The sequence below is a fragment of the Enhydra lutris genome, unplaced genomic scaffold (assembly GCF_002288905.1).
Source record: "Enhydra lutris kenyoni isolate GAN:26980312 unplaced genomic scaffold, ASM228890v2 scaffoldscaffold38, whole genome shotgun sequence".
Taxonomy (NCBI): domain Eukaryota; kingdom Metazoa; phylum Chordata; class Mammalia; order Carnivora; family Mustelidae; genus Enhydra; species Enhydra lutris.
In genome coordinates this window covers 293408-363410 of record NW_019154122.1, presented here as the reverse complement: position 1 = coordinate 363410, position 70003 = coordinate 293408, and the positions used below count along the sequence as shown (strand labels likewise).

The following is a 70003-nucleotide window of genomic DNA, read 5'->3' as shown; positions in this document are numbered from 1 at the left end:
CAGGAAGAAGGAAGGATGGCTACTGGTGGTGACTTTGGCAGACCCAGCAGACTTGACTGGGGAAGGAAGGTATCTCTCCGTTTCTCTCCGTGACCATAACCCCAACGTGGAGAGGAAGGAACTGATGAATGTGGTGAATGTGGGGGGGGGGGGGAAGCAGCAGCCTCAGGAACTCTAGGAATCTGACCACCAGAACCAACCAGTGTCAACTCTTTGTTTCCTGGGGCTGGGCTCTATTGGGGGAGCTCAAGCCTTGCCCCTCCCCCCCAGGCCTTTTCTTTTTTTTTGGAGGGGATGGGGAGAGGGGCGGGGCCCTGCTTTGTGTGTGGTTGGGGGTGGGGTGGGGGTGGTAGCAAGAATTTCAGGCTCCTTTCTGATGCAGGCCCTGTGAGGCCAGCTCAGTGGGGCAGCACGGTGATTACCTATCTGATAAGAGAGGAATTCAAACTATGTGTTGTAGAAAGGGGCAGGGTGGGGGGCAGGGAGCCACCCCTGGAGACCACCAGTCTAAATCTTGACCAGCTATGGTAAGGTGCCTGCGGGGTTATTTTTTTTGTTGTTTGTTTTGTTTTGTTTTTTTAACTTTTGAGAGTCTTACAGACCTCAGATCCTCCAATCCTGGGGAGTGGATGACCTGAGAGGACCAGTCAGTTTCACATTGCCCCCACTGGTATTGTCTTGTTCTCCCAGTAAACCTAGGAGGTGTAAATAGATATTTTTTTTTTTCCCGAGTTTCCATAGTTATAAAAACCAGAGTTAAAATTTTGAGACTCCTGATACTTGGTTCTTATTGTGACCCTGTCCTGGTCCAGTCTGAAGGGATTGATGATAATTTCCGCTCACTGAGGATTTGTGTGTACAGGTTCCGTGTTAAATACTCTTTATGCACAAAACCTCAGAGCTCCTCCATAAAATTACTTTTTGCTCCATTTTATAGATCAGTACAGAAAGGGAACAACAGGCCCTCAGACTCCAAACCCTTGTTGTTAATCACTTATCTGCTTCACCATCTAGCTGGAGCTAGGAGTGTCCAGCCATGCAGCCCACTAAGCAAATGGGAGGAGCTGGGCTTGTACTTCCTGGCAGATTGGCTTGTCCTAGCTGTGTAAGAAACAAGTCAAATGTAACTTCATATCAGGGTCGTTTCTGTGCAACAGCAAAGGGGAAAGCCCTTCACCTTTCTGCATTGTTTTTATTTCCTGCTTTGACTCTCTGCCCCTTCCCTCACTTCAACCTTGGGGGAGGGGAGCGGTCCTCCTGTCCCAGGCTGTTCCTGTGGGAAGGAAAAGAAGGGAGAGGCTATTCCTATGATGGACTGGAGGGACAAAAGCTACAGATAATAATACATGAAATATTAGCTGGGCACATTCTCGATGTTTCCATACCTACATAATCTTCATTAGAAACTTAGTTGGGTAACTTACCTATTACTCCAGTCTCTGAAGGAACTGAGGGCCAAAGGTGAACGATTGAATAAGGTCATGCAACCAACAGTTGGTAAAACCAACATTTCAAAAACTATGGTGTCTAGCACTCAAGCTTGGGCTTTTCGCCGGTGATCCCAGTGGGACCTTTGTCTTCAGAAATGCCATCTGAATTAAAACAATTTAAATGATGGATAAATTGGGAATCCCATCTGGCTAGAGAGCATGTTGCCCCTAAGGCCCAAGTCCCAGTTTGAAATATTCCTCCTACCAACCGCCACCTGCGTAACATGTTACCTATTCGAGCTCCCGCAAGCCAAGACTGGGTGCAGTGGTCTTTTTGCTTCTCTGAACCCTATTTTCGATGACTGCACTTGGTTGACATTTGATACACTCTTTGGATGTTTGACCGTAATGGAGTAAGCTATCATGAAGGTCTGTCCTGGGGAGGGTATGGGAGAGGGGGTCACCTCCACCAGCATGGAGATGTTGTTGTATTAAGTGGCAAGACTGTGAGCTTTAAATGGGGAACCTTGGGTTTTTCCTGACCCTGTTATTGTTGCTCAGCTATGTGAGAACTCCCTTTTTTGGGGGGAAGGCTGCTGGGCAAAGTGTCAGTATTTTCAAATAATGGTATAAACATGGTGTTTTAATGGGGTTGTTTCAAACATTCTGGATCTTTTGATCTTTTTTTCCTTCACCCAGTAGTATCTGGTCATCTTTCCAAGTCAAATAATTCAGATTTATTTACCTCTTAGTTCATAGCAAGTTTTATCAGTCTATCTCTTGACTTTCACAAGTTTTTTTTGTTTTTGTTTTTGTTTTTTTTTTAACACTTTGATTTTAAACCCTCTTTAATATATTTTGCACAAATGAGAAAGACAACGTAGAAGTCTGGCTCAATATCCAAAATGGGTAGCTAATTTTCTCAACAGTTTTGAACTGTTTTCTTCACCTATTGATCTCTCTATATACACTTGGATCTCTCAGACTAAACTTACTGATCCATCTGCTTGGGTCATACTGTCTTTTCCCTTGACCTTGCAGGAACATTACTTTGATAGAATTCCAGACTGGGAAGAAGGTTGCAAGAATAATACTAAGAACTCCCCATAGGACCTTTACCCAGATTAAGCAAGTCTTAATATTCTGTCCCATTTGCCTTGTCATTCTTCATGTACAGATACACTTTTTTGGCTCCTTTTTTTTTTTTTTTTAATTAACATATAATGTATTATTAGCCCCAGGGGTACAGGTCTGTGAATTGCCAGGTTTACACACTTCAAAGCACTCACCATAGCACATACCCTCCCCAATGTCCATAACCCAACCACCTTCTCCCCCCCGCCCCCAACCCTGTTTGTTTTGTGAGACTAAGAGTCTCCTATGGTTTGTCTTTTTGGCTCCTTAATCATAAGATACATCAGGCATCTTTATTGCTAAATATTTCAGTGTGTATCTTGGAAACTAGGGTCATTCCCTTTCACAGTCTCAGTACAAAGATAAAAAAAACCTGGGTATTTAATATTGAAACATTTATCTGTATTCCATATGTAAATTTTGTGAGTTGTCCTAATGGTTTTTTTTTGCCCTGTTTCAGGACCCAGTCCAGGAGCATGCATCCCACTTAATTGTTCGGTTTCTGTACTTACTCAAACTTTGTTTTTCACACCTCAATATTTTTAAAGTGTACAAGGCTGTTATATTTTACAATTTTATATTTGTTTATTTTCCCTTCCTCTCTCCCTCTCTCCCTCCCTCCCTCCTTCCCTCCCTCCCTCCCTCTCTCCCTCCCTCCCTCCCTCCCTCTCTGCCTCTCTCCCTTCCTTCCATCTCTAAGCCCATCACTGGCCTTGAACTTATGACCCCAAGATCAAGACCCACACAGTCCACCTACTGAGCCAGCCAGGCGCCCCTATTTGTTGATTTCTTATGAATGCTAAGTTTAAGAACTTCCCATCTGTTCTATTTTAGTTTAAATGAGAATAACTACCCTACCCAAAATATTACAGCATCTGTTTATGTAATGATTGTTCTTTGTTCATGTAACATAGATCCCTTGTTCTTAACTGTGGTGGCTCTTTGGGTTGACATTTTCTTTACTGAAAACATGGAAATACTACACTTGTTCTTTTTTTTTTTTTTTTTTTAAGATTTTATTTATTTGACAGAGATCACAAGTAGGCAGAGACGCAGGTAGAGAGAGAGAGGAGGAAGCAGGCTCCCCACTAAGCAGAGAGCCCGATGCGGGGGCTCGATCCCAGGACCCTGAGATCATGACCTGAGCCGAAGGCAGAGGCTTTAACCCACTGAGCCACCCAGGCACCCCTACACTTGTTCTTCATAACTTATACAAGAATGTGTGTCTGCAGTTTTTTGGTGTAAGAATGGAGACTAATATTAAAATTTATCATGTTTCCCTTCCCCAGAGCAAGCTGCACATGGAGGGCTTCCGGAGCCTGAAGGAGGGTGAGGCAGTGGAGTTCACCTTTAAGAAGTCTGCTAAGGGCCTAGAATCCATCAGGGTCACCGGCCCTGGTGGGGTGTTTTGTATTGGGAGTGAGAGGCGGCCCAAAGGGAAGAACATGCAGAAACGCAGATCAAAGGGAGACAGGTATGAAGGCGGAGACAGGTATGAAGGGGCCTCTTGAAAGGGGAGTGCTCTCCCGATCTAGCCCCTTTCTTGGACCAGGATACCAAAGAACAAAATGAAGCAACAATTCGGTGTTGGGTTTCTGCCTTAGGGTGTGGGAGGTGGGGAGAGGACTGTAGGTGAGAAGGGCATTTGATGACCTAGCTCTTTGACTTAACAAGTAATTTTGCTCTGTGTGCTCTTGCCTCCATGGCTAATTAGGGGTAGTGATGCTGGCCTCATGTGATTATTTTAGAAGCAAAGGAGACCACGAATGTGAAAGTCTAAGTGCTGGGGACAAACTGGTGTATGTCCCTGTTGCTTCTTCACTAGGTCTCTCCCAAGTGGCTGGTTTCTTTTGTCTTCCCTGTGTCCTGGAGCAGACCATATAGTCTAACTCCTTTAATTATCTCTCTTTTTTAGTGAAGGACAGGTACCGTTTCTTAAGAGTATGGTAGGTAGCATCTTGCCTATCTTCCAAATTGCAGTTCTAATTGGGGTCCATGATTTCCATTGATATTTCAGTATTTTCAGGTTGACCTGAATCTGAAGATACCATCTAGACAATTACAGATTTGGGAAGAACTTCGAGGTATCAGTCATGGTCATATTCTTCCTTTTCTAAGTGGGGAAATGAGTTTCCAGGAAGGGGAGTGATAGAGTAATTGACCAGAGCCCAGGTGTCCTCACTCAGAGGTAGACTTGTGCTCTAGCTCCTTTCTCAACTTTCCCGTCCTGCTCTGTACCAGGTGCTACAACTGTGGAGGTCTAGACCACCATGCCAAGGAATGCAAGCTGCCACCCCAGCCCAAGAAGTGCCACTTCTGCCAAAGCATCAGCCATATGGTGGCCTCGTGTCCCCTGAAGGCCCAGCAGGCCCCCAGCTCACAGGGAAAGCCTGTCTACTTCCGGGAGGAAGAAGAAGAAGAGATCCATAGCCCTGCCCTGCTCCCAGAGGCCCAGAATTGAGCTACAGTGGGTGGGGGCAATTCTTTTGCGATCAGGAAGTTTTGAGGAGGAGGCAGCAATCGGCAGAGTGGAGAAAGTGGGGGCAGGGCAGGTAGGGGGCAGCTGGCTCTGCCGTGCATCTCAGGCCGGGGTCCACAGCATCACCCCCTCTTCCCTCTTGGCGCAGGGTAGGGGGGAAGGGGTGAGGCCAATGAACTCCAACCGTGTTCTCTCCAGAGGCTTTCGAGGGTTTTGGAGAAAATCCCTCCCTGTGTGCTTTATCTGAATGTCCACCCCCGGATCTCCAGCTTTGGAACGTGGCCCGGAGAGGGAAATGGTTTTCCTTTTGAAGAAGGAGATGTAATAGTAATTTTTTCCCATGCCAGAATGTAGAGATTAAGCATGAGACCAGATTGATGGGCCCAACCCACGAACCACTACATTCTGTGGGCGGGAGTCTCTCGGGGGTAAGGCAGGGTTTTTCCACATCTTGTCTTGTAACCCACTGTTGGGATATAGGGTGCCGAGGACTGTCTCAAGCAGTGGGTTGTGACAGTAGCCACAGGATGGTTGGGGGAATGGCCACAGACCTACTGTTCCTAAGCTGACTCCCACCCCATTCCGGGCCAATAGAATTTTATTTATTTGCTCCCATGGATAAGCGCACCTTGGGCCCCACTTTCTCCAGGATGCCAACTGCACTAGCTGTGTGCGAATGACGTATCTTGTGCATTTTAACTTTGTTTTCGTAATATAAATATTCTGGTTTTGTATTTTTGTGTATTTTAATCTTAAGGCCCTCATTCCTGCACTGTGTTCTCAGGTACATGAGCGATCTCAGGGATAAGTCGGCAGCAGCTCCGGGTCTACACAGCAGGAATGTTTGCTGTTTGAGCACCAGGGCGAACATCTAGTTGGAGTGCATAGCCTATTGAACTACCTCAGTTTTGGCAATTAGAGCTGGCTTTTCTGCCATAGTGTTCTCTTGAAACCCCTCTACCTTCAGTGATCCGTGGGAGACTAGGTTTTAACTCCGTTTCCCCATGACTTGACCTCCTGCTGGAAGATTGGAAATTGGTCTGAACAGGAAAAGATGGTCCAGGAAGTAGTATTAGGAGAGGCTGCACCAGCTGAAAGGTGCCGAGGGGAAGCCCAGATTAGTTGTCTATACATGTAATAAGGGATTCCTGTTCCAGATTTCTAACCCCAGGGCACAGGACTCACTTTACATACCAGATCCATCCTCCACTGGATTGGGGCTAGGCCTACCATGCACAACAGGGTGTATGTGTGTGAGTGTGTGTGTGCACGTGCGTGTTTTAAAATGAGTTGGTAAGGTTGGGTTTAAGAATAATAACTCTGGACCCATCTTGAGCTGCCCAGGGATGGGTGTGTGAAGCAAAGGCTAAATTTCTTAACCTTTATAAATTCTGGGCTTTTCTTGTTGGCTTGCAGAGAGTCCATAAGCCATGGCTTCTTTGAGGTGCCCAGAGCCAGTGCCATGCCCTGCTGTAGCAGTGATTAGTATCGTGGTAGCTAAAGGAGAAAAGGTTTTATTTACATGCTGTGAGATCACCACAAACCTACCTCACTGTTGAAATGGGGCAAATGCAATAGAACGCATTGGGTGATGTGTGTCTGATCCTGGGTTCTTGTCTCCCCTGCTCATTGCCCCCCCTAGTTACCTTATTTGTCTGGGTTTCGTAGGACTTCACTAATAGCAGATTGGGTGATTGCTAGGTGGCCTGGTTTGTGTAAATAGACTGTTGGTCTTCTCCATGTTCTTTTGGGGTTTTATTGTTTACAAACTTCTCTTTGTATTGAGAAAAATAGCCAAAGCATCTTTGACAAAAGTTCTGCACCAGGAAAAGAATCTGGAACACTGCTTGGTGACCCTCTGGAAGCGTTGTGGTCTTAAACCAGCCTTTCTTTTGTGTTCCTTCCCCTATTTCCTGTTTTGGGCCAGATCTTCTGTCCTAAAAACCTGACTCCTACCCTGCCCCTCATTTATCTCCCCTCCCCGCAAAAGCCCCCACATATACACATTTCCATCTGGTAGAAGCGAAGAACACTTCCTCCCTTGTTCCCAATCTCCTGTGCCAAAACCATTCCTTGATGTGATTCATATTAATATGCTTATATTTGGTTGGAATAAACCTACTTGAATCTCCAGTCTTGGGGTAGAGAGCAGCAGAAGCAATGAAGGGTGGGGGCCTTCCATATAGAAAGTAGGGTTGGGAGACCAAGAAAGGGAAGATGAATGTATATCCAAGTCACTCAGGAACTTTTATGCAGGTGTAAGAAACTTATGTCAAAGCGGCCACAAGATTGTTTAATAGGAGACGGACGAATGTAACTCCATGTTTACTGCTAGAAACCAAAGCTTTGTGTGAAATCTTGAATTTTGAATTTATTGGGGGGGTGGTAGGAAAGCTGTCCCTATCTGTACTTTCCCTGATTCCCTCCCCTCCTTTCTGAACTGCAGGAGACTGAGCCCCCTGGGGCTTTAGTGACTCCATCTCTGGGGAGTGTTTATTTGATGGTTGATTTTGCTGTGCCACATAATTCCTTTCCCACTTGCTATTGTTTTGTAACACACATGCTGACCCTTTTCCCTTCTCTCTTTACCCTGGGAAAATACAATGAATAAATAAAAACTTATTGGTACTGAAACCGTCCTCTTTTTGGGTCTTTAGGCTGTTTTTTCTTCTATAATTCCTACCTTCTTGGACTGGGACTCAGAAGTCAGGGAAGAACCATTACATTTCCTGTTCAGCCATTTTGTTAAAAATGAATCTTGAAAATTCAGTCCTCTTAGCACCTCATTACAGTGGAGTTTTGTTTCTAGTTAAGGCCTCTTGTCCTGTTCCTTGGAAGCTGCCACATTCAAGAGGGGATTAGGAGCATGGCATGCATAAGAATGGGGTTGCCTGTGCCACTGGCTGGGATGAAAGGATGGGGCCATGGCTTGGGGCATGAGACCCTAATACTTTCTCCCCTGCTCCTCAAAGCCTTTTACAAATCTTAATTAATTAGCCCCCTGCAGCACCCCAGGGAGGGAAATACGTGAAACTAGGGAAATTGAGGCCAGAGGAAGTAACACTGATTAACTATACAAAAATGTTAACATTTTCTTTGAGGCCAAGTGTGGTAGCTTTCTAATGAACATTGTATTTTAAAACATCTAGTTGTTCCCCCCCCCCCACTTCCCCAACAAGGGAGGGGATTTTTTAAAAAAATTGATTGGAGGCGTGCCATCTAGTACACAAAGTGCACAGAAATGGCAGGACAGGGGTAAGAATTTTCATACATGCATTCCAGAAACTTCATACCAAAAGTCAAAACTGACCACGGAAGCAGCTGAAAGCAAACTGCAGGGCTTCAGTAAATGGTCTTCCTGCAAATTTGATCTAATCAGCTAGGCTGAAACTTAATTCTCAGGATGCAAAGCAGGAAGCATGGAAAAGCTTGAGACTATTCATGGGTGGGTTACTCATCTCTAGGGCTTTCTTTGATCACGTGTGTTAAGAGTAACCCTTTCACGTGACATGATGAACTGAGAGCTACCAGTGCAAGAACTCTTCCTGGCCTTGTTTCCTTGATGAGACTACAAAGTGAGAAACTACAAGAAGTTTCTTTAGAAATTGAAAGTGGTTTTTTTGTTTGTTTGTTTGTTTTTGTTTTTTTTGAGAAAATTGAACTCTTTAGTTTCTTTTGTGAGTCCCTCAAGTTCTTGCAACAGTTTCCTTAAAGGTTACAGAGCTTAATGCCTTTGATTTTTCGATCAGGGTTAATTGATGGCCTTTCATTCGTCATTCTTAGAGCTCTTCCCAGCCTCAACCCCATTTTGAGTTGCTCTGGGCAGGTCCTGAATCTGAAAAGCCTAAAATATAAGTGCTTTAAATCACAAGATGCATTGATAGTAAGTGCGTCTGTGAGACAGACTAGGGCTAGGAAGTTACCAAACAATTAAATCCACTAAATAAAACTGCAACATGTAAATACAGAATTTAAGACTTGAACCAGGACTCCAACGCCCACTTCTCAGGACTTCCAGCAAGCAGCCCCATTTCTTAACAGTCCTAACCTGCCACCAGCTGCTGATGAGCCCTTGCGCTTCGGGCATGGGGATCCCCGAATTCTTGCCCTGTGGGGCAGCCTGCCGGACGCCTCTGATCTGGTTCTACAGACCTCCCTGCTTCCCCAGGTGATCTGGATCCCGCCTTTCCCGGCCGAGTCCCCGCCACTTGGCCCGTATCCCGCTCCCCCGCCCCCTCGGTCTCGTGAGCGCGGCGCTCGGTCTTTCGCCTGGTCTCCACCTCTGCACCTCTCTCCCTCCATCCTCCTCTCGGATCCCCGGAGTGCGAATTTCGCCCGCAACGCTAGCACCGCCCCTCCTCCCAGCCCGCAGGCGCAGGGCGGAGCCCCGCCCATTGGTTGACAGAGGGGGCGTGTTCCAGCGCCCAACGATGACGTGTTCTTCCAGCGCCACGTCTTGAGGCAGTGGAGCAGTTGGAAGGCGCCGGGCGGTTCGGAGCAGGTGCTGGATTCAAGCGGTGGGCGAGAGGCGAGACTGCTGGGCGGGGAGGCGGCTGTGGGAGAAACAGAGGGGACAGTGGAAGAGATGAGTGAGGGAATAAATAATTTGGAGAATATTGAGATTGGAGGTGACGGAGGCGACACCTGAAAGGATTAGTGTATTGGTGCGCGGAATGGGAAACGGTCTCGGGGAAGATGGAGAAGAAAGAAACCGGGGAAGGATCAGGAAGTAGGCACTACGATGTGGCAGGAAGCGGACTGGGATGTTCAAGAACAGTCAGTGCAGATGCCGAGGAAGAGGGGATAGCAGCAAGGTCCACCAAGCCAAAACCAAGGAAAGGCCTCTGCCCCAAAGGTCTCATTGGCTTATAAACTCTGGGTGGTGAAGAATTACAGACCAGGGTCTTTGGATCCTAAACCTAGCCACTTTCCACAGTCCAGATAAATATCTGCAAAGTCATCCAAAGCAGTTTGCAAGCTCTGGTGATTTATTATCTTTCTTGTTTATCCAGGGTTACCTGTCTGGTGTCTTCTTGTTCTGGGCTCATCTGCCAGGGCAGGAGCTATGTCATGGATCAAGGAAGGAGAGCTGTCACTTTGGGAACGGTTCTGTGCCAACATCATAAAGGTGAGTACCACTTGTCCTCCTGGTTAGTTGGGTAATCTTGTGTCAAAACCTGTTATTAAAATTGAGTAACACATGACGTTAAGTGGAATTTAATAATGGAGCCAATGAGTGTTTGAATTGCAAAGTAACTTCCAGGTCTACATCTGGCAGATTATTGTCCTAACGTTCACACTTTTAGGAACCCCAGGACCTCCCAATATCATTGAGTAACCTAGACCGTTAGGTCTTCCTTATAGGGAGCTGAAATTTGTTAACTTGGAACTTTAATCTACTTTTCCTTGCACTGTTCTCTGGATTTAGATAGAATAATCATTCCTTGATGTTGCAGTAGAGCGTAACGGTTAGGAGTGTGGACTCTAGAGACAAACAAAATGGAAGTCTTAGTCTATCATCTACTAACCATGTTATTTCATATGGTTGTTTTGAGGATGAGATGAAACACAGACTGAAAACAGCAGTGTCTAGCAGTTTTTAATGACTGCTGTTATTGGGGCTGTTTTCAGCTGTTTGAAGACTACGGTCATTCTATTTCCTACACCCCTTACCCAGATTTTGCCTCCGCTTTTCTCTGGGGAATCACAACAATGTTATATTTTCTGCCTATAACAGGTTTGAGATTGAAGCCAGTCAGCCTGGTTTTGTCTTTCAGCAATCTGTCAGGCAGTGTGTAGCAGTGAACTTATGAGTCAGCAAGCCTTGTACCCCATCCCCCCACCGCACATTCATACACAAATGCCAAGTGATCTCTGGCAGGCGGGGAAACAGAAAGCATCTTCCTGGGGAACCACTGCAGTCACATGTTAGGAAGAATAAGCTGCATGACTTGACTGGAATTTTTCTTTTTTTAAGACTACACGTGGAGAGGGGCGCCTGGGTGGCTCAGTGGGTTAAGCCTCTGCCTTCGGTTCAGGTCATGATCTCAGGGACCTGGGATCGAGACCCATATCGGGCTCTCTGCTTAGCGGGGAGCCTGCTTCCCCTTTTCTCTCTCTGCCTGCCTCTACCTACTTGTGATCTCTCTCTCTCTATCAAATAAATAAATAAATAAATAAATAAATCTTTAAAAAAAAACAAAAAAAAGACGTGGAGGACAAAAGCTGAAAATGTTGGAGAGGTGTGGGGAAACTAGTGGTGAGGCCCTTCAGTGAGGGAAATTAGGCTAAGGAGTGCATTTTTGCTGTGATGGACAACAAAAGGTTACTCTAAGCCATATAAAACATTTTATTGGGTCCCCAAACTGTCTTATTTGTTCGCTTTGAAATGGCTCCTGACATTTACATTTTGATGAAAATCCCAGTGTTCGGCTTCTCATGTGTGATTAGGGAAGCAACAACATTGACCCCCCTTTTGTGGTCGGATAGAGTAGCTTCTTCTTATCTGTGGAGGATACCCTTACCACTGGGCCGTAGCCATCAATATCGTTCCTGTGCCTTCCAGGTGGAGACATGAAACCAAAGTGGTGGTCAAGTGCGTATGGTTAAAAGATGAACTCTGGAAGCATACAGACCTCAGTTTGAATAACCATTGGACTTTTCTTAGCTGTGTGACTTGTGCAAGTCACTTGACCTCTCTGAGCCTATTTTTTCACCAGTGAAATGAAGCTAATACTATTTACTTTATAGGTTTATACAAAGGAAAAACTGAGATGAAGTATAAAAAGCCTCATATAATACTTGGCATGTAGTAAGTGCTCAATATAAATGAATTTATATAAATAGGTAAAAGTGCTTAATACCAATTTATTGAGCCAGCAGCTCAAAATATACCCAGTTCCTTCCTCATGGGGGCTCTTATCATCTAAGTCAAGCCTTTCAGCCAGGGGTTTAGTGTCTCCCTGAGTGCATTATTTGTCTTCTTATTTCACAGGCGGGCCCAATGCCCAAACACATTGCCTTTATAATGGATGGTAACCGTCGCTATGCCAGGAAGTGCCAGGTAGAGCGGCAGGAAGGCCACTCACAGGGCTTCAACAAGCTGGCCGAGGTGAGTGTGGGCGGCAGAACCCAGTGGGAATAGTGTGTGGAGAATTGGACAATAGCTACAGAATCAGGCCCTGAGTTTACTATGGAGAGGATATATATATATATATTTTTTTTTAACAGCTGTTTGTCTGTTGTTTGCTTGCCTGCTTAGGTCTCATATCAACATGAACAGAAATTAAGTTATATAGTGAATCATCACAGAAAATTAGAAATAAGAACAAAATTGACTTCTCTTACCACCTCAGTAAACCGGCAGTTTATCGTTTTCTGTGCATCACCCCAGTCCTTGTAATATGTTCTAACATGACTTAATATTTGTGAAATTACACGTGTATTTTTAGTAACCTTATTTTGTGGGGTATTTTGGCAAGTCCTTTTCCAAGGTTGATATGTAGCTTTTGTAACTATGTGTTTTAATGCCTATAGAATATTTTATTACCAGGATCTGATGTAATTTGTTTAGCTGCTCCACTATTATCTGATCTTATAAATAGTTCCATTTTAGAATAAATTCTTGGATGTAACATTTCTGGAGCAAAGGTAGGGTGACTGCCTATCCCGGTTTGACTGAGGCCTTTTAGTGCTTAAACTGGGAAGAGTGCCAGACAGCCTGGGTCATCACTGGAAACAAAGGCCAAGGGGATTTTATGCTTTTAATGCATGTTGCAAATTGGAAAACATTAAATTTAACTATAAGAACAGGATGTGGTCTGTCGTTGTGAAGCTGACTTTAAGAAGGATGGAAATTCGGTCTGGACAGCCTTCAGCTTCCCAGCACAAGAACATGGCCTGATGCCAGGGCAGTGATACTTTTTGCCTTGAGTGAGTGGTTGTGGGACTCAGTTGAACACCCTGAGGAGGTCTTTAGGTTTGTTGATCCCAGCTTCTCTTTTGTGACTAAGTAAAAGGCAGTTTGGCCCAGTGCTTGGGAGCTTAAGCTCTGGAATCACTCAGAACTTGTGGGCACCCCTGCTCTACCACTTCCCGACTCTGTGACCTACAGCAAGTTAGACAGCTTCTCTTTGCCTCCGTTTCTTCATCAGTAAAATGAGGACAATAATAATCTCTACTTTCGGAGATTATGTAAGGATGAAATAAGATGGCACTATGAAGAGTGTGTGGCAACGGTTTTGGCATAAAGTGCTCAAAAAGTTGGCGTTGTTACCATTCGCCGCTATAATGACTGGTCGGTGGTAGGTTCCGCCCCAGCTGTGCCTGTCATCTGTGGAGCCTGAGTCTGTTGAAGTGTCAGGTTCTCACTGGTAGTTTTCCCCAGGTGCCAATGAACTGGGTTGTGTGTATGTCTGTTAAGGGATTAGAAAGGCAGCTCGCTTCAGCCTTGTTTCTTTAGGTTCAGTTCTGATTGAATGTCTTCTGTTCCTTACCCTTAACCTCCAGGCTCCCTATCTCAACACTGTTAGTCTCAGCTCTAGTTAGTTCTCTGCCTTTAGTGGTTCTGGGTTAGAGCACCCCCAAAGGACTGGGTTTGTTTGTTTGTTTATTTATTTATTTATTGAAAAGATTTTATTTATTTATTTGACAGACAGAGATCACAAGTAGGCAGAGAGGCAGGCAGAGAGAGAGGAGGAAGCAGGCTCCCTGCTGAGCAGAGAGCCCGATGCAGGGCTTGATCCCAGGACCCTGGGATCATGACCCGAGCCGAAGAGGCTTTAACCCACTGAGCAACCCAGGTGCCCCAAGGACTGGGTTTAAATATGAGTTTCACTTCTCTTTTCAATGAGGTATAATTTCATACGGTGAAATGCACATTTTTCTGCATTTTGTTTTGACCGTTGCATTTACCTGTCTAATCCATACCCCTGTCAAGATATAGAACATTTCCATCTCTCCAGAAAGTTCCCTTATGCCCCTCCTCTCCCAGTCAAACCCTGTCCCACCTCCTCTTCCCCTCTTGAGGCAACCACTATTCTGATTTCTATCACTAGAGGTTAGTTTTTGCTGTTCTAGAACCTTATATAATGGATTCATACAGTGGAGTCATAGCCTTCTGACACATTTCTTCCACTGTCCAAGCCTCAGTTTTTCTCCTCTATAGAGTAGACATGAAGTCAGCAGCGCCATTCTCAAGAGGTTTTTCAGAGAATGGAATGAAATAATGTATGTGAAAACCCTTTCTAGATTTAATGCTACACAGCTGTGTACTCGATGCCTTTATTCTTTTTTTTTTTTTTTAAGATTTTATTTATTTATTTGACAGAGATCACAAGTAGGCAGAGAGGCAGGCAGAGAGAGAGGAAGGGAAGCAGGCTCCCTGCTGAGCAGAGAGCCCGATGAGGAACTCGATCCCAGGACCCTGGGATCATGACCTGAGCCGAAGGCAGCGGCTCAACCCACTGAGCCACCCAGGCGCCCCTCGATTGCCTTTATTCTTATAACTCATCAGCCTCTCAATCTAACAAGAAAAATGAGCTTATGTCGAGAGTAATAATTCCTTGTGTGTGGGTTTGTTTGTTTGTTTGTTTGTTTAGATTTTATTTATTTATTAGAGAGAGGGGGAGAATGATCAGGGGGGCAGGGAGCAGAGGAAGAGGGACAAGCAGACTCCTCACTGATGTGGTGCCTGACGTGGGGCTCATTCCCAGGACTCTAAAATCATGACCTGAGCTGAGGTCAGATGCTTAACTGACTGAGCCACCCAGGTGCCCCTAATACCTTGTGTTTTATATTGTCCTTCAGCCACCTTGCGAGTGATGGACGGTGCTCCTGTTTTACAGATAAGGAGAGTTAGGCGCATAGAAGTTAAATGATTTGCCTACCCTCACACAGCAAGTGCACGTTGGAGTTGGGGACTGGAACCCAGATCTTGACTCTTGTCGGTAAAGAGTTCTTTCTAATAAACCACAGTTTACTCATTAAGTTCACATTTTTCAGTTTCTCAAGTGGTGGCTTTCTGCTTACTTGGTTTGTTATTCTGACAGAAACACTGGGGTTATCCTAGCTTTACCTGGTTTGGGGAGGAGAAAAGTCTGCCTCTCACCTCCAGTGCGGAGTGGGAGCGGAGGCATCCCTTAATTTGCCTCCCTGCTCTTCCTCGTACCCTAGCTCCTTGCCTTCTCCCTCTCAGACCCTGCGCTGGTGTTTGAACCTGGGCATCCTAGAGGTGACGGTCTACGCATTCAGCATTGAGAACTTCAAACGCTCCAAGAGTGAGGTAGACGGGCTAATGGATCTGGCCCGTCAGAAGTTCCGCCGCTTGATGGAAGAACAGTAAGATTTTATGGGAGTGGGGAGTGTGCTTGGACACTATAACCCTCACCCCTCTTATCTCAGGCTTATTTAAGGAACTCTAAAGCCTTTTAATGTTAGATCTCTGATGGCATCAATGTAAGCTAGTTTCCCCCCCCCTTTTTTTTTAAGTAGATGTTTATCTGATGATATAGAGATATTTCACAGAATTCAAGGACAAGTATAACCAGCCTCAAGCAAAACTGAAACCAGGAATTGAAATCCATTAGATAGGGCCTCTTTCTACTCTCTGTAGTCCGCCTTTCACTGCTTCACGAGAGCAGACCAGAATGAACTAAAGCCCTTAATGAATAGCCCACTTTACATTTCTACCCCACAACCAATAAACTATGATCACGGGGGTAGCATCAGAGAAATGTTGGAAAAGACCTTTTCTGCCATGTAATCATCCTAAAACATTACCATGCTGCCCTATATATTCTCTTGGAAGGGACAGAATGATGTGTATGAGGCCTTTATGGGGAAGACTCAGTACTGTTCTTAGCTGTCACTAAGTTTAAACTAACTTAGGGAGCAAGGCTGGAAAGGGAAAAAGAGGAAGTTTGATGGAGATGATTTGCTTCCAAGTGTGGAAACCTCCCCAGCCAGGACTGCTCCAGTCTTCATTACAACCCTTTTCTGCCCAGCTCTTCCCTGTACCAGGACCCAGGGGGATGAGAGAACAGAGAGCCTAGGGCATTCGTGGAGCTGGGCCTAGAACAATTTTGTCATTTCTTTCTTTCTTTTTTTTTTTTTTAAGATTTTTATTTTATTTATTTATTTGACAGAGAGAGAGAGAGAGGGATCACAAGTAGGCAGAGAGGCAGAGGGAGAGGGGGAGGCAGGCTCCTTGCTGAGCAGAGAGCCCGATTCGGGGCTCGATCTCAGGACCCTGAGATCATGACCTGAGCCGAAGGCAGAGGATTAACCCACTGAGCCACCCAGGTGGCCCAGTTTTGTCATTTCTGTTCCAGGGTGGGTTTTGGGTTGGGGAAGGTAGCTAGGATTCTCTCTGTCCATAATAGGATAATGAGATTTGGCCACAGACCTAGCTTCCTGGTCCCCAGCAGAGCCCGTGTGGCTCAGAGTTCCCCCCGCAAGGGCTGGGTTTGGAGGCATTCGGGGCACTTCCCAGGTATTCGAATTCTTCTGTACGTCACATGTACAGAAATTTTTCTGATCCGACCTTTTTAAAGTGCTTATACTGTGTGCCAGGCCCTAAGCCTGGCATGTATTTTCATTTAATATTCACATTATCCTGTGAGAAAGAGATTATTATTACCCCAGTTGTAGAGAGGAGGAAAGTGAAAACCAAAGAAGTTTAGGTGTGTCTCCTGGATCACACAGCTATCAGACAGGCAGAGGCAAGACAGATAAGACCTTTCCAACTCTAGAGCTGAGGTGTTGTCTGCTACTCTGCTCCGAAAGACAGGAGGTAATCTTACAGTTCCTGAGAGATCAACATGCATGGCAGTAGAGGTGCCTCTGAGATTGCTCTGATCAGTCAGTAGGAGAGAAAATGGTCTTAAGTTCTAAAGTCCTGGACAGAACAAGAAGAAATGTTTTCAGTGGTTTTCCAGCAATGTGCAGTAGAACCTCAGAGTTCTGAGGAGTGGGTGTGCAAAGAAGCCAGAGGGAAGGGGGCACAGGGTGCTGGTTGGCATTTATCTATTTTATATATTAGGCTTCTGGTTTTTTGGTGTCTTTTTTGTTTGTTTTTTTTAAGATTTCATTTGTTTATTTAACAGAATGAGGAAGAACACAAGCAGGGGGAGTGGCAGGCAGAGGAAGAGGGAGAAGCAGGCTCTCAGCTGAGCAGGGAGCCCTATGCAGGGCTCGATCTCAGGGCACTGAGATCATGACCGGAGCTGAAGGCAGGCACTTAACTAGCTGAGCCACCCAGGCACCCCTGGGCTTCTTTTTAAAGTGTGACTTAAAGAATGAGTTCTTTAATGAGTTCACGGGACTAGTTCAGTTTCATCAGTTGGGAGACAGCCCTAGTGGATAGAAGCACAAGGCATGCCCATGGTATGGAAACCTCCCCTGCCAGCTCATGGCAGAACCAGGTTGGGAACCCGGGTCTCCTGGCTCCTTGCCAGGGCTTTTGCCTCTCCTTTCCTGTAGACCTCACTCAAGTAACCTGACTGTTGTCTGAGAGTAAGCACTTTCAGGTACATTCTCTCCCTCAACACAGGCCACTGTGGAGAGTATGACAGGGATGGTTATTACCCCAGTTCACAGGGTATGGGAAACTGAGGCTGAGAGAGGCTGTTATACAAGGTCATCCAGTAAGGGCTGCCTCTAGGATTTGAATCTAGCTCTTTTCATTCTGGTTTTGCCTTGATCCCGAGTATTCATTTGTCTACTATAGCAGCTTCGGTGGATTCATGAAAACAGGTGGCTAGATCTTGCTTCACTCTGGAAACAGAGTGATGTGGGTTATGGAGTGGACCCGCTGTGGATGCGGCCTTGCACTCTGGACCAGGGATCTCAAGGACCTGCCCGCCTACAGAATCTTCTTGTTATTAAGTTCCCATTTAACAAACACTTGTCATTCAGTTTTTCCATAGTGACCCCAGGTGAGGGGAGCTGGTTGGGTAACTGAATTCATGCCCACTGTGCAGAGTTTGGGAATAACTGTATGGAGGCAGCGAGATGCCATGATCCAAGAGGACAGGCCCAGGAACCAGGCTCCCTAGGTTCATGTTCAGCTTTCCACTCACCACCTGTCTGATGTTGAGTAAATTGCCTAGCCTCCCTGTGCCTCAGTTTCCTCGTCTGTAAAAGAGGAATGATAATATTGTCTCCCTTAAAGACTGGTGTAAGGATAGGACGTACTGATGCGTGTAAAGCACTTAGACCAGTGTCTGGCACTTAGTAAACATAAAATTAATCTGAGGGGGTGCCTGGGTGGCTCAATGGGCTGGGCCTCTGCCTTCGGCTTGGGCCGTGGTCTCAGGGTCCTGGGATCGGCCCCCGCGTCAGGCTCTCTGCTCAGCGGGGAGCCTGCTTCCCTCTCTCTCTCTGCTGCTTTGCCTACTTGTGATCTCTCTCTCTCTCCGTTGGGTGGATAAATAAAATCTAAAAAATAAATAAAATAAAATAAATCTGAGATGTTGCTGTTATTAACATCTTTTACCAGAAGGTACGGAAGTAACGAACAGTATAGCTTCTGCCCTTCAGTTTACTCCCTTGTCAGAACGGGACAGGATATATAAAACGTAACTTGCTGAGAAGGACACATGAAGCAGTGTGATGTGTGGTAAAGAATTTGGGTTCAGGTTCTTAAATCAGGCAGACCTGGCTTTCAGTTCTGATACTGCCCTTAATGGCCAGCTGACCTTGGGCCGTGTCTGCCTGCCTGTCTGAGTGTCCATCTCCTGCAGTAGAATGGGGAATGTGGCAGACTCGGGTCAGAGTCATTGAGGGGATGCGGTGACACTGTGCACCCGGGACAGTGCCCGACACACAGGGCAGCACTTAGGAACTGGGAGTTGAGTGTAAGCAGTTCTCTAGGTCCACGGGCTCTCTGTCCCAACCCTGCCTCCTTTTCCTGATCAGGGAGAAACTGCAGAAGCATGGGGTGTGTATCCGGGTCCTGGGCGATCTGCATTTGTTGCCCTTGGATCTCCAGGAGCTGATTGCACAGGCGGTGCAGGCCACCAAGAACTATAACAAGTAAGTGTTCCCATTTCCCCGGAGCATCCCAGAGTGGTCTCTGACTCCCTTTTAGCTTCAGGGAGACATGCTGGGCTTTCTTGGTACGCATTTGGTACAAGAGGCCAGGAGGGGTTGGGGATGCTTAGAGGCCTCTTCCATTTGCAGGGCAGGCCAGAGATGATTCTTACTGCCTCATCAAATGTGTGCGAACATACACATACAGTGTTTCATCCTCTTCCTCCTCTATGCGCCTACCCTCCATGATACATATATATACATAGGTTACATATGCACATATATGTAATAGTTTTTTACTTGACGGGCTAGGGTGGAAATGAGCATTATAGGGTGGATAAGCTATGGATGTGGCCTTGAGCTCTGGATCAGAGTTCTCTAGGACCTGTCTGATACCCTGTATTATAATATATTCTGTTTCCGTCTATGGTATATCTCTGTCTCTGAAGGCAGATCCTTCAAGAAAATCTTTCTCTGTCCCACTCCTTTAACCCATGGAGAGGCTGACATTGGGAGGTCATGCAGATGCAGAGGTGACCAGAGTTCAGTAATCAAATTTCATGAGGTGTGCCTTTGGAATATAATACGTATATTTCATGAGGCCTTTGGAATATGATATGTATTTGGCAGTGGGCTGGATTGCATCAAATTTCCTTCCTGTTCTACTTTGCTTGTATTAGTATCACAGTGAATTCACGTCCTCTGAAAGCTGGTTGGCAGTAGGAGAGAGGGTTAGGGGCAAAAGGGTCATTTAGTGTTCGTCTTATTACAAAATTAGTAACATGTTTATTCTAAGAAAAGTTGGAAAACGCAAAGAATTCATGATCTCACCTTTCAGAGATATCCATGATTCACATTTGAGGTGTGTGTGTGTGTTCTTCTGGGGAAGCAATACTCTACAGACAGTGACTTAGTCCCTTCCTCTGGTAAATTATTCTCTTTTTCCCTTCTCAGGTGTTTCCTGAATGTCTGCTTTGCTTACACATCCCGTCATGAGATCAGTAATGCTGTGAGAGAGATGGCCTGGGGAGTGGAGCAGGGCCTGCTGGATCCCAGGTATCCCTGCTTGTTTAACATGGTAACCGATAGGGAAGCCAGGCTTGCCCCTCCTAAGCCATGTCCTTGGGCTGGAAGTCAAATGAGGGTTGCATGTAGACAGAGTGAGGGGCACGACCCTCCCACACAGAGCTTAGGATAGGCTTGCCGTAGCCTACTTCAGAATTTCTGTGTTCACCATAACCCAGGAAGTGCCAGAAAAATGGTGTAGCAGGTAGCAAAGCTGTGGCATTCACTAAAAAATGATGTCCTTACACCTGAAACTAATATAACACTCATGTTAACTATATTGGAATTAATTTTTTTTTAAGATTTTATTTTTAAATAAGTCTGCACCTAACGTGGGGCTTGAAGTCATGACCCCGAGATCAAGAGTCTCATGCTCCACTGATGGAGCCAACCGGGTGCCTCTGGAATTAATATATTTTTTTAAAGATTTTAAAAATTTATGTATTTGAGCTAGAGAATGAGCAGGGGTGGGGGGCAGAGGGAGAAGGAGAGGCAGACCCCCCCAACTGAGGAAGGAGCCCAATACCAGGCCTCGTCCCAGGACTGCCAGATCACAGCCTCAGCCGAAGGCCTCACCGACAGCCACCCAGATGGCATTCACAAATTTTTTTAAAAAGATGGCCTCCAGGGCACTTGGGTGGCTCAGTAGGTTGAGTGTCTGACTTTGTCTTAGGTCATGATCTCGGGGTCCTGGGATCAAGCCCCATATCGGGCTCCCTGCTCAGCAGGGAATCTGCTTCTCCCTCTCTCCCTCTTGCTCATGTGTACTATCTCTGTCTCTCTCAAATAAAATCTTAAAAAAAAAAAAGAAAAGAAAAGATGTCCTCCATGGAGCATGGGGCTCTCAGTCAGTGGGGCATGGGACTCTTGATCTCAGAGGTCATGAGTTTAAGCCCCATGTTGGGTGTAGGGATTACTTTAAAAGCAAAATCTTTTAAAAAATAAATAAATAGGGGCGCCTGGGTGGCTCAGTGTGTTAAGGCCCTGCCTTCAGCTCAGGTCATGATCTCAGGGTCCTGGGATCGAGCCCCGCATCAGACTCTCTGCTCAGCAGGGAACTTGCTTCCTCCTCCCTCTCTCTGCCTGCCTCTCTGCCTACTTGTGATCTCTGCCTGTCAAATAAATAAATAAAATCTTAAATAAATAAATAAATAAATAAATAAATAAATAAATAAATAAAATCTTAAAAGAAAAAAAAAAAAAAAGATGTCTTTCTGGCCCTTTGGCAGTGTTTGCCCTCAAATGATTTTTCAGGAATGCAGCTCATGCGGGGTAAAGTCCTTTAGGTCTCTCATTTTACAGTTTCATGCAAAATTCAGGTATTTTCCAAAAAGACAATTATTCATTCCAAGCAGCATGTGGAATCCTAACTATTAGAGCTTGAGAGATTTTGGAAGCCATCTAGCCTCTCAGTCCCTTCATGTTATTGTTAGTGTAACATTTAGTAATATTATTAATGAGCTAATAATAGCAAAAGTAAAACAACAGCAAAAATAACACAGGCGATGTGTTATGTTCTGTATTTTACTTAGTCCTTGATCTCATGTGTGAGAGGTTCAGGTGTTTTCTCCATTTTATAGATGAGAAACCTGAGCTGAGCATTGAACGGCTTTCCCCAGGCCATTCTGCTAGTGAGTGCCAGAGCTGACTCATCTCTAGAGCTGTCTGATTCCAGAGTGCCTGTCCCTTTCCTCTGTCACCTGGACTTTGGGACTCAGGAATTTGTCTGATTCCTTTCTTGGGTATAATTAGATTTATCTGCGAAACTAACGATCAGAAAGTTGCTCAGTGAGAATGGAATTAGATAAGCACAAAAGGAGACTGTTTTTAAGGCTATTCTGTAAATCCTTTTCCTCTCCAACAGCTGGGTGGTTTTCTGTGCCACATAGCTCATTCATTCAATCATTTTTTCACTCAACAAACATTTTTAAAATGCCACATATATGTAGGCCAAGCACGTTGTTGTACAGAGCGGGTACAGTAGCAAAAATAAAAGTATGTATTTCCTGTGCTCAGGGAGCTCTGGTAAGGGGAACAGGCCATAATCAATATTATACACATTGACATACATTATAATGGTGACCAATGTTATAAAAGCATCCGTGCGTGGTACAACAAGAATTTAGAGTAAGAGGAATAGACCTGGTAGGGAAGGCTTTGCTAGGGAAATGATAAGTGGCCAGAGAAGGAAGGAAAAGCAGTAACCCAGGAAAGAGGCAGTAGTAGTGTGAGGAGGTTGTCAGTTACAGAAAGGCTGTTGGGATAATTCAGGTAGGGATTACCTGGAATGGAGCTTGTGTGGTGGTGGTGGAGGAGGAAGAAGTCAAGTAGACTGCATTGAGTGTTATGAAGTAGATAAAATTGAGAGGCCTTCATGGGCCAGGTCTGGGAAAAAGATGTGTTATGTGAGACTCCAGGATTTTTGACTTCCGAAACAGTGCACAGCGGTGCCCTTCCCTGTGCTAGGGATCTCTGAGGGAGGATCCAGTTTGAGAAAGAAGGTCAGCAGTTTGATTTGGGATAAACTGTAGATGTTGAACATAGATGTCAGGTCTACAGTTTGCGAGGAGAGGTGGGGACTGGACGTAACGGTGTGGAGGTCACCTGTGAGTCGGTAACCAAAGCAAAGAGGGCATGAGGACATCGAGGAGAGTCTAGAATGAGAGGGGGAGAGGGCCAAGGATGGAGTTTTGAGAAACTCTGACTTGTGCTGGCTGGGTAGAGGAGAAGAAGCCTTAAGGGAAAAAAAGGATGAACAACCAGAAAGGCAGGAAGAAAACCAGGCAGTCGGTATTACGGAAGCCAAGAGAAGAGGGACTTTGCTGGTGCAGGTTGGGAGGAAGGGGGCATTGGTGGGAGCAACAGTGTCGAATGCTGTAGAGAGGTCAATGAAGCTATGGATTGAAGGTGAACTGTTGGGGAAGAAATTAAGATGCTGGTTAAGTCAGTGGGGGGCGGGCAGGAAGATGAGAGACGAAGAGGAACAGGGTTGTATGAGTAGATGCAGGTTATTGTGATTTTCTGATTCTTGACCTATGGGGTGATTTCATAGTTGTTCACAGTATTACTGTGCTTTCCGGTTAATGTTTCATTTAAAGAGACAAATGTTTATGCTGGAAAGAAAGGTTTTGGCTAGTAGATTTGTGTGTATTCTTGCCTGGGACTAAACTCTGATCAAGCCTCTTAGTTCCGTGTTCTTGATACTCATACCACAGCGACAACCACTGACCTTTATCTTGTCTTTCTTGCCTAGGAAGTTTTCCCATATTAATTTTCTTTGCCTTACATGGCTTAGGAACCTGCCTACGTGGGATTAGTCAAGCAGATAGATATGGTGTGGGTGGGTCAGAGTTGCCAGGGAAGGAGGCTGCAAGCTTAGAAAGGTTAGTGTTACTTGGACTGGGCTAATCGGAGCCTCAATATGGACATACTTTTATAAATGTTCGTCAGAGAGGATTTACAAACTACTGGATATAGAAAGATGAAAATTTAGGTCTTCCAGGATCAGCAACGCTCCTGGTAACACTTTGATTTTTAGGATGTCTTTGTAGGTCTTACTGTTTGCTTAGATATGTGTGTGTGAGTTTAATCAACTGAGTTGATTTTTCCCATCAAGTTGTGACAATGTCTGTTACCTGTGTACGTTCTAGGTTGTTTGCAAGTACATAGTCAAAAACTTTTTTAGCCTGTAAGCTCCTCACATTCAGAAAACCAATATGTATTTGTTTCTGAGATCTGTTTTCAGTGATTCATTCACTCATTTATTCAAACATGTATCAAGTCTTTCTGTATCCCAAGAAGTTGCCATGCTAGAAGGGCAAGAACACAGAGTTGAATGTTTCATGGGGTTTGCCCTCGGGCAGCTCTGAGTCTGGTTCATGCACACACATAAGTCACCCGTGCTGCTGGGTCCCGCTAATGGATGCGCAGGGCACAAGCTGATGTGATGAAAGCAGTGATCAATTGTGGTTCAAAGTTCAGCCAGTCATCTTTTTATTTTATTTTATTTTGTTTTATTTATTTTTTAAGATTTTATTTATTTCTGACACAGAGAGAGAGCGAGCAAACACAAGCAGGGGGAATGGCAGGCAGGGGAGAAGCAGGCTCCCTGCTGAGCAAGGAGCCTGATGTGGGGCTCTATCCCAGGATACTGGGATCATGACCTGAGCCGAAGGCAGCCGCTTAATCGACTGAGCCACCCAGGCGCCCCCAGAGTCCTCTTTTTAAAACACAAATCCAATAATGACATAAATATTTATAACAAAAGAAATCACACTGTGAACACATTACGACCTGCGTTATGCTTTTGTTCACTTGATGTTGTAATATGAGCACTTTTCTATGCCTCATATTTTTCATCGTTTGTCTTATCATTTCTAATGGCTGCAGAATGTGTCTTGCTTTAATTGACTTTATCATTCAAGTTGTTGGTTATGTAGGCTGTTTCTAATTTGTCCTTATTACAAGTAATGCTACAAGGAAGTCTATAAATTTAACTCTTATCAGCATTTTGCTTTGTTACCTCAGGATCTGGGTGTGTCCATTTCATCTTATTCTTGCCAAACAGAATTGTAAACTACTCTAGTTTTGTAGGCGAAAGCTGGTATTTTACTTTATTTAAGAGAAATTACTTCTTGGGGCACCTGACTGGCTGAGTCGGTAGAGCATGAAACTCTTGATCTTGGGGTTGTGGGTTTCAGCCCCAGATTGGGTGTAGAGATTACTTTAAAAAAAAAAAAAAAAAAAGAACATTATTTCTTTAAAGTCTTCATGTAGACAGCTAATGCCAAGTAATGATGAGTTTTTGTTGGCCATAGCGCAGATGTTCTATTTTCATTTTGTTGATTTTATCTCCTCCTACCCCCTTAGAGTTACCTCATTTTTGGTAAGAATTCTGCCCACTGCTTGAAGTAGATGGAGCAAACCTTTTGCAGACACATTTGAAACTCAGAGAGATTAAGCGGGGATCTGAAGTCACACAGTAAAGTGGTGGGACTGGAAATAACATTTCTTCTTTATTTACATAATACTTTATAGTTACTTCCTGAGGTACACTCAGATCTGTTATTTCACTTGTTTTTGTTTTTGTTTTTGTTTTTTAGGGTTGGGGGCAGAGGGAGAGAGAGATCTCCATGCCAGCAGGGAGCCTAACACAGGGCCAACCCTGAGATCATGACCTGAGCTGAAATCAAGAGTTGGATACTTTTTTTTTTTTTAAGGTTTTATTTATTTGACACAGAGAAAGAGCGTACAAGTAAGCAGAGTAGCAGGCAGAAGGAAAGGGAGAAGCGGGCTCTCCACTGAGCAGGGAACCCGATGTGGGACTCGATCCTAGGACCCTAGGATCATGACCTGAACCGAAGGCAGACGCTTAACCAACTGAGCCACCCAGGTGCCCCAAGAGTTGGATACTTAATCAACTGAGCCACCCAGGCGCCCCTGTTACTTGATTTGATTTGACCCTCACAGTAACCTATAAGTAGATAGGACAAATGTTCCCATTTCAAAGAAAAGGGAACTGAGAAATTAGATTTATTATACAGGGCCTCAGATTTCTTAGAGAATTAAGACCGTGCTGCTAAGATGAGACTGTCAGATTTTCAGGGAAATCTGATTTTCAGGGAAATTCTTCTTGCAGTTCATAAGTGAAAACTGTTTCCCTTGTGATGGCACAAAAAATAAAACTCCCTCTGTGATTTGCAGAAAGAAGACCCAAAGGCACACAGATTGTAAATGTAGTCTCATTTTAAATGCTCAGCCCAGGGCTGCCTGGGTGGCTCAGTCAGTTGAGTGTCCAACTCTTGATTTCAGCTGAGATCGTGATCTCAGGGTTGTGAGATCGAGCCCCAAGCTGGGCTCTGTGCTCAGCAGGGAGTCTGCTTGAGATTCTCTCCCTCTCCCTGTGCCCCTCCCCCAGCTTGTGCTCCCTCTCTGTCTTCTCTCTCTCAAATAAATAAATAAATCTTACCGGGGTGGGAGGATGGGGGTTGGGAAAAAGACAGCCCAGATCCCTGCTTTTTAAACTGTGCTCCTTGAAGAATGTTCCCACGAAGAAATTTTATCTTCTAGATCCTCCCGAGATACAAGTCTTACAACTTACAGATTCCAAATTCTGCCTCTTGGTGCTTGGTAGGACAGGTAAACAGTGTTCTCAGAACCAGAGGACAACTAGCCTTGCAAATACCTTCTTTCCACGGACAGGAGTGTTTTACTTCTGATAAACGATAGCAGTCCCCATTCTTCTTCCATTCCATCTCCTTTCTAAATGTCCGTCTGTTTGAGAAAGTAGCTCTTAACAGGGGCTGATCATTTTTGCTGTTTTTTAAAATCTTAAGGAACATGGATTTTTTGCAGTGTTTCAAGATCCTCATGACTTATAAGTTTTTAAAAGTGCTGTTCAGGGGCACGTGGATGGCTCAGTCAGTTAAGCAGCTGACTCTTGATTTCAGCTCAGGTCATGATCTTGGGGTCCTGGGATGGAGCCCTAGGTCAAGCTCTGCACTCACCAGGGAGTCTGCTTGAGATTCTCTCTCCCACTTTCCTGCTACCCACCCCGCTGTGCGCACACACACCTCACTCCCTCTCTCTCTCAAATAATAAATCTTTTCTAAAATGTTCTTTTTTAAAAAAATTATTTTATTTATTTATTCATGAGAAACAGAGAGAGAGAGAGGCAGAGGGAGAAGCAGGCTTCCTGCAGAGCAGGGAGCCTGATGCAGGACTTGATCCCGGGACACCGGGATCATGACCCGAGTTGAAGGCAGACACTTATTCAACTGAGCCACCCAGGTGCTCCTAAAAAATGTTCTTTATAGTACATTCAAACAATAACAGAAGTACGTAAAGTAAAAAAGAGATAGTCTTTCCTTATTTATCTAGCCTTCCAAAAGTAATCACCATTGAGAGTATGGTGTTTATGTCTTTCTAAACTTTGTTCTTTCTTTATTTTTCATTTTTATTTTAAAAATTTGTATTTATTTACTTATTTTTGGAAGAGAGAGAGAGAGCATGCACATGAGGGGAAGGGCAGAGGGAGAAGCAGACTCCCCACTGAGCAGCGAGCCCAATGTAGGGCTCGATCCCAGGACCCTGGGATCATTACATGAGCCAAAGGCAAGTGTTTAACCAACTGAGCCACCCAGATGCCCTTGTACTCTATCTCTTCTTTTTCCTTTTATTTTATTTATTTATTTTTTTAGAGGGAGTTGTTGGGCAGAGGAAGAAGGCGAGAGAGAATCTTAAGCAGGCTTAACCATGCCCATTGTGGAGCCCAAAATGGGACATGATCTCATGACCCTGAGATCATGACCTGAGCCAAAATCAAGAGTTGGACGCTTAACTGACTGAGCCACCCAGGCGCCTCTGCACTGTATATTTTCTGAAGCTTGTTTTTTCATTTAATATTAGCTCTGATCTTTCCCAGTCAGTGCATTTAGATTTATCTTTATTGAAATAGTTGCTTTAGTATTGTATCAAATTGCAGGGTCAGTTGTGTACATTTTATTTTACTTATTTTAAGATTTTATTTAGGAGCACCTGGGTGGCTCAGTATGTTAAAGCCTCTGCCAGGGTCTTGGGATTGAGCCCCACGTCGGGCTCTCTGTTCAATGGGGAGTCTGCTTCCGCCTCTCTCTCTGCCTGCCTCTCTGCCTACTTGTGATCTCTGTCTGTCAAATAAATAAATAAAATCTTTAAAAAAAAAGATTTTATTTATTTGAGAGAAAGAGAGTGTGTATGTATGCAGATGAGCAGGGGAGGGACAGAGGGAGAGGGAGTGGGGGAAGCATATTCCTTGCTGAGCTCAGAGCCCAATTCGGGGCTCCCATCGGAGGACCCTGAGACCATGGCCTGAGCTGAAGTTAGACTCTTAACTGACTGAACCTCCCACGTGCCCCAGATGTATGCATTGTAGAAAATAAGGTGTCTTAAGTGAAGGACACGTTCTAGTGGGTGCATCTGGTTTTAGTCTGCAGTGAAATGACTTTGGGCAAGTTATTTATCTTCTCTGAGCCTGTTTCCTTATGTATAAAATGAGGATCGAAATACTTCCTGTAGTTGTGAGGACTAAAATCATACATTCATTTGAATGTTTAGGGCCTCCGCCTATATTGGCTCGTGGTGTTCTAAGAATTGGGAAGCCTGACGTAGGAGTTCACCATGAGAATAATCTGAAAAGAGATGTGTGCTTACCCTTGTCTCTTCCCCACTCACCTTAGTGATGTCTCTGAGTCTCTGCTTGATAAGTGCCTCTATACCAACCACTCTCCGCACCCTGACATCTTGATACGGACTTCTGGGGAAGTGAGGCTCAGCGACTTCTTGCTCTGGCAGGTAAGCAGTTTGCAACCACGGGGGTTGTGTTTGTGTCAGCCTGAAGACTGCGATCGCACCCACAGGATGGATGTAGCAGGGCTCCTCCCCACTCGCAGCCACGCTGGCACCGGAGAACGGGGGTGGGGGTGGGGGGCGGGAATCTGGAGAAATGTATCCAGGCTGTGCCTGGTCACATTGCTGTCCCTTCCTCTTCTGTCCCTGGCTCTGCCAGCCTGGGTGGTTCTTGCTCTCCGAAGTGCCTAGAGGAAAATCAAGGCTATCCAGCTGTGGTGAAAACTTCACTTGTGCCCTTGTTCAAAGCACTGGACTTCTGTCTTGTGTTCCTGAGCCTAAGCTGCTGCCCTGGTAATCTGCCAGCTGCTACTCCAGCCCCTCTGGGCTAGAACCTGGCCTTGCAGTCACAGGTCTGTCTCCTTTGGAGAAAAGCAGCCATGTCTATGCAAACACAGTCCACAGGGATAGAAACTATATGTAGACTCTTAGGGGCCTGCTGTGTCTTTTAGCTCAGTTACCCCTGTGGTCCCCTGAAAGCTCATAGCCAGATCAGTTTGCTTTTGCTTGAAAATCTCCCATCATCTGTTAACTTGGCCCCTAAGAAACACATCACCATTCAAGGAGAGGTTGGAGAGACTCTGCTTTGTAGCAAGTTCCAGAAATTTTGATGGACCGTAGTCTTTTTTTTTTTTTTTTAAGATTTTATTTATTTATTTGACAGATGGAGATCACAAGTAGGCAGAGAGGCAGGCAGAGAGAGAGGAGGAAGCAGGCTCCCTGCTGAGGAGAGAGCCCGATGTGGGGCTCGATCCCAGGACCCTGGGATCATGACCTGAGCTGAAGGCAGAGGCTTTAACCCACTGAGCCACCCAGGTGCCCCAATGGACCATAGTCTTAAAAGATTTAGCTACTGAAGATACTTTTGGTCTTTGGCTATATTGAAAGAGATAATGTGCAGGTTATGGTTTGGTGGTCTGCTCTGTGGGTCAGATCATGTCCGGAAAGTTTACTTCCACGCACTGAATTTTATTTTATTTTTTAAAGATTTTATTTATTTATTTGACAGACAGATCTCAAGTAGGCAGAGAGGCAGGCAGAGAGAGAGGAGGAAACAGGCTCCCCGCTGAGCCGAAAGCCGGATGCGGGGCTCTATCCCAGGACCCCGGGACTATTACCTGAGCCGAAGGTAGAGGCTTTAATCCACTGAGCCACCCAGGTGCCCCCGGGCACTGAGTTTTAAAAGACTGCATTGGCAAACTGGAGGACTTAGCAGAAGTGGCCAACCCGGATAGCAAGGAATCTGGAACTCATGCCATGTAAGGAATGAGTGAAGGATAATGGTCTGAAAAAGGGAGGCATGGTGACAGTTCATTCTCTGAGAAAGAAATACTGAGTTCCTCCTTTGTGTGCTGGGCATATGGCAATGACCAAGTCAGAGACAATCCCTGCTGCCTTAAAATGTATCATTTGTAGGCAAAGGCAAACTGAACAAGTCATGACAACCTTGGGGACAAATAACAGGCAGCTCTAATCTTGCCTTCAAATATTTGAAAGAATGTCACTTTGAGGGGCGCCAGAGCAAAGGCCTGAGACTTTGGTAGAAGTTCCAGGGAAGGTGTCGTTGGTTTAGCAGAACAAGCTATCGGACAACTAAAGTCAGCCCTCTTGAGGCACTGAATTCCTCACTACTGAAGGTATCAAGCGATGGCTGTCACGAATGTTCCAGAAGGAACTCTTACATTAGTGATTATTATTAGGGTTCACCCAGCTCTGTAGTCTGACTGCTTTGTGTACATGATCATGTTTAATTTTCATCATACCTTAAAAACCAGGTACTCCTGTCAGCCAGTTTTACAGTTGAGGAGACCGAGACCCAGAGAGGTTAAGTAACTTGCCTCGGGTCACATGGATGATAAAAGGTGGAGCCGGGGTCCAAGGCAGGTAGTCTGGCCCCAGAGCCCAAGCTCTTCGCCACTGTGCCCTGCTCTGCTCCTTAAAAATAACAGCCCCGGGGCACCTGGGTGGCTCAGTTGGTTAAGCAACTGCCTTTGGCTCAGGTCATGATCCTGGAGTCCCAGGATCAAGTTCCACATCAGGCCCTCTGCTCATCAGGGAGCTGGCTTCTCCCTCTGCCCCTCGCCCCTTTCATGCTCTCTCTCTCTCTCTCAAATAAATAAAATCTTTAAAAAATAAATAAATAAAAAATAACAGCCCTGGCCACCCTTTGTTCATTGCTGACTTTTATCAGACAACATGTCTCTCACATGACATCTGAGGGCCAAGAGCCAATAACATAATCCAGATGTTATTTCATAGTCCTAAAATTGGCTCTTAGAAAAATCCTGGTGGGAATGTTGATCTAGTCTTGCTGTAGTTCTGCCTCGCTGCACACAGGTGCCTCAGATGACCCCACCCCATGAGCAAGGCACTTTGGGGTTGGCAACGGCGGTAGCTGCAGCTCAGGGCACCTGGGCCCTCTCAGCTCTGGGACCCTGGGTCATGCTCAGCCTGCTCCTTCTTTGGAAGCCTGAACCAGGAGTATGTTCCAGCTACATGCTACTCAACTATCCTGTCTTCCTTCCCCTTGCTTTCCCAGACTTCCCACTCCTGCTTGGTGTTCCAACCAGTTCTGTGGCCAGAATACACATTCTGGAACCTCTGTGAGGCCATCCTGCAGTACCAGATGAACCACAGCATGCTCCAGGTAAGAAAGAGTTCAGGGCTGGTCTGACTGGATGTGATGGAAGAAAAGGTTAGCATCGACTGACCGCCTACTGCTTACACGAGACACTTGCTAATAGGCATGTTAATGAATATAGTAGCTACTCCTTGTTTACTATATGTCAGGCACTGTGAACATTTTATAGGTACTATCTCATTTAATGCCCCCAAGATCCCAGTGGCCTAGGTATCATCCACCCCACTTGTTTAAGTGAATACAGCAAAATTCTTTTGTTAAGGATGTATAACCAATAAGACACAGAACTGGGATTCAAGTTACATGTCTCTAATCTCTTTGCACAGAGACACAGGAGACTTCTCAGAGAGATTGGCTATTCCCTCACGGTATTAAGCTAGTAAAAGATTGTAAAAAGTCAAAGTATGCAAAATTCAAGCCTCTTCCAGAAGGGATTAAAAACAAAGTAGCACTGTCTTTCTATTATATAAAATATGTTCTGCCAACATTTGAAGTTCTTTCAGTTTTGATCACCACATCTGGAAACAGGTTTTAATAGGAGGCAGAGTCACCTGCATCTGATTAGAATTCTTGATAATAAGGGTAGTGTGCGTGGTCGTTAGTGCGTTAGATGTATTCCGGTATGTTTCTGTACTTAACCCTTCCAGCAATCCCCCAGGTTTGGTATCTGCGTTTTCCAAATCTGGAAACAGAGGGGCAGAATCACTGTCTCAACGCCACAGGCTTTTAAACCCAAAGCTGCTGTTCCTGTTTCTTGAGTCTAGAAAGACAATGACCAGGAGGAAATAATGATTTAACTCAAGGCTTCTTAATCCTCTTGGAGAATCTGATGGAAACCATAGACCATCTCCCTAGAAAAATTGCACAGATCATTCTAACACATGGCATTTTGCATAGAATTGTACTCATCACCGAAACAGATGTCAGGGGTTTACGTAACCCCTGGAATCTGTCCATGAATCCCAAGTCCAGAACTCCTGGAAAAAGTCCGTCAAGTCATGAAGCTTTGGTCCTGTGCTTGGTCATTAGAATATGAAGAATTGAAAGAGGGAGTTCTGTTCAAGTGAAAGGAAAAACGGCAGAGTCTGAACTATCCACCATCAGTGAGGAATGAATATCATATTTTTCCACATGACCAAAGCTCCTTTAAGAACCTGAGTTTTTTTTCTATCACTTTTTGCTGGAAAACTTTCCGAAATGTGTCTTGTACATAATCATCAACACCTGGTATATACCAGGCACTTGCTAATAATGATGATGGCAACTGCCATCTTAAAGCTCTTCACTGGACAGTGATGCCTGTGGAGGGTGGGACTGTTTGCCCTAAGCTAGATGGCCCCCACATACTTAGCTTTGGGATTTCGTGTATATTTCCGTACATCCTCCGTGGCATTTTCTACCACCGTCAATGGCTAATTTTGACAGCATCCCCCCTCCTCTTCCTATTTACTGTTTAAAATCGGCTATAGGCTAGGAAACCAGTCAGTCGGGCTTGCTAGAAAGAGGTCTGTAAAGTGAGAATAAACTGGCTCTGAAGCCCAGAGGATGTTGGTGTGTGAGCTTTGGTGCATGGATACTCTTATCTCGGATTTGGCTGCTCAGAAGCCATTTATAGTCATTTCAGGTTTCTTTCTTTCTTTTCTTTCCTTTTTTTTAAAAAGATTTTATTTATTTATTTGACAGAGATCTCAAGTAGGCAGAGAGGCAGGCAGAGAGAGAGAGGGAAGCAGGCTCCCTGCTGAGCAGAGAGCCCGATGTGGGGCTTGATCCCAGGACCCTGGGATCATGACCTGAGCCGAAGACAGAGGCTTTAACCCACTGAGCCACCCAGGCGCCCCTCATTTCAGGTTTCTCAGGCGCTTTCCTACATGGCTGTCAGAGGACTTTCATTCTTTGCACAAACAATACCAACTATGAGTCAAGGACTATATTAAGCATAAGATTCCTACCTTCGTGGAGCTTATCGTCTTCCTTGAGATAGATAATAAACAAGTATATAAGATAATTTCAGACTGTAATAAGACAGTGAAGGAAACAGAGTGATATGCTAGAAAGTAATGAAGGAACTAAGAGGTACTAAACAGAGCAGTCAAGGAAGGCCTTTCCGCGGAGGTGGTTTTTAAGCCATGATACAAAAGATGAGAAGCAGCCAGATGTGTGAAAATCTGGCGATAAAGAATTATTCTCTACAAGAGGAGCAGTAGCGCAAGGACACTGAGGTTGTCAAGTCTGGATCTTGGAAGAACATGCAAAGAGGCCTTCATGTACAAAGAAGGGTGTGAAATGAGGCTGGGTGTGAGTTAGGCCTCTGGTTATATAGGACCTTATGAGCCATGGTGATATAGCTGAAGAATTTTGATCAGAGGAATGACAGGATCTGATTTATTTTGCAACAGTCATTCAGGAGTTTTACGCGGGGGGCAGCAGTCAAGGGGACCAAACTCCTACAGTGGTCTAGGTGAAAGGATGTGCCGCGAGGTCAGGGGGTGGCTGTAGGGAGGGGGAAGGCTGAGTGGACCGAGATGGGGAAAAGCAAAATTTGAAACAGAAACAAATGAAAGTTAATAATACAACCCCTAGAGAAAAGAGTTAGTTCAGGTTATCTGAACATAGTTCTTGGACTATACACCTTTAGTGAGATGGACTAGAATACAAACTGAAAGGAAACTTAACCATTACTCAAGAGGTTTCCATTAGTGGTAATGCTGATGATATAATTTTGAAACTCATGGATCTCGGAGGATAAAACAAAGTGAGTACAAATATTAATGTTACTAGGAATCCAGACATGCAGGTTTTGGCCTAGATGGTTGGGAGGATGGTTCTGCTATTTCGTGGGGTGAGGGGGGACGTGTTTGAGGACAAGTGTTAAAAGTCCCATCCTGTACCTGGGAACCCTAATTGCAGACATTTACTGAGTTCTTACCACATGTCAGGCATCCTTTACATGGATTCTTTATAGTGCTAGAAGGTCAATACCATGGTTATTGCCACCATTTTTAAAGTGAGGAAACCAAAGTTAAAACAGAGATGTTGACTGTCCTGAACACTTTTTCAGGGGACCCCTTGGGGATCCTGGCCAGGCTCTATCTACCCAGGAGTCCTCAAAGCTCTGTTTCTAGAAATCTCAGCACCTTAGCAGAGCATTAAGGTAGATTCCAGACTAACAACATCCTCCCAGTCTGGCCTCAGACCGGAAAGCTGGTCTTTCCAGGGTCTCCCTTTTATGTACCCTGTCTCATGTACCCAAACTAGACTCTATGGTTCCTTGTTTGGGATCTTGCCTTTCAGTTTCCAACCTCCACATCTGTGTTCCCATCCCATTTCCCAACTTCCCATTGTTAAAATCTGAGCTGCTCTATCTCTAAGCCCCGCACAGTGTGTCTCTGTTCCTACAGGAAGCCAGGGCAGAGGCCAGGGAGGTGACTTCTAGAGTAGCTCATTGGGCTGATCGTCCCTGGTGCAGGCTAAGCGAAGCAGGGACTCAGCCACAAGTTGTTTGGGGCTAGACCTTGGTATCTGAAGGGACCCTGGCAGTCCTCAGGTGATCACCCATCAGCTGTGGAAAATGGGGGCTGGTTAAAGGAGGAAGTCTTGACTCAGATGCAGTAGGACAGAGGGAACATCAGCAGGGGAGGGATGGGTGGCAGTGCAGAGCCACTGAGCCTCAGTTACAAGCTGCAGGGATGGAAGGTTCATGAGGGGTCACGGACAGATGTGAACAGTAAGTGTTTGGTCCATCTCCTCTGTAAGAGTGGTGTCATGGAAGATACGTGTTCCCACCACACTTCCTTTGATGCACTTGTCAGAGATTAAACATGGGGCTGGATCAGTCGTCTCTTTTGTTTCTACTTTATTTCTTCAGGTAGTTGCTATCTTCTCCTTAGGAAAAGTTAAAAGCTTGAACTGTTGTCTCAAACATTCCTGACTTTGCATCATGGCGCCGCCTGCTAATCCTGCTCATTCTGGGGCTCACTGGCGGTGACTTCACCCAGCACAGTATCATTTTCCTCATCTGTAATATGAGGATGGTGTCAGTAAGCGTGCCTGCTTGGGGCATCTGGGTGGCTCCGTGGGTTCAGGGTCCGAATCTTGATTTCGGCCCAGGTCTTGACCTCAGGGTCGTGAGTTCAAGCCCCGCACTGGGCTCTGCGCTGGGCATGGAGCCTACTTTAAAAAAAAAGAAGGCCTGCCTCAGGTTTGTGCTAGGGTGCGGTAAGCTGATATAGCAAAAGTGCTGAGAGCCCTGCTGGAACAGAGTTTGTCTTAAGAGAATGGTGACCAGTATCGTTTCCCGTCTGTGTCTCTGAGCTCTTCATCAGAGTTCTTCTGGCTCCAAAAAAGCCGTAGGCTCGGAGCACCCTTCTCGTCCTGTCCCGGTACAGTTCCTTAGGCAGGGAGACCCTGGGTGCTTCAGTACGTGGTGTTTCTGGCAAGGGTAGCTGTCTAGGCAGCCCTCCAAAATGCATCCCCTGTCCCTGGCACGCTGGCTGTGGCAAATGGGGACTTCTGGGAGGACTTGTCCCTGGCTCATGAATGTTTTGTGACCAAGTGCCCATAGCCTCTCTGCAGGTCCAGACAGTGTAGCGGAGGACTGGAGGATTTATGTTCTGGAGGGGCTGTTACATCTTGCTCCCTAATTCTGCTGAGGAGAGAACAAGAGCAGAGAGCCTTAATGCTCAGGAGAGGTCTGGATGAATAGGTAAGAGCCCCATTTCTCCAAGCAAGCTCTGTGGAGCCCTTGCACCAGGATGGCATAAGGTCTGTACAAAAAGTCTCTAAGGAAATTATTTTTTTTAAAAGATATATTTATTTATTTGACAGACAGAGATCACAAGGAGGCAGAGAGGCAGGCAGAGAGAGAGAGGAAGGGAAGCAGGCTCCCTGATGAGCAGAGAACCCGATGCAGGGCTCGATCCCAGGACCCTGAGATCATGACCCGAGCCGAAGGCAGAGGCTTTAACCCACTGAGCCACCCAGGCGCCCCTTTAAGGAAATTATTAATACCCCCACACCTGATTGGGTGTTACACAGGGACGGTAGACAGTACGGTCGGGGAGAGAGAAATTGACTGCTAGGACTTCTTGAGCCTGGATTGTCTGAGGCTTTGTGCCTGAAAAGACTTCGAACACGTCTGAAACGTGGCAGTAGAGCCAGACTATGTGGAGGCCGGATAGATGGCATTTATATGCACTGATGACTCACGCTGCCCCTACCCAGTGCAGTCTCTCCAGAGACACATTGCCCATCGATCTCTCAAGAAGCTGCCTTAGTGTAGAAACCAGTGGATCTTCAGCCTGCTGTGACCTAGGCCATGTCCCTCCCCACCCCAGCCTCAGTGTCTTTGTCTGTACAATGGGGAGCTGGGCAGAGGGTCTCGTGGAGCTCCCCTGGCTCTGTCATCCTAACAGTGAATCTGATTTCTGGCAATTCGAGGCCGCGCCCTTCCTAGACTGCGGCCTTCCTGCCCGGCACTCAGTCTGGGGATGCCATCAGAAGAAGCCTGAGCCTCACACAGTGACTAAGCAGCTCCATGTTTCCTCCCTCTGTGGCTTGGTGCTCTTCTCCTTTCTATCCTACCAGAACGTACCTACTTAGCTCTGGCCACAAGCAGCGGTGAGAGAAGAGCAGCTGACCGTGACTAGCCAGCCGCCACATTGGCTCCCATTTTCTCATTTTTCCTTAAGCCACCCATCGTGCAGAGAACTCACTCGGGCCTGGTCAAGCTCTTCAATCAGTTCCGTGTGTCTTTGCCATTATTCCCACTCCCTGGTACTCTCTTCCCCCCATATACCCCACCTTTATCCAAATCCTCCCCGTTGGTTAAAGCCCAGCTCATATTCTGCCTGTCCAAGAGGCGTCACTGTTCCTTGACCTTCATCAGCAACAATGTCTCTCTTCTCTGAGCTACTTGACCTTTTCTCTTGCCTCTCTGCCTTGTATTATGGGACTTTGTGTTTAGATCCGTGTCCTAATTGGCCCACAAGCACATGGATTGCTGAGACGATATCCTGTACATCATACCCTAGTAAGGTCCTGTACGCAAAACCCAGGGTTCCTCCCAACCAAGGCCAGGAAGAAGCCCTTCCAGCAAGATGGAGGGCCTTCACAGCAACTCCTCAAACCCTTCTGGTCTTCATAGCTCCATGTGTAAGCTCATCACCCTAGCAGAAGAGTGCCCTTGAATGCCTGGGTTTGTACAGGAGCCTAGGGAGGGATTTTCCAGAATTTCCATTTGTCATCTTTCCTTGCAGTAAACCTTTATTGCTGAGACCCTAGCAAATCACTTCCCTACTCTGACCTTCTGTGTCTGTCTCCAACAGATAAAAAGTAGCTCCACTGAGAGGGTCAAGTGCTTGTGCATATGTAAGATAGTCTTTAAAGGGGGAGGACAGAGCAGTCTAGGTTTACAGGCTGAGCAGGACACAGGTACACAAGTACTGTACTACAAGGTAGCATGTGGTAAGGGTCATCAGGGCATAGAACGCCAAGTTAGCGGCAGAGTGTGGTTTCTTACACATGGAATGGGTTTGGAGGAGGAGCTCTGGTGCCAAGGCTCCATGGCCAGTCAGGGTGGCAGCACGTCAGGGAGGCACAGCAAGGCCTTGGTCCCGCTCCAGGGGCATTTTCCCCTCTCCAGGAGCTTCCTCCCCGCCTTCCTAAGGTCACCTGGTCAGTTGAGTATTTCACATATACCGGGTGCCCAAGTGCCAGAGAGGAAAAGCCACACGGTCTCTGCCTCCTGGGAGTTGATGGTTTGTCTGAAGATACACAGGCGAATAAGTGTTGCCAGCAAGCACGATCCCTTCCCTGGTGTCAGAGCTGGTTCCAGGAGCCCTGGGCGCTTGGGCAAGCCTTCACGTGCTTTATTTTCTAACAGAAAAGTGGACTGTGGACACTAATACCTTTCTACTCAGTAGAATGCAGTAAGTGGCTTAAGAGAGCCGAAGCTCTTTCTCACAATGTTGCTATGAGGATCCTTTGCTGGAAGAGTCAGGTCGGTCTCCCTATAGGAGGCAAGTCTGGAGCCAAACTTGAAAAAACAGTTGAGGGGTTTGGGACAATGGTACCTGTAGAGTGACCCTGGAAGCCAAAGGAGATGACCCAGTGGCTGTGCCCCAGGCAGGAATAGGACCTTTCCTGTGGCAGAGAATAGACAGTAACTTGTGAAATTGCTGTTTCCGTGTGAGAGCCTGCTAATATGCGGGACAGGGTTTTGCATATATTATCTCTAATCCTTAAAACCACTCTTCAAGGTAGACACAACCCCCACTTTACAGATGAAGAAATGAGGTTAGGAGAGGATTTGCCCAAAGCCACAAAGCTAGCTGGTGGGGGAACCAGAAGTCAGACCCACGTTTGCCTGGTTCCCTTCCAAGTGTAGGCCTGAGAAGAATTTCATGAAAGACAGAGGCTCCCACCCCAAACAAACCACGATGGACCCAGAGCTGCCAGGGCCGGGGCCCTTGCCTCCTGGGTGCCACCCGTGCACACCAACTCCCCAGCTCTTCCTGATCTGGTACAAACTCACCATTGTTCCGCTTAGCTTGTGGGTGCCCTACCCCCCTACCGCCTCCATCCCAGTTGCACTCACACCTAAAAATGATCTCCCCACCCAATCCCCACTTTTCTCTAGCAGAAGGCCCGAGACATGTATGCGGAGGAGCGGAAGAGGCAGCAGCTGGAGAGGGACCAGGCTGCAGTGACAGAGCAGCTGCTGCGCGAGGGGCTCCAGGCCGGTGGGGACGCCCAGCTCCGAAGGACACGCTTGCACAAACTCGCAGCCAGACGGGAAGAGCGGGTCCAGGGCTTCCTGCAGGCCTTGGAACTCAAGCGGGCTGACTGGCTGGCACGTCTGGGCACTGCATCAGCCTGAGTGAGGCTGGCCTCCTGCCACTTTGCCCTGCCCTCTGCCTCCAGGGCCCCACTCCCCTTTCTTTTCTTGGTGAAAGGCCCCTCCCTCCTAATGATGAATTGTGTTTCCTTTGCTTGGCAAGGGAGCCCCAGAGGCCTGGTCTGCTGGCCACAGATACACCTTTTGGACCGCCTGGCCCAGTGGCCCCTGGGGAGGGTTGAGATGAGAGTCTCCACAAGTACACTAAAGCCAGCTCCGGTCAGCAGTAGGTTTGGAGAGCAGGGAGCCCCAGGTCTTCGCTGCCTGATTCTTCTGCCTCTGCTGCTTCTGCCACCTCTACGTGTGCTCCATATGCACTTTATTTTTTCACCAGCACATCCTTTAACACACAGAATTTCAGGGCAGAGGTCTACCCAAAACCCTAGCCCTTTACCAATCCATCTTAATCTTCTACCCAATTTTCATAAAAGATTTGGCTCCACCTTGGATCCGCTGGTAAATAGCTAATAGGCAGCCAGCCTATGAGTTATTTGGGCAAGGAAGGGGAGGGAGACACAGAAAGAAAATTTGCCCATCTGCTGCTCCTCCCCCTGGGCTCTCCACCTGGGATTTGCTATTGAATCTCTACCCCCCTCCCACCGCACAGTGCTGATTGCTCACTGAAAGGCTCAGCGCCCCCAATGGCGCGCGGAAGCCAGGCGGGTGATTACAATCCAATTACCTATTGTCGACTCAGCCCACACAAGCTTTTCTCCTCCTCTTGCGGGGCATGGGGCCAGGCTCCACGCCCCTGAGAGACCGCCCCGTCCATGACTACGGGGTAACAGAAGGGCCCATAGGCCCTGGTGAGTCCGCTCCACCACAGGCCTCCTTCCCTGGAACACGTCACAGGACCCAGAACGTAGAAACAAGCACTTCTCCCAACTGACTGCTGTCCTCACCATCTCAGACTCTTGCCTCCTGCCGCCTGTCTCTGAGGCTTCTCCGTTGTTGACCCGGCCCCCAGTAGCCCCTGAGACGATTTATTCTCAGCATGGCGGAGTCTCACCCTGTCAGGGCCAACGCTGTCCAGCAGGGAGAGGAGGGCCAAGTTGAGGACTGTGTCCTGCCCCTTACATCTCCCGGCCAGGCCTTGCTGCAGAGCTGCTGAGAGGATTAGTGCCTTTGTAGAGCTGTCTGCCTGAGCAGCTCCACTTCAGGTGCCGGGAGCAGCAAGCACCAGCCTTTCACACCAGCCAAACACCACCGCTCTGTTCAGTCTCCCCGCTTTACTTTCTGCAAACTGTTTCCCCAGCACCTCCCTCTAGGGGAGCGGTGGGGTCTTGCAAGCAGTGCTCCTAGCAGTCTTGAAACACCTAACTTCCCTATATTCCAGTCTCCTCTTCCCCTTCCTGTGCCAGGATACCTGGCACAAGAGACCCTTAGCCATCATCCCTGCTCCCAGAAGTAGGCAGAAATGCCAGACACTGCGACTGAGAAGCCAATCAATGCACCCTTTGGCAAGCCCCCTACACACACCTGGCATTCCCCACAACCAGTCCCTGGCACAGGGCTCCCTGAGAGCAGGTGCCGTACATTTTCCAGCTTTACAATGGGGCTGTTGACAGCCTTAATTAGGGAGGCATGAATTATGCGGCTATAATGCAGAGCCCTACAATTAAGGCGGGAATGAGGGGCTGGAGGCAACAAACGGAATCTGCCCAGTGAGCCTGACTATTGAGTCCTGTCTCCGAACTTGTCTGACTTTCCCTAATATGACTGGGGTACAGCAGAGATGAATGAAGCTGATGTCTCTGGGTTTAGGTCCTGTATTCTAGGGGTAAGGTACACAGAGTGGGACAGGCAGGGGCTGAGGGACCACTACTGCCGAGGTGCAGAAGCTGCAGATAAGAACTCCTTGCTTCCTACCCGCAGGATTTGTACAAACGGCTCAATCCTTGCCTCAAGAAAGGAGGTGGGACCTATGTAAATATCCCCTCACCTGTGAGCTAGTCCCCCACTTGAGGATATTTATTGTGTTCTTGTGTTCTCCTGGGTTTCAAATAGAATTTTAAAAATTCTTTCTTAGATGTAAAACTTGTCTCCAAACAGTACAACAGAAGAACACCTGGTTTTGCCGCTGCAATTGCCTGCCCTCTCTCAGGTGCGCTTGGCTACCTCCAGGATCCCCAGCTTTGGGCGGCATGCGAGGTGGGGGAGCCAGTGGAAGAGCCCTTTTGCCATTGCAACACCTGTTCCTTTACTTGTTTCCTAATCCCCGGTCGCTATCGTCCACCCTCCTTGTCCTCCCGCAAGTGAGAGGAAGCCAGCCTGCCAGTGTGGAAAGGAGGGATTTCGCCAGCTGCCTTTGCAGCGCCCAGGCTTGGTGGCCGCGTCGGGTGGGGGCAGCTGAGCTTGATGTCTCCTGAGCGGGTGGAGCGTAGGGGGAAGGGAGTGCTAGTAGGCCTAGGCGGCTGCTCTCCATCATTCTGTGGCGGGGTTCCGAGGTGCGGGAATACAGGGACCTAAGGGAGCCACTCGACAGGCTTTGGGGGGGGGGCTTCGTTGGCATTTGGGGAGGCGGCTGGGAAACGGGTGCTGAAAGGACAGCTCCTACCTGCCCCACAGCACCCGAAGGGGACCTCTGCGTGTAAAGTCTCCCCCCTCGAGCCCCCACCCCACCTCGAGCGGACCGCCTTCCAGGTGAAGAGCACGAAAGGATTCCTCGGAGTGGCAGCTTGGAAGGATGCACGTCCGGCTGCGCCAAGCTGGCTTCCCCGCTCTTTCCCCACTTCAGCGTCAGCCTTGGCCCTGGGAATTGGAGCCTGTGCCTCCAAGCCGCGCGCTTCCTCCCGCCTCCGGCGGCGAAGGGCGGTGCGGCCAGGCCTTGCAAACCCTTCTTCGGGGGCCCCCAGCGGGAACAGGAAGGAAAGCGGCCGAGATGCGCCCTAAGTGTCGCATGGCTTGGAGAAGTGGGTAGCTGGGTTGCATAAGGTGGAAGGAACTTGGTAGTTTGCAAAAGCCAGTGCTTGGCGGGAGCTGTAACGCAGAACCCGCCGAATCGCACACCCCCTCCTCGTTTACTGCCTTCGACGCGCGCCTCCCCCACTGCGCCCCCACCCCCTAGGCGCGCCGCCGTCTCGCGCGCCCTGCCCCCCGTACCCCCCTCCTCACTCCCTCCAGAGGAGGTGAGTTTAAACCCCGCCCACGTGACCCCAGCTGGGCCAATGAGCGGCGGCGGGAGGTGAAATCCGGTTCTAACCGGTCCGGGGCTCCCAGCGCTATAAAAACTTTATAAACCCCCCGGAGCCCGAGCAGTGTGAAGAAGAGGCGAGAACGACCCCCGGACCGGCCAAAGCCCGCGCGCCGCTGCATCCCCGCGTCCAGCGCTTACGTCCCGCCGCCGTCGCCACCATGCCCAAGAGAAAGGTACGTGGCGCGAGGGCCCCAGGCGCTGGGCCGCCACTGCCGCCGCCGCTACCGCTGCTGCTGCCGCCGCCGCTTCCCCGGCTTCGGGGCGCGAGAATCGGCGCCGGGCTGGAGCAGGGTCGGACGCCTTGCACAGGAGCTCGAGACGGTGTCAGGCTGCCCCGGGCTAACCCTGCGCGGCTCGGCTGCCCGCGGGCGCCAGAGGCCATATTGGAGGAGCGGCGGCCGCGGCGGGAGGAGCCATGTTGGCGGCTGTTTATCCCGCTCCCCTCGGGTTCGCCGTGCCCGCCCCGCGCCCCCTCCCCCATCGCCATGCCCCTTCCCCTCCCCGCGGGCGGGCAATTCAAACCCGAAAGGGCGGGAAGGCGGCGCTCGGGCTTGGCGGGCGGGGGAGCGCGCTGCCGCCAAAAAACCGCCGCCGTGAGGGGGCGGGGCCCGTGTCCCTTGGGGCGGGGCTTCGCTGTGTGGCCCCGCCTCCGCCCACGGCCCCGGCGCACGAGACTCGCGCCGGTGCGCGCCGCTGCCGCCCACGAGTTCCCCCGGCTGCGCGCGCCTCCAGTCTCCCGCCCTCGACGGCTGCCATGGTAACGGCGCCCGGGCCCCGCCTCCGGAGGGGTTTGTTTGCACCATCTGCAGCTGTTGCTTCTGCTTGGCGCCGCGGCGCGGGCTGCGCTCCTCCAAGCTCCGAGCTCCAGTTTAGCGCGCGCTGCACGGGGAGGCTCGGCGGTGGCTCCAGGCCGGCTGGGGCTCGGACACCCGCTTTTCCTGCGCGCTTTGCGCCATCTCGGGCGTGATGCTTGCACAGAGGAGCAGTCAGATTGCTGAGCATTCAGGGCATTTTCATAGGAGCTGGGGATGCTAAAACCGGAAGATTTGTATGTCTTGGAAAAGTTGTGTGCAAGAATTCCCCCTTCAGTTTTTTTCCTTAGGACTGTTATGCTTAGTGAGTCTGTAAGCATTGCCTTCGAAGCTACAACTTTCTTAGGTTTTGTTTGTCTTTTACAGGCTGAGGGGGATGCTAAAGGAGATAAAGCCAAGGTGAAGGACGAGGTGAGTCTTAAACAGCTTTGGGACTCCTTTGCTGGTAATTAATCACACCTCTAGTCCGGAATTTCCCTATGCTCTCTGCACTTCCTGTAGTCTAGACCAGACTGATAACAAAATTTTTTACCTTTTGGTTTTTCTTAACTGTCCTATTTCTAATTTTTTTTTCTTTTAATAGCCACAGAGAAGATCTGCAAGGTTATCTGCTGTAAGTGTCTGCTATTAAACTATGTTTATCCCTGAAACTAAAAAGTATTAAAAATTCCCTTTGTTTCCCGTGGGTTATAGTTAGTGGCAGCTTTTGAATGATCTACTCTCTTGTGGGCTCTCACCTGATTGATAATTGTGGTTCTGAAATTCAGGTTGCTTGTAGCCAAAGTGGGACACCTTGGCATGTTACTTAAATGGGTTCCTGGAGATAGGAAACTCCTAACGGAAAGTCAACCCCAGAGGCTTTAGGAAATAAGAGAAACTTCTGTGCTGGTGGTACTGTGGTTTGGTGGTAGATTGTTTCTTTGGCCCATCATACTAATATTCTATTTTTCTTTTCCTGAAATAAAAGAAACCTGCTCCTCCAAAGCCAGAGCCCAAGCCTAAAAAGGCCCCAGCAAAGGTGAGTGGAACTGAAAGACTAGGACGCTCCTCGGAGTTGCTGCGGCTTCCCACATTGCTGGCAGTTCTGCTGTCTAACAGTTTCATCCATTGACACAGACTTGATATGAGAAAGTTATTTGAACTAGGCCTTAAAAATTATGTTGGAATTGGTCATTTTCGCAGGATGAGGCCTGTCCTTCAGTGTCCTAATTCAGCAGACTGATGACCCCGTTAATGGACATTCTAACTTTTTTTTTTTAAGATTTTATTTATTTATTTGACATCACAAGCAGAGAGAGAGGGGGAAGCAGGCTCCCTGCTGAGCAGAGAGCCCGATGCGAGGCTCAATCCCAGGATCCTGGGATCATGACCCGAGCTGAAGGCAGAGGCTTTAACCCACTGAGCCACCCAGGCGCCCCTCTCACTTGTCTTGATAGCTTCCCTTATTTATCCTTGACATTTTGTAGTACTGGTTTTCTAATCAAGAACTCTATCAAGGTAAAAAATAATTGGGCAACAGGGTTCTGGGCAGGGGAGTCCACAGTTTACAAGAGATTGTACATATTAAACTCAAGTATTCAAGGCACTGTTTCTTCTATTTTTTACACTCAAATAAAAACTTGTATACTGAAGACCACAGCAAATGATAATTTGGTCTTGTTTTGATCCATTTTTATCAATGGGGGAGGGTTGAGGGTTTATAGTCTGTGGGTGTGTTATCTTTGATAAACCTGTGTCGTACAGAACCTTGCAGACCATACCCTGCTCAGGCGAAATTTGAGGAAACTGCTCTTTTTTTTTTTTTTTTTTTTTTTTTTTCTCTTTTCTCCCTTCTCCTTTTTAGAAGGGAGAGAAGGTACCCAAAGGGAAAAAGGGGAAAGCTGATGCCAGCAAGGATGGGAATAACCCTGCAGAAAACGGAGATGCCAAAACAGACCAGGTACAACTGCTGTCCCGACTTTTTGTGGAGCCGGCTCTGAGTCAGTTACCAATCCCAGAAGTTTCTATTATCTTTCTCCTGTTCCTGTATCGCCCCAAGTGTGCTTTTCAGCCCAGAGTTTGCTTATGGTTTTTCCATTAGCTTACATTCTGGATTCCTAAAGTCTGTGCTGTCCAATAATGGGCACTGTAGTGTGAGCTCCGTGTTCTGAGCTCATGCTACACCATAGTGTTTTCAAGCTGAGGATAAACTCCTCTTCTGATGCAAATGTGACCCCTTCCCCAGTTGTCCAGTGAGGTCCAGAGGGAAGGTTACCAAGCTCTCCTCAAAACAAGGACTGAGTCTGGAAGGATCTAAAATCCGAACTTGGGTGTGGGCGCAGTTGTAGTGCTAGGGATGGGATGTGAATGAAAATCGTGTCAAATCTGTAGGTGGTGACATTGTATTGATCTTCTTCTTCTAGGCACAGAAAGCTGAAGGTGCTGGAGATGCCAAGTGAAGGGTGTGCATTTTTGATAACTGTGTACTTCTGGTGACTGTACAGTTTGAAATACTATTTTTTATCAAGTTTTATAAAAATGCAGAATTTTGTTTTACTTTTTTTTTTTTTTTTTTAAAGCTATGTTGTTAGCACACAGAACACTTCATTGTTGTTTTGGGGGAAGGGCATATGTCACTAATAGAATATCTCTGAAGCTAGATTGACACAAGGGGAAAAACACCTTTCCCTCCTAGTTTTGAGAAACTTCCTCTTGGCTCCCAGGAGGAGGGGTTCCTTGACGTTGACACACATGAGCCGCCTGGGTACAAATCCCTTGGTGGCGTGGAAGAAAACTAAAATTGAGTTTTTATGTCCTCTTCTCCCCCTCTGCCTTCAACATAGACTTGACTCCCTTAAACCCAGAGACCTACCTGTTGGAACCTGACCCCCAAGACATGGTTCCCAGTATGTCAGGCAATCTGGACTTGACAAAGTGTCACCACTGAGATGGCGTCCCTCAAAAGAGTTCCTTTTTTAGCTCGTGGATCTTCAGATGGATAATCCTGCCATTTTCATTTCATTTCCTGAAAGTCAGGGTCGGCTTGTGAAAAGTTGTTAAACAACATGCTAAATGTGAACTGTCCGCCCTCACTCTAAACTTCCCTGCTCTGAGCATCACATGAAGACTGCATTGGGTTTTATAGTGGCTTTCTGATTTTGGTAGTCCATTGAAGAAGGGAGTTTGAAAGTTGTTGTATACTGTTAACGATTGTCTGCCCATGTCCTGCCTGAAATACCATGATTGTTTATGAAAAGTATCTTTAATAAAGCTGGATACAGTTTGGCTTGGAATGCTGCCTCTAATCTTTTCCCAGGAGTGGGGGAGCCTGGTTTCTCCAGGTCTCTTGGGACAGGACGCATTCTGGTGTGAGGTGTAGAGGTTTTCCGGTCCAGCCGTTCTGGTCTCGAGTCCGTCTGTAGAACACAGTGCTCAGTGCAGCTAGGAAAGATCCCTGGAGCAGACTGCTGCTGGAGGCCAGGAGCAGAGGAGTGATTTCTGTACTTGGTTGTGCAGTGTTACCTGAAGTGTATTTCTCAAGGCAGAGTTTGGGTAGGTCTGAGGTTTTGGCCTGGTAGTAGACAGCAGAAGAGCCTTTCCACTTCATTCACATTTAAAATCTCCCTAAAACTAGAAAATTAGTAGGTCCAACTATAGTCCTTGTGTCAGGAAAAAGTGCTTCTGTGTCTATACAATCGGCTATAGACGTGTAAGACCGACGGGCACTCTTCTTAAAACAGACGCGCAGGTCTTCTGTGAATTGATTACATTCTTGTCCTTGCTCGTGAACTCTAACTGCAAACCAGAGCTGTTAATGGGGACTCTGATTGCTTCCGTTTAGAGACCCTGCAGTGAACCCCCTTTCCTCCAGAGGAAAGAGCAAGAAGTTAGCTCTTGGGAAATAGAGCTTATAATAAATTGACGCTCGCAATTGGAATGTGCTTTCACAAGTCACCTCTATCGTTTGGGAGAAATAAAGCAAAGTAGAGATTTAAAAAAAAAAAAATACATTGCTTTGTTTATCCCCTTGGAAAGGTAGCACTATTCTATGAAGCACTTGATCATTTTCTGGTGCGTTATCTCTAGTCTTCGGTTTTGGGACAATTGTGTAACGCCAAGTGTTAACGCCCTTTTTATGAGTGAGGAAATGAGCTCAGATGAAGAAACTGGTTCAGGGTCCTGTCTGTGTACAAGAGTGAGTCGCAAAGTCAGGGTTCAGACTCCCAGCTTTATTCAAAAATAACCTCTGACTTCTGTTCGGGGGCACCTTTTGGATAATTTTGTCCACTTAGGCAACTTGCAACCACTTGCTTTCTCCATTGCTGAAATCGTTCTAGGTTGTACACCTAGTTTTTACTCCGAGGGAGGTGTCCTCTGTGGAGGGGACATTACTGCTGTCAGGGAGACAGCAGCTTGGTATTGGAGCAGAAGTTGCAGAGTTGGAGGAAGCCACAGCCGGGGTTGCTTTAGTGTTTGTGGGACTTCAGATTCAGTCAGATGTGTTCAGCTGTGGACCGTGCTGGGACCTCAGCCCAAGCCTCTTAATTTTTGTGTCAAAAATTCGGTGTTTAGCCCCATTTTACAGTTAAAACGCGAAGTGACTGGCTGACGTTAAACCCAGTAGTAATCCTCTATTCCTGTTCCTTAGGAATTAGGATGAGTAGGGTGAGCTTGAACTTTGTTTTTCCTTCACGGGAAATATTTGCTGAGTGGACTAGCCCTGGACCATGAGAGTATCTGGGCTTACAGACCAGGAACCCAATCTTGAGAACACATGGTGCAGCTGTTTCAGCCAGTTGTAATCAGGCTCGTGCCAGCCCTGTCCCTGTCTCCAAGCCCATTTTATCCCATCTCTGGGGAGCAGTCACCATAACCTGGACTAGATAGAATGGGTGCTTTGGGCTCTAAGTAAAAGAAAATGGCTTACAAGGAGGAAGACCAATTTCCCTAAATGAAGTCCTGAGCTCGGGTAGTTCTAAGTACCCAGCTGGTTCTTTCCAATTTTTGTGCCCTGTTGGCCTTGGCATGTTGTCCAGCCACCCCATGTACCCCAAGTCAGCTGCTCCAGGCTTCAGCTCCACACTCTGGTGTCCAGAGGCAGAAGACTGGTTTCTCCTGAAGATTTCCCAGAAACCTCTCAGCAACCGGGGTTTCTTTGGGCAGACCTGGACCACCTGCCTGCCCCTAAACCAATCCTGGCGAGAGGGATGAAACCACAGATTCTGCTTCAGATTGGCCAGAGCTGCTGGAATTAACTGGGGGGCGGGAGAGAGATGACAGAAGAGGACAGGTGCCACGAGTGGCCAGCCACCACCCGGGCTCAGGGCCCGTGCTGTCTCCAGGCTTCCCCGGGACGGGCCTCACTGCAGCATTTGCTGAGCAGAAGCCCAAAGTTGAACTAGAATTTGCATTAGAAATTCACCATTTTAAAGCATGCAATTCGGTGGTTTTTAGAATATTCACAAGGTTGTGCAACAACACTATATAATTGAAGAATGTTCCATCACTCAAAAAAGAAACCCCAGACTTAGCAGTCATTCCCCGTTCCCTCTTCTGGCCTAGGCAACTGTGAATCTATTTTGTCTCTCTAGATTGGCCTATTCTGGACAATTCTATAAAGTATAGGCTTGTGACTGGCTTGGAAGCACGAGGTTCTGGAGGTTCACGGTGTTCTAGTGCGTGCTCGATCCCTTTTGTCAAATACTCCCTTTTACAGGTAAACTCTTCCGCTTTTTGAAAGTTCACATTATGCCACTTTGCTTTTACAAAAGACCTAAAAAAAAAAAAAAAATGCGAAAAAAGAGCAGCACTGAGCCATTCCTGAGTCCTTCTCCAGGCAGCGCTCCCCCCTGAGCTGTGGGGCTGGCCCCTCCAGGTTCCCTCCCCACAGTCTACACTCCAGACCAAAGCACCAGAACACCCTTGAACTGCGTGAGCATCCGTGCTGTATCGATTTATTTTGTGTATACGTTAGCAAGCATGTCCTCAGGTCTCAGACCAGCCCGAGAGGTGTTTCTGGGGTCCAGAAAAACACAAATGTGTCCATCTATATGAGTGGGGATTTGTTGGGTATGTGAGTTCACGGGGGAGCTCTGCTTCTGGATAGTGGGGCAGACCTGTACCGGAGTTTGTTTATTCATTGATCAGTTGAGGGCATTTGGGTTGTTTCCACGTTAGGGCTGTTTTGATGCCTTCTCTCCCGGGAACACACTGTTGGCATGGAGCGACGTTTTCAGCTCTTGCAGACCTATACCTTGGAGTAGGATTGCGGGGTCTTGAGGCTCCGCCACTCCCTGAGGAGCTGCGGGGCCGTGTTGGGACAGCAGCTGCACTGGGTTCCACTCCCAGAGCCCCAGTGCACGAGGGTTCCAATTTCTCCACATCTCATCAGCACGCACTTTCCCGTTTCTTTTTTTATTACAGGCATCCGAGTGGGTATGCAGTGATCTTTCAGTGCGGTATTGGTTTGTATTTTCCTCGTCCTAGGACGCCTGGTTGAGCATCTTTCCACGTTTAATGAACCTTTGTATATCATTTTTTTTTTAAGTATTCAAATCCTTTGCCTATTTTTTTGATAAGTAAACTCTATGCCTAACATGGGGCTTGAACACCCAACCCCAAGATCAAGAGGCCCACACTGAGCCTGGAGAAGACCAGAGACTGAGCCAGCCAGGCGCCCCTTTTGCTCATGTTTTAATTGGGTTATTTATCTTGTTACTGGTGCAGTGTAGGAGTTCTTTATATATTCTGGGTATTAGATTCTTACCAGATTTATGGTTGGCAGGTGTTTTCTCCCATTCTCTGTGTTTTCTTCATTTACTTGATAATGTTATTTGTCATACAACAGTTTTTAGTTTTGGTGAAGTCCGGTTTACTCAATTTTTTTATTGCTTTTTTTTATGTGTCCTGTCTAAATTCATTGCCCAGTCCAGGGTCATAAAGGTTTATACTGGTGTCTCCTAAGAGTTCTGAATAGTTAACTCTTAAATTGAGGTCTTTAAAACATTTTAAGTTAATTTTTATATACAGTGTGAGGTAAGTATTCCCCTCTTTTTAAAAACTGTTATAGACCCCTCTGGGGCCTGCCAGTTCCTAAGATACTATTTATCTGGTTGACCTCGTCTCAAGGCCCTTCTCTGCAGTTTCTCCCTGTGATGTTATCCAGTGACTTACAGTTTTCACCCCTGCCCACATCTCTCTCGAGTTCAGTATTTCCACCAAGCTCCTGTGCAGTCCCACCCTGATGGGCCGCAGGCACCCCAAGTCAGCATGACGGGGTGGGACTCCTCGTGTGCTTCACAACCCCACCTCCCTACTTTTCCTGAACTTAGTAAACCAGCACTTGTTCTATTCCTCAAGCAAGAAACCTGAAAGATAGCCCAGATACCTTCGTTCCTCCCCATCATCACAAGTTTCCAGAAACACCCTAAATCATGATGACTTGACTTTGGAAATTCTTGTTCTTCATGTCATGGAAAATTTCAGTTAGGGGCGTGTGGGCGGCTCAATCAGGCATCTGTCTCTTCGGCTCGGGTCATGATCTCAGGGTGGTGAGATGGAGCCCTGTGTCAGGACCCTCACTCAGTGGGGAGTCTGCTTCTCTCCCTCTGCCATCCCACCACGTGCACTCTCGCTCTCTTTACAATAAATCTTCCAAGAAAAAAAAAAACAAGCCTCAAATATGTGCAAAAGTAGACTGAGCAAGACCCCATGTACCTATCACATAGTTTCAGCAATTATCAACTAGTAGTTAAGTTCGCTTAATTTATACCACTGGCTCCTCTCCCTTACCATAACGTGACGCACCATTCCACCCACAAATAGGGACTTCGTAGAAAACATAATACCATTAGCATACCCAAATAACATTAATTCCTTAATATTATGAAGTCCTCAAACTCTCAAATTTCTACTTGGGTGTCTTTTTGCTTTTTATCTTAGTAATGTATTTGTTTGAGCATCTCTGTATTGCAAATGGTTGGCATATTTCTTATCTCTTGGCACCTGTAAGTTCCCTCCATCTCTCTCCCAGTCTGGATTTTGCTCTTCTGTCTCCATGGTGTCATTTCACAGGTTTCTTTATCCTTTGTATTTCCTGCTAAATAGGAGTAGATCCAGATGTGTGATTGGATTCAGATTTAGTGGTAAGAAAACCGCACAGCGGTGTGTGCTGGAGACGCATCACGCCTGGTTGTCTCTAGATACTGTGGCCCTTGAAGCTCAGTTCCTAGATTGATTAATACATCAAGTGTTGCAAAATGAGGACCCTCTAATTCTACCATCCCTTCTTCACATAATGCCCAAAATACCAGCGTGAAGAGAAACTTTGACTCATCTGCTCTTCGGTTAGCTGGAATTAGAGTTTGTATCGGAAAAAGGATAAATGCCCAAATCTTTGGCCAGTTTCCAAAATAACGAGTTGGGTTTACTAGCATCCTCCAAATGAAAGTGACCAGTGGGTGGTTTTTTAATGTTGTTAGTTTCATGGTCACTGAATTAAACATTTTATATGTTTCAGTTCATTGTAGTTTAATTACACTTAATGATGCTCAAACTGTTCTTTCTGTCCAGTGGGGGGCCTCAAGTGGCTGCCAAGTCCTTTTGATAACAACCCTTTTGATGGTAGCGTGTGGTAACTCCTCTCCTAACTAGTATGGTAGGCTATTCCAGATTTAGGTTGTACATTTCCTGCTCCAGACCTGGGGTCATCTATTTCCAGAAAAAAAAAAAACAAAATCCTAGTTCCATTTAGTGGTGAATGGCATTGCAACACCAAAATCAAGGTTCTAGAAGGTCTGCTGCTTTATTGATCATTATTTATGGCCTTTGGTAGACGAAGCAAGGACAGGGTTTCTTTTTTTTTTTTTTTTTTGACATGGTTCCTTAAGATAAAACACATCTGTACTTTGCATTCAAGTTCAAGACTTAAGAGACTTTTCTTAACTCTTGTATCTTCCATCTGTATATTTTCCCCCAACATTGAGAATCCCGATTCCCATTTATACCCTGAATTATGAAATAGATAATCACAATTACTCAGTTGTTATATTCCATATCACACAACAGTATGAGAATAACAAAAGGGAGTTTAAGGTTTTGTTTGTAGGTCTTTATTTTGGGAATATTTCCTGCGACACAGCTAGTCTGTTCATGGTGTTTCAGTTTACTGTGGTTCCTCTGTGTGGCTTGCTACTCACTGGATGCGCATTTACATTAACCTGTTTTATGTATTTTTCCATTTAAGTATTTCTTGGGTTGGGGCGCCTGGGTAGCTCAGTTGGTTAAGCCACTGCTCAGGTCATGATCCCCAAGTCCCTGGATCGAGTCCTGCATCGGGCTCCCGGCTCCACAGGAAGTCTGCTTCTCCCTATGACCTTCTCCCCTCTCGTGCTCTCTCTCTCACTCTCTCAAATGGATAAATAAAATATTAAAAAAAAAAAAAAAAAGAATTTCTCGGGCTGCCCCCGGCAGTACACAGACTAGAATTGGAACAACCCAGAGAAGATTAGCACAGGCGCCGTGGGAGGATGCCACGCAGATGCGGGAGGGGCTCCATGCCCCGTGCGGCGCTCAGTGGGTTACCGCAGAGGGAACGATGAACCAAAGCACGATGTGCGGTATTGAATAAGGAAGTGATGAAATGTCACGATAAAAATATTCCTGTAAAGCCGTCTGTGACATGTGAGCAAAGTGGACTTACACCTGGAAATGTACGTGCAGATCCATCCTTTCTAAGTGTCTCGGACATGAGAAAATGTCAACTTGCATTTCCTTATAGAATTTAAAAAAAATTTCTCCTAGTTTAATACATAAAATAGTTAGAGTTCCAAGTCTTTTTTTTTTTTTTTTAAGATTTTATTTATTTATTTGACAGAGATCACAAGTCGGCAGAGCAGCAGGCGGGGGGTGGTGGGGAAGCAGGCTCCCCACTGAGCAGAGAGCCCATTGCGGGGCTTGATCCCAGGACCCTGGGATCATGACCTGAGCCGAAGGCAGAGGCTTAACCCACTGAGCCACCCAGGTGCCCCTAGAGTTCCAAGTCTTAATCTACAAAACAAGATCTCTTCAAAGTCTAATTTCTGTTCCTATGTCCTCCACCTTATTCCCTCCCTTCCCATTTAGTGACCTTTTTTTTTTTTTTAAGATTTTATTTATTTATTTGACAGAGGTTACAAGTAGGCAGAGAGGCAGGCAGAGAGAGAGGAGGAAGCAGGCTCCCCGCTGAGCAGAGAGCCCGATGTGGGGCTCGATCCCAGGACCCTGGGATCATGACCCAAGCTGAAGGCAGAGGCTTTAACCCACTGAGCCACCCAGGTGCCCCTTAGTGACCTTTTTTATTTGATTTAATTATTCCAATCTTTTTAAAAATTTAAACAGATGAATATGTTATTGTTCCCCTTTCTTACATAAAGTGAGCATCTAGGGGTGCCTGGGGAGCGTGGTCAGTTGGGCGTCCAACTCTTGGATTCCACCCTGTGATCTGAGGGAGGTGGGACCAAGCCCTCCATGGGGCTCGCCCGTGGAGTCTACTTAAGACCCTCCCTCTGCTCCTCCCCTCCGCCCCACCACCACCCCACACTCACTCATTCTCTCTCTCAAATAAATATATTTTTTTAAGATTTTATTTATTTCGGGGCGCCTGGGTGGCTCAGTGGGTTAAAGCCTCTGCCTTCGGCTCGGGTCATGATCTCAGGGTCCTGGGATCAAGCCCCGCATCGGGCTCTCTGATCAGCAGGGAGCCTGCTTCCCCCTTTTCTCTCTGCCTGCCTCTCTGCCTACTTGTGATCTCTGTCAAATAAATAAATAAAATATATATTTTTAAAGATTTTATTTAGTTATTTGACAGACAGAGATCACAAGTAGGCAGAGAGGCAGGCAGAGAGAGAGAGAGGGAAGCAGGGTCCCTGCCGAGCAGAGAGCCCGATGCAGAACTCGATCCCAGGACCCTGAGATCATGACCCGAGCTGAAGGCAGCGGCTTAACCCACTGAGCCACCTAGGCGCCCTCAAATAAATCTTTAAAAAAAAAAAAAAAAAAGCACACACTACATTTCTCCGTTTTGCATGTCACTTAACAGTATATCCTGGGGGCGCCTGGGTGGCTCAGTCAGTTAAGCATCTGACTCTTGATTTCTGCTCAGGTCACTGTCTTGGGGATGTGAGGCTGAGCCCCACAACAGTCTGCTTGAGCTGCTGTCCCTCTGCCCCACCCCCAGTTTGCACATGCTCTCTCTTTCCCTCAAATAAAATCTTAGAAAAAAACAAAAGCCAATATACTGTAGAAATCCGTTGTAGAGGCTCCTCAGTTCTACAGCAGCACCAAACGGTAAATCTGTTCGGCCTCGATCCATCATACTGTTTTCTGTTAGATTTACATGTATCCCAAGTCTTTTATATATAGTCCTTCTGTTGTCTATTTTTTCCTGCTTTCATTTTTCTTTTTTTAAACTTTTTTTTTTTTTTTCACTTGGGAGAGAGCAAGAGCACAAGCAGGGGAGAGGGTCGGGGAGAGAGAGAAGCAGACTCCACACTGAGCAGGGATCCAGACGCGGGGCTCGATCCCAGAACCCCAAGATCATGACCTGAGCCAAAGGCAGATGCCTAACCAACTGAGCCACCCAGGCGCCCCCATTTTGATTTAAAAATATATATATATATTTTATATATATAAATATATAATATATATTTTCATATATAATATATTTTTTCAAATAAAGAAAAAATATATACTTTTTTCTTTATTTGTCAGAGATAGCACAAGCAGGGAGTAGTGGCAGAGGGAGAGGGAGAAGCAGGCTATACAGGGAGCCCAACGCCAGGCTCGATCCCAGGACCCTGGGATCATGACCTGAGCCAAAGGCAGGCACTTAACCAAAGGAGCCACCCAGGTGCCCCCTCTTTCCATTTTTCTTTTAGCTGTTTGTTTTTGGTATTCTGAAAGGTGTGTTTTTGTCCTGTGGTTAACTTTTTATTACTGCTTTTTAGAAGAACCTTCCCCTCTTGCAGCCTCACTGAGATTTCCAGCCCACTGAGCCGACCTCTCTGCACCTTTTCTGCACCAGTCACCTCTTCTCTCCTGTCTCCACTTCCCTTCCTGGGCTCAGATTTCACTGCCCAGCTCTAAGCACCCCCCACCCACTCTGGCCCAGCTCTCCCTTGCACCCCAGCAGCTACCTCCACCCAAGCCGCTGAACCCGCCAACCACGCTAACCAATGCCCCTCATAGTTAGGGCCGCACTTCAAGTGGGCCCCGACACTGCCAAGCTCTCCGGCCACAGTTCCTTGAAATAGTCACCTTTTCTCATCCGGAAAGCCTGCTTCTCACCCTTGTCTCCTCTCCCGTCTCCAACACCCTCTTCAATGACTTCAGTGACTCAAACTTCAGTCACAGAAGATGGAGTCAGAGCGGAGTGACTTCATCGTCCCCTTCCACTGCTCCCTGCCTGCAGAGCAGTGTGCCCACACCCCTCATCCCTCACTGTGGGGGGATCCCCTCTCTTCTCTACAGCCGAATCTTCGACTTGTGGTCTGGTTCCATCCCTCTTAGCTCTCAATCCAGGCGGCCGTCCTCTTTTCCTCTTGCATTATCCGTCTTCTCCCTGCTGGCTCATTCCCACCCGCAGACACCAAAAGCATCCTACCTTGGCCCTCGTGAGCCCCTGCCCCATTTCTCTGCTCCCCTTTATGGCAGAGCTCCCCAAAGCTCCCCATCACCACTCCCAACCCTCCATTCTCTCCTCAGCCCACCCAGATGAGGAGGCCTTTGCTCACACCACCCGTTAAACAGGCCACTGTGTGTGCAGCTCGACCGAGTCCAAGTTTCCACCTCGTCTCTCCCTCCTCTGTTCAAACAACCTCTTTTCTTAGGTGACCACGACCAGTAGTCTGACTTCAGATACCATGGATGTGACAGGGACGCAAACTCTGATCCTCAGAACCTCCCCGCTCAGGTCCAGGCTTAGATCACTTAGTAGACTTCACGCATTGAACACGGGCAGAAAATTTATTTTCCTCACAAAGTAACTCCCCCCACTGCCCAGACTTTCCCCATCTAAGTAAACAGCCCCATCATCCAGCAAAACCTTAACTTCCCCCTCTCCTCCACACTCCATTATCAATCCACCAATAAATCCTGCTGGCTCAATTTTCTTAAATCTGCTTTGGACCCAACTAGATGCCACGGTCCGCATGATCCCGCCTGCAGTGGACACGAAGCCTGTGGCTTCCCACAGATTTCTCAGCTGCCTTGTTAGTGCTCCCTGTTGGATCCCATCATGCACCAAGTCCCCCCTCCGTTTTCGGTTTTGGATGAAAAACCACTCCAAGGGACCGTGAGATCTGACTTCCTCAGAGGTCGCCAATGCCTAGGTGATTCAGTCCAGAACTGTGGAGACATCAGCTCCCCAGTGGCAAATGTCAAAAAGGAGGAAATGGTAGGTGGAAAGGGAGGAAACTGGGCTAACTGCCTCCTTTTCTCCAAAATTGCTCCCTCCAGCTCTTCCAGAAAAGGGTCTAGGCTCATTATTACATTTGCTCAGTGCTCAGCTGTGCCTCTCTGCGCTTGCTGGGAAGCAGTAGCCTGGACCGCTCGCTGCTTCGCCTCTTCCTTCCTCCCTGCTCCCCCGCTCCCTGGGCCTGCACCTTCCCAATAAAGGACCAGTGCTTAGACCCATTCCTCAGCCTCTTCTTTCTCTTCTCTTTTTTTCTTTTCTTTTTTCTTTTCCTTTCTTTCTTTCTTCCTTCCTTTCTCTTTCTTTCCTTCCTTTCTTCAAGATTTTGTTTATTTATTTGAGAGAGAGCATGAACAGGGGAAAGGGGGAGAGGGAGAAGCAGACTCCCTGCTGAGAAGCCGGACATGAGGCTCAATCCCAGGACCCTGAGATCATGACCTGAGCTGAAATCAAGAGCCAGATGCTCAACCTACTGAGCCACCCAGATGCCCCAGCCTCTTCCTTCTTTTTTTTTTTTTTTTTTAGATTTTATTTATTCATTTGATAGATAGAGATCACAAGTAGGCAGAGAGGCAGACAGAGAGAGAGGAGGAAGCAGGCTCCTGGCTGAGCAGAGAGCTGGACGTGGGGCTCGATCCCAGGCCTGGGATCATGACGTGAGCCGAAGGCAGAGGCTTTAACCCACTGAGCCACCCAGGCGCCCCCAGCCTCTTCCTTCTTAAGGACCAAAGTTAACACTAGGGGGAGACACATTCCCCAATGCAAGCCGTGGTGAACTCTGGGGCCTCTGCATCCCTGGGAGCTTAGCACACAGTTCTTTCTTTTTCTTTTTCTTTTTTTTTTTTTACATCTCACCTTGTTTATTGAATTTATAATAAAGGAGGTAGTGAGGGGAAGAAAGCACTTAGAGGCAGAACCCATATTAGACAATGGGGAGAGAAAAATTAAGTTAAATCAACAGGGGGAAGGTAGGGGAGAGTTAGCACACAGTTCTTAAGTCCTGCCCCAGACCCCTGGAGTCCGGATCTCTGGAGAAGGAGCCTGGGACTCCAGGATTCGACAAGTTGCTCGGCTGAGTCTTGTGCCTGCTAAAGTTGGAGAAAGAGTGTTCAAGGAAAGAAAGGAGTTTCTAGAGGAGAAGGGCTGTTGCTCTCTCCTACTCCTGCTGGCTTCCTGCTTGAGTATGGTTTCTTTTTCTTTTTTTTTTTTTTTTTTTAAGATTTTATTTATTTATTTGAGAGAGAGAGCAGGAGAGCACAAGCAGGGGGAGCCGCTGAGGGAAAGGGCGAAGCATCCTCCTTGCTGACCAGGGCTCGATCCCAGAGCCCTGGGATCATGACCTGAGCCAAAAGCAGATGCTTCACCAGCTGAGCCACCCAGGCGCCCTTTTGCTTGAGTGTGTTGAATGAGGATATGGAGTGTGGGGTTGCAGCAACCACTTTGGAATCATAAGTTCAAGACCCTAAGGACGGCAGAGCAAAAAGAGCAAGCCTGAGGTAGCTGCCCAGCCAGCTTCAGAGCTACCAAATCCAGATCCTTCTGGGAGAGAATGAAATGCCTTGATTCGTTTTGTCAGGTAACCCATAGCTTGCAGCTAAAAACAGCCCCAAAGGATTCAAGAGATTGTTTGATCTTATCCTCACATTCACGTGAGAAGTGGGAAACAATTTCTCCATTTTACAGGTGAGGAAACAAGGTCTGGGAGACCCGGTGGGATCCAGTCGTGAGTCCAGTCCAGGCCCATCTGGCTCCAGGACCCACTCTGCGACCCTTGACTCAGTTCTGCAGATGCTCAGAGGACATTTGCGATGGGAATGAGCGAGCTGGCTTTGAAGATGGGAACGTAAATGATCAGAGCCTGCACTGGGCTCTGGACCGAGAAGTTGGAGCATTAACGATTGGCCAGAGCAGAAACATTCCCTTCCTCCTCCCACAGCAATTCAGGGGGCAGAGAAGGTTTTCTCAGTTATCCGAGAGCTTTGTCATTCTTCTGGGCTGCACGTAAGATGGGACCGGAGGGGACGGCTCTTAAACTGCCCTCGGAGAAGCTGGATCAGACATGAAAGGTGATGACTTCCCAAACCAGAAAGAACCCCAAGGATCACCCGCCACATCCTGCTGCAGCCAGCCAACGCCAGCGAGTCGGCGCGGTTAGCGAGCCCTCGTCAGAAGCCTGCCAGCCTCTGTGGAATGGGCCGGACTTACCACATTTAATTCTCACAACAAGCTTGTAACATCATGCTTCCCATTTTACAGATGGGACAACTGAAGCACTAGGACTGTTAAGTAACTTGCCCCAAATTGCATAGCTGGTGAGGGACTAAACCTGATCTGACTTGGATGCAATGAGCCTGAAGGAAGGCCACTCTAGAAGCTTCCACACGGGGCGCCTGAGTGGCTCTGTCAGTTGAGCATCCGACTCTTCATTTCGGCTCAGGTCAGATGATCTCAGGGAGGTGAGATCCAGACCCCTGTCGGGCTCTGCAGGGAGTCTGCTTGGGATTCTCTCCCTCCGCACCCCACCTCCACTCATATGTGCTCTCTCAATCTCTCTCTAAAGTAAACAATTTTTTAATTTAAAGATTTTTATTTATTTATTTGACAGAGAGGAAGAACACAAGCAGGGGGAGTAGCAGAGGGAGAGGGAGAAGCAGGCTCCCAGCTGAGCCCAGAGCCCGATGCGGGACTCGATCCCAGGACCCAGGACCTGAGCCAAAGTTCCACACTTAACCGACTGAGCCACCCCGGCGCCCCCAAAATAAATAAATCTTTAGAAAAAAAATAAGAAACCTCCACACTATTCTGAGGCCCAGTGACACATCCTGGGCCACACTGATGGCAGAGTGGAGACTAGAATCCACACCTGCCTCCACACTGGTCTGGTCCCCGGATCAGCGCCACCCTTTAAAGCAGCCAATTGCCACCCCACTACCCACCATTTTCTACCACTGAAACTTTGGAAGTGTCCAGCTTCCTTGCTGGTGCCGCTGCCCCAAGACAGGGAGTCACAACTCTTCCCGCTCCAACCAGACAGAACACTGGCCCTCGTGCTCCATCTCCCACTCCCTTAGGAGAAAAAAATTCATCCCCTCTCACCTCCTTCATGAGGGCTAGAGGGCTTAGCTGAGCAAAGACTGTTCTTAGAATATCCTTATGGTTCCTAAGGTTACTTTATGCTGACCGTATGGCAGGCATTATCTCGTTTAACCCTCACGACATTTTACAAAAAAGAACACAGAAGCCTGGAATGGCTAAGTAACTTGCCCCCAGTAAGTTGACCAAACTCCTGATCTCTATGTCATGAGAAGGCGGTATCCTCAGTGCCACAGGAGGGCTCCCGGGTTCCCTGCATAGTTCCCAAATTGAACAGAGACATGCCCAAGGCCCACAGCAGTCCCCATGCCAAAGCAAAGGCCCCATTTTCCACCAACGCACTCCAGGCACAGGACCGAGACCCCTCACGGCCCTGGGCCCTAAGGCAACATTTTTGGCTACTCTGACCTTTGGCTTGTCTGAGGCTGGGGCAAAATGGCAAGGCCTATTCAGGCCTGCACTACAGAGGGCCAGCCCAGAGGCCAGACGTTTCCCCAGAGTTTCAGCAGCAGTTGGGAGAGTGGTACCTGCCAGGCAGTGAGTAAAATGACTCGTGCTTCTTACTCCTACTTACCTACCCATACATCCTGAGTTTTCCACACTGGCCACGTACTCCTTGGGTGGGCCCGGAGGAAGGAGCTGGGCAGTGATCTCTTCCTTCTGAACATAACAGTATTGCTGGCTCAGTATAAAAACATTTTTTGAAACACCTCAATAAGGACATACCGAAGGCAAACATGAAAATCTTCACCTTTGCAAACCCACTCTCCTCCCAGAGGCAGCCCCTGTCATGTGAATACGGACCCTTCCAGGTTTTTCCTGGGCATTTATTTACAAACATAGTCGAGTCCGGATGTGTTCTGAGGCCCCCTTTGCCTCTGAGATATAGAGGACATGCTGAGAGGGGCTCCTACCTCCACCCCCGTGAATCATGAGAGGTTGACAGTCACCTCTTTGAGTCCTAAGAATGGTGTTGGGAGAAAAAAGGGGACCCTTAAATGTGTCTGGTTTCCCCAGTCTCTGGCTCTTGCTTCTGCCCTGGCCATCTCCTTTCTCTGACCTAGACGAAAGGTCAGCTTCTTTCTAGACTCTACCCTAAAACTCACGCACACAGACATCGGTCAGTCGAACAGACTTCCCAGAGGGTTCGGGGGTCCCAGAAGTGTTCACATCGTACCCCACATGGAAAACCATTGTATCATCTCTCTGATGGGTTCATGCCCTCTCAGACCTCCCCATTCCCAGGGAGGGGTGCTCCCTGGCTCTTTGCCCCATTCATTCTACCACCTTGACCCTCAGGAAATTCACACTCTCCTCCCTTCCTAACCCAAGCAATTCAGCCCCCCAGCGCCTCTATCAACCTCTCTTGGTGCTAACACAAAGGCCCTGCACTGTTCTGGGCCCACTCTCCTGAGCAGACATCTGTGGCACATTTCATGTTCTCCTTCTGCTCTCATGGATTGGGCCTGGAGCTCTTACAAGGCGAGGAGGCTTCTGTTTACATCTGGGTTACATATTTAATAAACAGAAATAGTGTGGGGGTGCAGTTTTTCTTTGTTTGCACAAGTGAAATCATGTTGTGCACGGTGCTCAGTGGTTTTCTTGTTCCACTCAACTGAAAGCACAGACATCTTCCAGATCACTAATAATCATAGCTGAACTTCCCCAGGGAACCTAACTCAGGCCCTGGGCACTTCGTACCTGTGCCATCCCAGCCTGGTGACCACGAGCCACATGAGGATCCAGAGCCATTGAGATGTGGCTGGTGCCAGAAAGGACCAAATTTTTAATTTAATTTAATTTTAATTACTTTAAATTTTGAAACAAAAATATTTGTTAAATATGCTTTATTTTTTGGCAGGACATTGTTTACGGTATTGTTGTAGAGCTGAAAGATGTCATGGGGTAAAATACATACCAGATTTCAAAGATTTAGTAGGAAAAAAAGGACAGAAAATATCTCAGGGTAGTTGGGCTGGCTCAGTCAGTAGAGCATGAGACTCTTGATCTCAGGGTTGTGAGTTTGAGCCCCATGTTGGGCATAGAGATAAAAAAATCCTCAGTAATAATTCTTATATTGATATCATGTTGCAATGATCCATTATGTTAAAACATATATTATTAAAACTAATCTTAGGGGTGCCTGGGTGGCTCAGTGGGTTAAGCCGCTGTCTTCGGCTCAGGTCATGATCTCAGGGTCCTGGGATCGAGTCCCCCATCGGGCTCTCTGCTCAGCAGGGAGCCTGCTTCCCTCTCTCTCTCTCTCTCTGCCTGCCTCTCTGTCTACTTGTGATATCTCTCTGTCAAATAAATAAATAAAATCTTAAAAAAATTAATCTTACCTTTCTCTTTTTACTTTTTCTTTTTAATCCCAGGACCCTGAGATCATGACCTGAGCCGAAGGCAGAGGCTCAACCCACTGAGCCACCCAGGCGCCCCTCTTTTTACTTTTTCTAAACATGGCTTCTACAAATGTTAAAATTATATGTGGCTCGTGTTTTATTTCTGTTAGCGCTTCTTCGCCATTTCCTATGTATTACCTCACTAGGGCACAGATGCGTTTAACAAATATTTGTTGCATAGCTTGTGTGTGTCAGGCACCAGTGATACCTAACGCCCAACAAAACAGACCAGAATCCCACTCTTACCAAACGTCCATTCTAGGTTGCAATCTTCTTAGAACTTTATCAGGTAGATACTATTATGATCCCATTTTATAGATGAGGAGACTGAGGGAGAGGAAAGTTAGATAATTTCCCCAAAGTCACAGAGCAAGTAAGTGGTCAAGTTGAGATTCAAACTCAAGCACTCTGAGCCCACCCGCAGGTGCCACCATTGTGTACGACCTATGCAGGAACCGAACGGTACATGTTCTGAGAACAGGTGAACTGGGGTTGGGGGTGAATATGAGATGTTGATGAGAGACAAGCCTTAGGTCTGAGGTCATAAGCAGGGCCAGAGCTGGGACAGTGAGGGTCATGTTCAGAAGCTGGGGGTGGGCTTGGCTGCCCACGACCAGGGGCGGGGAGTGCAGCAGCTTCCAGGGTGGCAGCCTGAGGGCCCGGGCAAGAGAGCACAGAAGGGCTGGAGAGGAGGCTGCAGGTCAGATCTGGTAAGTGGTGGGGCCCAGCCCCGAGAAGCTGTGCCCCAGAAGCCGCCAGTGCCCCGCCAGGCCCCAGGCTAACCAACCTTTTCTCTCCAGCTGGTCAGTCGGGCGGCCCCTCAACAGCCAGTTACTGGCTTCCGACTGGCACCCTCCAGATACCCACCTCGCAAGAGTCCTAATGAGATGTTTTATTCCATCTGTCATTTTACGGCTGGATGACATGCAGCTCAGGGAGGCAGAGTGATCTAGTTATCTAGTGACACAGCTGGCCAAGGTTGAAGAACCCAGGGCCACTGGGTTCCAGAACCCAGGGTCCACTCTCCTTACCAGTGTCGGCCTGCCTTCTGCGCCCCGAATGCCCACCTCTGGACATCCCCAGGATTCACTGGCGTGGGAAAGGGCGGCTCCTGAGCGACAGTGTGGGGCTAGGGTTTGGCCCAGAACAGGCAATGGGGGAGGGGATGAGACTCATTCCCGAAGATAACGGGTTTTCTGCCTAACTTAGGCCTGGAAAGAGGGGATTCTGGGTCTTCCCATCCTGCCCACAGAGGATCAACACCATGCGGGGGGAGCAGGCGATGCAGCGGCCAGATCCCAGGCATGGGGTTTCTCATCCTGGCTCTGTCCCTGACCGTGACCTTTGGCAAGTGATCTCTCCTCTTGGAGGCCTGGCTTCCTCATTAATAAAATGGAGATAAGAAATGGTACCTCCGGGGTGCCTGGCTCAGTGGTTTAAGCCTCTGCCTTCGGCTCAGGTCATGATCTCAGGGTCCTGGGATCAAGCCCCCCATGGCGGGGGGGGGGGGGGGCGCTCTCTGCTCAGCAGGGAGCCTGCTTCCCTTCCTCTCTCTGCCTGCCTCTCTGCCTACTTGTGATCTCTGTCTGTCAAATAAATAAACAAAATCTTTAAAAAAGAAAGAAGAAAGAAAGAAAGAAAGAAAGAAAGAAAGAAAGTACCTCCTCCTGTCTTTGGTCCCCAGGCCAGAGCAGGGAGAAACCCCGCACTCCCTGGTACACACCCCTGGCCAGAATAGGAGGAACAGGAGCTCCTGACTGGGCAGAGGGGCTCCAGGAAAGAAGATAATGACATACAGTGTTTTCTATGCACCTCATTTCATCCCTACAATACCCATAGTAAGGCAAGTACTATTTTCATCCCATTTTGCAGAAGAGAAAATTGAGGTATAGGAGGCAGCAGAGCTGACTTGAACCTGAGCACTCTGGCCCTTAGGACCTTTAGGTCTATGCTTCTAAACACTGCATTGTCCCTCAAGATTCTACCTCTCCTGTTTGGTACAATAGGAACCCCCCACCCCCAGGGCACCCAGAGCTTTGGCTGTGAGAAATAGCCTTGATCCCCAGGTTCTTGTCTGCCTGGCCTTTGGAGTGCTGTGAGGAGAGTAAGCATCAGAGTCAGCAGACCCAAATTTAACTCCCTGATCTGTTCTACTGATCCTCACTGGGGGCTTGAAGGCCCAACATGCGGCTTGAACACACAACTCCGAGATCAAGAGTCGCATGCTCTCCTGACTGAGCCAGCCAGGTGTCCCAATTTTCCTAGCTTTAAAATCTGACCAAATGCAAGGGGGTAAAAGAGAGATCTCCCAAAGTTCCCAGCACACAACTCCCTAGATGACTTCCAGGGGAGATGAAGGGAGGGGAGAGGCTCCTGGGTGGAAGAGAAGGGCAGGCCAACTGGGGAGAGGCTGGGAGTGAGATAGGAAATGGGGCCATCACAACCCAGTGTCAGTGGCCTAGAACCTACGCTGGGGTACGCAGCAGGGATGGGGGTGTGCAGTAGGGCTGGGTGAGGTCAAACCCAGGAAGAAAGCAAGGCCATGAAGAGGGTAGGGTGAGCCTGAGGTGCGTGCCCTGCCCCGCCTCTTACCTTGACCCCTCATAGGTCCTTGCACATCCTCCAAGGTCCCGGACTGGTCGGTGTTTCTGAAACCCACGTCCCCTGCCTCCACCTGTGGTCCCACTAGTCAACCGCTCACCCAGGCTCAGAACCTTGGAGGCCTTGGAATCACTCCCCACTTCCTGGCCGTGTCTCCCTCAGCTTTTATTTTTTATTTATTTATTTTTTTTAAAAAAAGATTTTATTTATTTATTTGACAGAGAGAGAGAGAGAGAGATCACAAGTAGACAGAGAGGCAGGAAGAGAGAGAGGAGGAAGCAGGCTCCCTGCTGAGTAGAGAGCCTGATGTGGGGCTCGATCCCAGAACCCAGGGATCATGACCTGAGCCGAAGGCAGAGGCTTTAACCCACTGAGCCACCCAGGCGCCCCTCCCTCAGCTTTTAAAATCCATCTCCAGGGCAACCTCCTCCTCCTGACACCCTCACCAGGTGTGATCTGCCCACAGCACAGTTGGTCCGTTGTTGATTTCACCCAGTCCTGTGTTACAGACGTTCCCATGGCCCAGGGCTCAGGGCCAAGCACTGAGCAAAGGCTCGGGGACGGCTTCATTCAAGTCCACCAGCTCCTGAGACCTACCCCTTCCTCTCTCAGGACTTCTGCCCCTCGCCTATGCTCAGGCTCTGTCCCCTCTCCTTTCCACGTCACATACCTTGGCCACAGTCTCCCCTTCAACCTCTTCTCCAATCCACCGTCTGCACAAGATGATGCCTACTTTCGTCTGGTTCTTGCAACAATTACTGGCCTGGCAAGTGACAAGAGCTAACAATACCATATCGTATATTTGAAAGTTGCCAAGAGAGTAAATGTAAGAGTTATCGCCGTGAGAAAAAAAAAAAAGAAAACTATAACAATGAGTGATGATGTGTGTGAACTAGACTTACTGTGCTGTTCATTTTGTAATATCTGACATATGATGTTATATGTCAATCATATGTCAATAAAATCTAAATTCAGTGTTTGTTTTTTTAATTTACTGAGCCCTGGGCACCTGGGTGGCTCAGTCGCTTAAGTGTCACACTCTTGGTTTCGGCTCAGGTCGTGATCTTGGGGTCCTGATACTGAGCCCTGTGACCAGCCCGGAGCTCACCTCCCTCTCCCTCTGCCTCTCCCACTTGTGCTCTCTCTCTCTCTCTCTCTCTCTTAAATAAATAAATCATAATTTTTTTTTTTTTTTAACTGAGCCCACTTTTGCACACCAGGCCTAGTCCTAGCTGCTAGGGACGCAATGGCAAGTAAAACAGGCTGACTCCCTCTCTTGGGAACTCACCTCTGTGGGGGAATCTGACGTTAAACACAGAATCCAATCGCAGATTGAGGTCAGTGTCAGCAGAATAAGAACATGGTTGAAGAATCAGACTGTGGCTTCCTGGGGCCAGGACAGGAGTGAGGAGTGATGAGGTGGAGTGGTGAGGCCGGGAGGAGGAGGAGGCATCAGGCAGAGGCCAAAGTGTCAGCAGGAGTCAGGCTGCAGCAGGAGTGGCCAGAGGGGAAAGGGTGTGACAGAAGACAGGTTGGAAGGGGAAAGGACATGGTGATGCTGGGCCTGTGTGCAGGGAGAGACCTCCTCTCACCTGGTCAGTCCCCAACTCCCACACCTTCTGTGTCTCCCTTTGGTTGCTCACTGCACAGCCCTTAGTTGGCCTCCAAAGTCCACACTAGCAGGAGAAGCCTCTAGAGGGTCTTTACCTCCCCCCTTTCTCATGCCCCACCCTCACTGTGTCAATTCACAAACATTTTATAAAGTGTCTCTGGTAGCGAGGGACATTGGTAAGCCCTGGATATGTACACAGCAGGGGACAAAACAGATGTGGTGCGTGCAATGCCCTCTGGGAGGTTCCTGCCTTCATGGCCCCTGTCCTAAACCGCTCCTTCCAGCTCTAGAGCCCGTCACCTTTGCAAACCGACCTCCCCCCTCTTCACCTTGATCTTCCTGGTGGCTTCCCCACCAGCTCTGACTCCACACCTGGTCCTGGATGGTCTCTTCTCTTCCCAGCAGTGAGGGGGGTTGTTTAAAGACAGAAATCTGATAGAGCGCCTGGGCGGGGGGGCGCTCAGTTGATTGAGCATCCAATTCTGGGCTTCGGCTCAGGTCATGATCTCAGGGTGGTGGGATCGAGCCCCACTTCAGGCTCAGGGCTCAGCGGGGTAGTCTGCTTGGGATTCTTTTCCCTGCCCCTCCCCCTACTCACACTGGTTCGTGCGGACTCTGTCTCTCAAGTAAAGAAATAAATCATAAAAAAAGAAAAAGACAAAATCTGAGTTTCTTAGGTCTGAGTTGTCCTGCCTGCTGTGCTCATCTTGGTCCCAGGTTTGTTTCCCTCCATAACTCTCACAGCCTATAATTAATTACTCACCTGCTTACTGATTTCGGAAGAATGGAAGTTCTGAAAATTGTGGCAGATTGAACATACGTATCTAATTCCACATTTCTCCTACAACCCTGAGAAAACTACAGTCAAGAGATTTTGTTTAAGGCACAAACCCACTGAGACGAGGAGAATGAGGGCAGACATGAGAGCATGGCATCGGGAAGCTGGAACACAGATGGTTGGGTGGTAAGTACAAGAAAACCTAGGCTGTGGGGCACCTGGGTGGCTCAGTGGGTTAAAGCCTCTGCCTTCAGCTCAGGTCATGATCCCAGGGTCCTGGGATCAAGCCCTGCATCGGGCTCTCTGCTTGGCAGGGAGCCTGCTTCCCCTTCTTTCTCTGCCTGCCTCTCTGCCTACTTAGGATCTCTGTCTGTCAAATACCTAAATAAAATCTTAAAAAAAAAAAAAAAGAAGAAAGAAAGAAAACCTAGGCTAAGCTGCATGTGGGGAAGAAGGGTCACAGGGTCACAGACTCCCCCAAAAGGTCCAGGTACCCGTTTAAACATGGGGGCATCTGAAATAAGACAAGTTTGGAAACTGTTTCAAATCAGAATTGTCAGGTTCCCTGGGGACCCGACATCAGGGTTTCTTCCTCAATCCCAGCAGAAGACTGGATGGAGGTTTGTTCTCTGGAAAGGATAACCCGAGTTCTGGGGAACAGGAAAACCGCAGGTGCAGGGGAGGGCAGGGGCGACCTCCCCAAGTCAGGCAGTGGCAGGAACATACACGCTGGGAATGCTGGGACCCCCCCCCAACTGCTCCTGTTTCCCAGCTGGCCCCCCAGGAAGATGGCAGCTGGGGCTTTGTGCTCCAGGCAGGGGATCAGAAAAGTTTTCTCAGCCATTTAACGACTGAGCCACACAGGCACCTCCAGGGTGTTATTTTAAAAAGAACAAGCATCTGGGGTGCCTGGATGGCTCAGTCATTAAGCGTCAACCTTCAGCTCAGGTCATGATCCCGGGGTTGTGGGATCAAGCCCTGCATCAGGCTCCCTGTTTGGCAGGAAGCCTGCTTTTCCCTCTCCCACTGCCCCTGCTTGTGTTCCCTCTCTCGCTGTGTCTCTCTCTGTCAAATAAATAAATGCAATCTTTAAAGTACAATTTTTATCTTTAAAATAAAATAAAATAAAAATAAAAAGAACAAACTCCAAAGAAGAAGAAGAGCGACAAACATCATCAACAACAACGAGGCCCTGCAAATCAAAAATTCAATGGAAAGGTTGGAATAAATTTGAGGAAACCTTCCAGAAGCTAAAACAGAAAGACATGGAAAGGAGGAAAGTAAAAAAAAAGAAAATTAGAGGACTGGTCCAAGACACTCAACATGTGGACAACAGAAATTACAGAAAGAGAAAACACAAAAAGAGAGGAGATATCAATCAAAGATTGAAGACAATTCCCAGGTGTGAAGGATGGACGCTTCCATATTGAAAGGTATCTCCAAAGTGCTCAGTGCATGGATGAAAATTGACCAGTATCAAGATGCGGTTGTGAAAGGTCAGAACCCCAGAGAAAAAGAGAAGATTCTCCACCTTCCAGAGTGGAAAAGACATCCCATACAAAGAACCAGGAATCTTGATGCCTTTGGACTTCTCAGCAACAGCACTAAAAGAAAATAATTTCCAAGTTCACAATAGCCAAACTATGGAAAGAGCTTAGATATCCATCAACAGATGAGTGGATAAAGATGTGGTATAGGGGTGCCTGGGTGGCTCAGCTGTTAAGCAGCTGCCTTCGCCTGGGGTCATGATCCCTGGGTCCTGGGATAGAGCCCCACGTCAGGCTCGCTGCTTGGCGGGAAGCCTGCTTCTCCCTCTGCCACTCCCCCTGCTTGTGTGCTCTGTCTCTGTCTCTCTGTCTCCTTTCTCTTTGTCAAATAAATAAATAAAATCTTTTAAAAAAAAAAAGATGTGGTATATACATATAACGGAATACTTTGCAGCCATCAGAAACTGAAATCTTGCCATTTGCAATGATGTGGATGGAACTAGAGGGTAATATGTTAAGCAAAATAAGTCAATCAGAGATTGACAATTATCATATGATCTCACTGATAGGAGGAATTTGAGAAACAAGGCAGAGGATCATCAGGGAAGGAAGGGAAAAATGACACAAGGCGAAACCAGAGAGGGAGACAAACCATAAGAAACTCTTTTTTTTTTTTTTTTTAAAGATTTTATTTATTTATTTGTCAGAGAGAGAGAGAGAGAGAGCGAGCACAGGCAGACAGAGTGGCAGGCAGAGGCAGAGGGAGAAGCAGGCTCCCCACAGAACAAGGAGCCCGATGTGGGACTCGATCCCAGGACGCTGGGATCATGACCTGAGCCGAAGGCAGCTGCTTAACCAACTGAGCCACCCAGGCGTCCCAAGAAACTCTTAATCTCAGGAAACAAACTGAGGGTTGCTAGGGGGGAATGGGGTGGGAAGGATGTGGGGGCTGGGTGATGGACATTGGGGAGGGTACGTGCTATGGTGAGTGGTGTGAATTGTGTAAGACTGATGATTCACAGACCTGTACCCCTGAAAAAAATAATATATTATGTGTTAATAAAAAAACTTATGATGTACTTTTATGCTGGCTAACTGAACATAATAAAAAAAGAAAAGAAAAAAATAAATAGTTAAAAAAAAAAGAAAAGAATTTCCAACTAGAATTTTTTATAATAGTAATACCAAAACTCCAATGGTATTTAAAATATGCCAGGCACTGTTCTTTTAAATTTTTATTTATTTGTTTATTTTAAAGACTTTATTCATATGACAGAGAGAGAGAGAGAGCGTGCGCACACAAGCAGGGGAGCAGCAGAGGGAGAGGGAAAAGCAGGCTCCCCGCTGAATAAGAAGCCTGATGCGGGGCTAGATCCCAGGACCCCAGGACCATGACCTAAGCCAAAGGCAGATGTTTACCCAACTGAACCACCCAGGTGCCCCTCTATGCCAGGCACTGTTCTAGAAGTTTTTAAAATATATTCTGTACCCAGCCAAATTATTAAGGGTGAAAGTAGAATGAAGATATTTGCAG

General features: G+C 47.4%; 3 protein-coding genes across 5 annotated transcripts in view; all 3 read left to right on the top strand.

Moving 5' to 3' along the window:
* Positions 1–5025, top strand: part of LOC111154902 (lin-28 homolog A) — an 11572-nt gene extending 6547 nt beyond the window's left edge. Inside the window, exons 3-4 of the mRNA XM_022514852.1 lie at positions 3854–4038; positions 4806–5025. Coding sequence (XP_022370560.1) covers positions 3854–4038; positions 4806–5025 — 405 coding nt within the window. The remainder of the gene's footprint in view (positions 1–3853; positions 4039–4805) is intronic.
* A 4432-nt stretch (positions 5026–9457) lies between these two features.
* LOC111154780 (dehydrodolichyl diphosphate synthase subunit) lies at positions 9458–40727 on the top strand. 3 transcript variants are annotated; one of them, XM_022514688.1, is made up of 9 exons: positions 9458–9544; positions 10056–10171; positions 12038–12154; positions 15239–15381; positions 18961–19077; positions 20029–20130; positions 28356–28470; positions 31064–31171; positions 38805–40727. In XM_022514688.1, exons 2-9 carry the CDS (start codon positions 10109–10111, stop codon positions 39039–39041), a joined length of 1002 nt encoding a protein of 333 aa, XP_022370396.1. In that variant the 5' UTR covers positions 9458–9544; positions 10056–10108; the 3' UTR covers positions 39042–40727. The 3 variants fall into 3 exon arrangements, with proteins under 3 accessions (XP_022370396.1, XP_022370394.1, XP_022370395.1); XM_022514686.1 differs by having other exon boundaries at positions 38802–40727; XM_022514687.1 differs by having other exon boundaries at positions 9527–9560; positions 38802–40727.
* A 1438-nt stretch (positions 40728–42165) lies between these two features.
* Positions 42166–46339, top strand: LOC111154789 (high mobility group nucleosomal binding domain 2). Its single transcript, XM_022514701.1, has 6 exons — positions 42166–42428; positions 43434–43478; positions 43651–43680; positions 44035–44085; positions 44911–45006; positions 45470–46339. Exons 1-6 carry the CDS (start codon positions 42414–42416, stop codon positions 45503–45505), a joined length of 273 nt encoding a protein of 90 aa, XP_022370409.1. The 5' UTR covers positions 42166–42413; the 3' UTR covers positions 45506–46339.
* The last annotated feature ends 23664 nt before the right edge of the window (positions 46340–70003 follow it).

Coding starts and splice junctions, on each gene's coding strand:
- LOC111154789 (XM_022514701.1), top strand. Junction 43,479..43,650: donor AAGCCAAGGTGAAGGACGAG/GTGAGTCTTAAA, acceptor TTCTTTTAATAG/CCACAGAGAAGATCTGCAAG. Junction 43,681..44,034: donor GATCTGCAAGGTTATCTGCT/GTAAGTGTCTGC, acceptor CTGAAATAAAAG/AAACCTGCTCCTCCAAAGCC.
- LOC111154780 (XM_022514686.1), top strand. CDS start 10,109: ATGTCATGGATCAAGGAAGGAGAGCTGTCACTTTGGGAACGGTTCTGT. Junction 10,172..12,037: donor TCTGTGCCAACATCATAAAG/GTGAGTACCACT, acceptor CTTATTTCACAG/GCGGGCCCAATGCCCAAACA. Junction 20,131..28,355: donor CAGGGCCTGCTGGATCCCAG/GTATCCCTGCTT, acceptor CACTCACCTTAG/TGATGTCTCTGAGTCTCTGC.